Consider the following 72089-nt stretch of genomic DNA (forward strand, 5'->3'; position numbering starts at 1 on the left):
GGAAAATAATCGCCGTGAGTTGGAGAAGAATGTGCATTGTCCTGATGCCAGGTAACTGTTCCATGTTTATAGATCCAATTTGTTTCATTTCATTAGGTTTCTACATTCTTTATTGTACACCATAGTATGACAAATTGTTAGACAAGTTGTAGAAATATCCTTAGTGATCTTTTAGAGGTGCTACCTGTAACTACCAATGAGACTCATTACTGTGGATTTGTCTATTTTTCATATAACTGAGTCTTGTTTGCCATATTTTTGAGCATTGCCATTAGGTGCATAAACAAAATAGCTACACTCACTACTATCGAGTCCATTCCAATTCATAGACTGTCTGTAGGACAGAGTAGAACTATGCATAATTTTTCTGATACTGTTCATCTTTAACGATCAGACAGTTTCAGTCTTCTTCCATAGAGTTGCTGACAGATTTGAACCATGGACTTTGAAATTACCATCTCAATTTATATTTATAATTGTTATATTTCTTCCTGAATGGATTATTTTATATTATATGTAAATGAATGCCCTTCATTATTTCTTATAATCTATTTTCATTTAATGTATATTTTTTTCTGATCAGTGTCGTCACCTTTCTTAGCTTTTGTTTATTGCTTGAATGGAATATTCTTTCTCTGTGTGTTTGTTTTCAGTGTGTGTCCTAATGTTTAAGGTGTGTTTCTTGTGGATAGCCAAAGCTTTTCAACCGAAATGAATCATGGTTTTCTTTTTCCATTTTTTTACTCTTTGTCTTTTGAATGGGATATTAAGACCATTTGTAGTTAAAGTTATTATTAAAATGAAATATCTACTGCATTTATAGTTAGTTTTATTTACTTGTTTGTTTTTAAGTGTCTGAGATCTTTAATTTTTCTGCGTTTGTTTGTATTTGGCTACTTTCTTGTGGTGAGCCTTTTGGCATTCTTTTTTTTTTCTAAATATATTTCCTGGAGATTTTTTAGTGATCGCCATATATATTACATAATTTACATGTGCAGCAATGTTTACTAGATAAACAGCAGTTATCATGCAATATTATCATAATACATCTATTTCTGATATACGCCTTCATTCTCATTTCAAGTGGGTGGCTTTCTTAAGCTCAATATACAACTTAGATCAGATTTGCTTACATTGTATTTATTCTTTATCAATTTGAACTGGTATGAGTTGGAAGAATTTGTGTGTTAGAGCTCTGCCATGTTTCCACCAACTTTGGATCCACTGACTCTGCACCCACCAGCCTATGACCTCCTTGCTTCTTGGTTTAATGTTCTGTGTCACCAGCATGCAGCTAAAAATGGACTTATAGACTATCATTAAACTTATGAGTTGGACTAGGCTGGGATGCCTTCTTGATTTATAATTATTTCTTAGTATAAAGCTTTTTCTTCTACATAGATGAGTGTCATTAGATGTGTTTCTGTAGACAACCCAGCCTGACACACATTGCATCAGCAGGGCAGAGGCCAAAGACCAGAAAGAGACGGAATGGACACATCAGAGAAGAGACTTCCCTGCCCAAATAATTGTATTTGTAGTCCATTCATTTACTTAGGAGATCCCATAAATCACGAGTATTGTCTGAATGCTGTAGGGCCATGACAGTGAATGATCAAACCCAGGTGAGAAGCAAAAAGTGCCTTGGGAGGGATGGTTGGAGGGTTTAGGCCCACGTGACCTCAGCTTCAGCAGCAGCATTGAGTTTGGTCAGCAGTGCTGTTCTCCCTTCCGTCTTGTGCAGCTGCAGGAGCTCAAGTGGGCCACCCAGACCCTTTCTATGCACCATCCTCTTGGGAATGCTTTAACATTTGCAAAACCAGGGCTCCATTTAGAATCTATAATAATAATACAGAAACAAACAAACAAACAAAAACAGACCCACACCCATTTACTAGATCCTTCTCTATTTCGTTTCTGAGACTGAATCTCCTTTCATGCATGGTTTGCTTTTACTTAGTCCTTCCCTTGTGAGTTTGCGTGTTTTCATGTCAATCTGTGCTCAAGTGTACTGTGGGCATAGTTTGCTAATGCTGACCCATCTCCTGTTTTTGAAACTCTTTCATCCCTTTGTTTCTGTGATGCTGCTTCCACCCATTTCTCTGTCTAACTCCCTAAAGTCTCTTGTTACATAGGATTCTTCATCTCTTCCCTCCCCCATCCTAAAAGTATGGTTTTCTTCATAGTTCTTTCCTTAGTCTCTTTCATTTATTACCTATTTTCCTAAATGAATGACTCTTCCCATATAGTTTCTAAATTAATGCATTTTTATCTCTTGTTCAAATATCTCTTCTTTGTTATTAATCTCAAATTGTAAATGATCCCTAGCAACTTTAATTAGATCATTAGCTATCTTAATCTGAAAAATTCCCTATATAACATATTTTCCTCTGTTCTCTCCACGAAATTAACCACACTGGTTAGCTGTTAGTTGTCCTTGCATAGATTCTGACCAGTTTAATCGTCTCTTTATTTGCCATTTCTTCCCTTGTCATTGCTTCTTTCAGTCATTCACATCAATGGACTTTCTTATATGCTAATCTATACTTTTTTTCTTGTTCAAATCATATTTCCTCTGTGGAAATCTCCTCCTGTGTGCACATTTTTTTCAAGATACAATCATGCATTGCATAACATCGGTTTTCACAATGTCCAATCACATATACAGCCATGGTTCCAAGCCCAACTAAGATTATTAGTTTAAAATGCAAAGTTCAAAAAATGGTGTATAATAAAAAATAGGTGCTACTTTGTTATGCATATCAAAACATTATTATTACTATATTGTTATGTTAAATTAATTTATCTGGAAATGTTGTTTATTTTTTAATGTACAGAAAGGTATACTACATACTACATACAAAGAAATGAACTCTGGAGATACAATGAATTAAGCCCTGGGCTGTTACTCACAAGTCACTGCATGGGAGAAAGAGAAGACAGTCTGCTTCCATAATGATTACAGCTTGGAAACCCTGTAGGGCAGTTCTACTGTGTAGTTGGTATGAGTTGCTATGAGTTGAAATCATCTTCACTTTAGGTTTTACATAGTAAGACAAACATTTGAGTACTTGGTGCCAGATATGGTATGAACCTAGCTGTTCCAACTGATATAGAATTTTGACTGAAAGACAGCATTAATAATGAAACTCATTCATAATCCAGGGACTGCCTGTATCTAAGTCACTGTTGAGTCTATTCTTACTCATAGTGATTCATGGTAGCGTCGTGGGTGACATGTTGGTCAGGAGTTTGAAATCATCACTGCATTATGGAAGAAACTGCTCACAGGGGTAGTTCCATTATGTTCCCATAGGGATAATTTGTGTTAAAATCCACTAGGTGATGGTGAGTTTTGTTTGCCCTGTACATAATGTAATATTTGCACAGTGTCCAAATCACATATTCTCCTATTTTAAAAAATCAAAGACATTTTGTGATTATGGTTGTATGACTAATGCAGTATTCCCATGTGCCAAGGTTGCCTATACATGTGTACCCTTTTTCATGCCACCTTCACACAGTGCTACCTTATAATAATGTTTTGGTGTTTTTCCTCCATTAAATTATTTGTAAAAGAGCACTGAATATATGCCAATGAAAATTCAGAGTAGATATCCTGTACATGCCAGTGCAGGCTAGTGAGTATTATTAAATCACACTGCAAATGTTATTGTTCAATCTTCAAAAATCTATCATCAACTTTTTAGTGTGCTCCACACCCGTGTTTGATTGCAATGGGCCCTCTCTGTCACTTCCTTCTGTGTCAGCCACTGCTGACTAAGGCTGTGCAAATAAACCCTGCGGACTTGCCAGGACAGACAGAAAAGGGGAGCTTCATATTGAATGTCAAAATGTAAATTATAGATACATTATATTTCCTGCCAGAAAATTTTCAAAGCAAGGCAGGGTAGGCAACAGCAATCACCCAGGAGGTAGGGTTTGGCTTTGATAGTACAGAGTATAACACAAATAGAACTGTATCCCAGGAGCATAGGAAATAATTAGATGAATGTTAGCCAGAGTAGTAATAAATAGAGACATACTAAGACTTCAGAAATTTTACAGAAAAAAATTTAAAAAGGCAGCTTTTCATGCCAATAATGAATTTCTATAGGAACAAGGGAGTAGAGACCTTAGAGTCAGGTAGGAAACTATGCTTTCTTTTACATGTGTCGACATTTAGCACGGTAGCTAGCCCTGGGTTTAACAGAGCAAGTACATTAACTTGATTTGGCTAACCTTCCGTACAATGCAAAGGCCTAAGACGACCTAGGGAGTAACGGGAAGAAAAGCAAGTAAATGAGCATAGGAGCCAAAGCTATATGATTTCTGGGCTCAGTCCTGGTGCCTAGTTCACCTCTCAGCTCCACCACTTATTAGCTCGGTGACCTTTGTTCACTATGTAGTCTGAGACATCAGACAACAGTATGACAGTATGTATAGCTCCTACCTCTAAGGTGGTTGTGATGAGTAAATAACCTTAATGCATGAAAACATGTTTAAAGACTTTCTTGACTGAAAATAATAATTCACTGTTTCATTGTCTACTACTATTGAGACAAATGCCAGAGAAAATAAATATTTCAATGATAGACAAATGGAGGAAACAAATCTACAGAGAGAGAGAGAGAGAGAGAGAGAGAGAGAGAGAGAGAGAGAGAGAGAGAGAGAGGTTCGAGGGCTGGGGAAGAAAGCAAACACAAATAATTCAATAATATAAATTGCTCCCTGAGTTTAGTGAAAAGGAGACTTTTGGTGGAAGCAGCCATTTGAAATCTATGACAAAACCTTTCTCATACGTAGGATCTGTAGTCTTCTTATGGTGGAAGCATAACCCACTGCAGTGGCTTGAAAAATGCATGTAACTAGAAGAAACAGAGGTAGGAAGAAAAACAATCGTTAAAGAATGTTGAGTCCAAAAGGGGAAATAGAATGATAACTGAAGAAATATGATAGTCAGACGGAGGGTTTGGTTTGTTTTGTAAATGGGACAGAGAATGAATAAATAGAACATCTTTATGAGATTATTTGGTGAGACAGTTAAAGTTTATTGTGACAACCTGGCAGATGTGGGGTTAATTGAAGGGCAGAGAGATAAATGGCTCAGTGAGCCTCACCTCTCTAGTTCTCAGGTCTCTTGCTTTGTGATGGTCGGACCAGGGTACAGCTGCCTTAGCCAGTTCTCTGCTTCAGCTGACAAGGCTTACTTCCTGCAAGACATCCCTGAGGAGAAGCCACATGGACCTACCCTGATGCAACCCTGAGTGCTGGAGCAGCCGTGTGGAGACCCCTGCCAGTGCTGAAATGCTTACATGCTCACTGATTCAACTTTCCTTATGCAGTTGGCATCATTGCATGTGTTTTGTGAGATGGGCGTGTGTTTTGTGGATTGGTGTCAGACATATGGGCTAATGTTGGACTTGTGGGCTTGGGCAGCACGGAGTTGGGATGTTTTCTTGATGTGCACTTACTCTTTATATAAAACTCTCTTATACATATGAGTTTCTGAGGATTTGTTTCTCTAATGTACTCAGACTGACACATTTAGCTAAGCTAATAATGAAGGATAATGAAACACTTCTCATAATACATAAGTAATATATATATATATATTGATTGTACATATATATATTTCTATCATACATGGGGTGGCTATGAGTCAGAATCAACTCAATGATACTTCACAGCAACAAATGTCTATCAAGGTACCATAGTATAAGTAATTAATTGGGATGACAATGATTCATCTATCATATCATGGAATTTCAAATATAGGAGTGTAGGAAATGTAGGCATATAAAAATATATATGAACATCTTTCAGACAAGTTAGCAAGTAAGAATTGCCCATTGATAGGATTAAATTTGGAGACTGAGGAGTTTGTCATGATCAGAGAAGACTTCCTGAGAGTATTTGAACTTATTTGAATAACAATGCTGGGGCTTATCCTATCCATTTCAGGTAAGAGAAGTGCTTCAAAGGCATAGGAGCTGGAAATGGCTGTGGAAGAAAACTAAAGATGCCTTTTTAAATATTTTACAATATTCCCTCAAAATGAACATATCTAATGGGAACCATATGCATGTCCATAATCAAAAGAGCTAGGTGAACTGCATGTAAGTAGGCCGATAGGAAATGTGTTGAGAATGATAGCTTTTTCAATTTCTCTTTCAAAGATTTGGGAAACATGAATGACATCACCATAAGATGGCTACAGACCCTAGGAATGATAAAGGTTCCGTCACACACTTCAAAAACCATGACAACACAAATGTTTGACATTAACACCAGATAACAGCTTACTTCCATTGAGTTGATTTTGCCTCTGATACTGATATACTGTACTATTCTATCAATAGTAAATATTAGGAGCAATACTAAATAACATCAATAAGAGTAACATTAGTATTAATATTATTAATAAAAATAACATGAAGTATAAGTCAAGGAGCACTAGTGTCACAATGCTTAAATGTACTAAAGGTTAGTTGTTCAAACCACCAAGTGGCTCCATGGGAGAAAGACCTGCTCATCTGCTCCCACAACTATTGTAGCTTGTGGGGAAGTTTGACTCTGTCACACGGAGGAGCTACGAGTCAAATCAAATCAACAAGGAACAAGAGCAACAAGCATCAGTCTCGTGATCATTCACTGTAGTAATAACCTAAAATGAGTCTTGGTGATGTAGTGAGTTACACATTCTGCTGCTAACCACAAGGTCAGCAGTTCAAAACAACCAGCTGCTCTGTGGGGGGAAAGATGAGATTCCTGTCAAAAGTCAGAGCTTCTGCAACTCTGACAGTTTGGCTCTGCTATGGGGTCACTCTGAGTCAGAATCGACTCAGAGACAATGAGGTTTTAAATCATAATCTAAAGTTTTATCTGGAGGCAGCTATATCCTGTCCTCTAAGGACATGGAGTCTGAGCAGTTGTGAAAGACGGGGCATCTGACACTTTGTTTTACAGGAGCAGCACAAGCCAAGACTAGACAGCATCTCAAAGGCAGTTCAAGTCCTTTATTAATCCAACAACTCACTCAACAGATGTTTTCTCAATCCCACTTTCACAAACCAATTGGAGTGATGAAGGCAGAGCAGCCAGTGAGCACAAGGGGTGCATTCATAAGAGTATTTAACAGCAAAAAGTCTATCCCCTCTGCTGGCTCTTCTTTCTGCATGTGCCGAATGATGGCAAAGACCAGTGTTCTTTATAACACTGAACCCACAACTCCTGTCACACTAGCTATGAAGGGAGCCGATGAGATGCTTGAAAGGCAAAAGGGAAGATTTAAACCCGTGGTGGTGGTGGTGGTGGTGGTGGTGGTGCGTGTGCTTGAGATCAATTCGCAGGTTGGTTTGAGATCAATTCGCAGGTTGGTTTGGAAATTCACAAAAATTACAAACTCTAGACTTGCTTGACTCCTGCAGAGCTAGAGCTTTGGAGTGTTGCCCACGACTGTGTTCAAATTTCACGAGACTCCAGATTCCGGGGGAGCCCTGACTGTTGAGCCAACATAAAACTTGCTCCCGCCTCCCTCCGTGCAAGGCATCCTGGAGAACAGCTTAAATAAGAAAGTGAGAAGGTGGGGATGGAGGGTTGAGGTGGCGGGGAGGTAGTACAGCTGTGGGCCATTAAGAATAATCACAGCCAGCCAGCATGAAAGGCAGCAGAGCGTGCATATCCCCTCTTTTCCTTGCCCTTAAGAAGCCATCTGGACAAAGCAGTTTGGAATAAATGCTAGGAGAGTAATTTTGTTCTGTTTGAACTTTATTTAAAATCCCAGTTTAGACCACGCCTTTGCTTTGGCTTTGAACCCAGGACCAAGAAGGCCCAAAATAAAACTATGCCTCTGGGTTTTCACCACCGCAGCGTTGTCCTGATGAAAGTTCAACACGGGGAGGGGAGGGTATTCCTCTGTCTGGAAGACGGGCAGGCTAGCGACACACTGCAGTGGCCCAAGGCCCGGTGCCAAGCAGCATTCTGTTTGAGGTTGACTGGCCAGCACTATCTTTGCTGTCTGGTAGAAATGTTAATGTGCGTATAATGACTTCTTTACTGAAAAATTCAGCCCTGATATTTATTTAGGAATAAAAGAAACTGAAGAAAATATTTTCAAGGAAATAAAAAAAGAGGGAAGAAAGACACAAACTCCCAAATTCTTTTGGCGTATGAAAGCTATTCATGACTTCACTCTCCGCTTTTGTCTAGATGTTCACTCTTTGGTCACCCAGCTAGCTGAATGTGAATTTTTTTTAATACAAGCAATTGTAATTATGTGCTAATGGATAAAGCAGGACTCTAGTTCTTTTAATGCGTTTACCATCTTTGAAATTTTAGTACACTTTGAGGATATTATAGAAATATGTTCAGTTCAAGCTGTCAAAATTTGTATCTTTTTGGAGAGGTGTGATATGCTTCTCTTTAAAGATCACATAAATATTAAAGAATGAAACCACATAGAACTTATTAAGCCAGTTGCTGTCAGGTCGATTCCAACTCATCGTGACTCCATGTGCACCAGAGTAAAACCACAGAGATTTAAATGACTTGAGTTTTTGGAAGGAGATCTACGAGCCTTTCTTCTGAGATGCCACTGAGTGGAGTTGAACTACCAACCCTTTGGTTGACAGCTCAGCACTTACACTACCAAAGGACTCTTACAGGAGTTTCAGTAGTCTATTTTGAAGAATTGTGTTTCCTCTTATTGTTGTACCTTAAGGAACAGTATTTGGGATTATGAACGTATGCCTCCTAGACAATAATGAAAACCTAAGAATATGATGGGTTACATATTGGGTAACTAACCTCTAGGTCAATAGCTCGAAGTCACCAGGTGCTCTTTGAGATAAAGAGGAGGCTGCTCCCATAAAGATTTCAGACTCAGAAACCCACAGAGACAGTTTAACTCTTTCCTATCGGGTCACGATGAATGAGAACAAATAGCATGGCAGTGAGGTGTTTTGTTTTGTTTTCTGTGAGGAAGTGATAAAGGCTATGTAAATATAAATAAATGTATATGCCCTAAAAGGTAGGTTCTCAGCTTCTTATCGGTTACATATTGGCCCAGATTTTTTTGTGTCAATGTGATCCTCTGCTGAAATATGTAAGGTGCTCACAAAGATTCAGACATGGGAATTCCAGCTGGCAAATCTGTTGAAAATAAGTCCAAAACTTAATCATTGTCATTCAGAAAAAACAACAGCAACAAGCTTTGTCCTAAAACCAACACCCTTTGCCTTTTCTGTCGAGCATTTGGTGAGCGGTTGCTATTGGAGCTGGAGCACAGAGGACAGGTAGTGGCATGACGCTGAGTGTAAGAAGAAGCTGTGTACATTCTCGCCCTGGAAACAGTCTTGCAGAGACGTCTTCTATTGTTTCTACTGTTTCATATTTTAAGTTAGTCTAATCTCACATTGGTAGACAGCATAGTATAAATGTGGTAGGCGTGCACTAAACAAAGCAACTGTAGCCCTGTACTTGAACTTTTAGACTTTCCTTACCAGAGAATAAACATTTTCTACTGTTGTTTTTGTTTTAGCCATAGAGACACCTGGAATTTGATTTTCTCTACTCTTACTTCATGCACGTAGAGTTATATATTTAGCCCTTTTAAAATGGCTCCATCGGGACATGCGGCTCTGAAGCGGCTAACACTGTCTTGACGTGCAAACCCTTGTGTAAAGGTGGACTCGGAGAATTATGTCAGTGGGATTTTCTTTTTCTCCTCAAGATCTCACCGCAACTTGGTTTTCAAAACTCAAAATGAAGCCAACAAAAATAAGCTGAAAAAAGCCTAGCTGTCCTCATTTGTCCTGCTGTCCTCTTTTCAAGCTATTTTTTCCTTTGGGTGGTAAAGTTTTTACTTTGAGGTTTCTAAAATGCCATGACTGGCTATATTTACATTTTGAATACCTAGTCATGTGGTGGCTCTCCTCCTCTGTTGACACGGCTTTGCATGACGTGCTTCCTTGAGAAAGGTCCAAAGAGAACCCTCTGGATTTACAAACAGCTGATACAATGCTTTCTGTGTAAAACGGAGAGAAAAAGAGGGGAGCATTTGAGGTAATGGAGTTGTCCCACTGCTGCTGGCATAACCTGTGTAACTAAAGCAGCGGAGCCATTTGAAAGACATGTAACTAGAATCATTCTAGAATCCCTATTGTCCTGAGTGCCCTCCTCAATGCAGGACCTTGACAGACATAAACTTCATTATCAAGAGAAGTTACAGCTGCAGGACAGCACGACAGGAAAGGGGAAAACACTGTAGAGTCATCTAAGGAAGTTTTCCTTGGAAGGAAAGGCCACCTGGAAGCCACTGGAGGGGTTGTAATTGTAAGGGTAGATGCAGGTCTAGAAGTTCATTCGAAGAACGCAATGCTGAGGAACCTGGGACTGATTCTAACACCCATCCATCTCCACTGACACCCATCCATCTCCACTGACACCCATCCTCATGCAATCCATACTTCAAAAAGCCTCTCTCCCCTGCCCTTCTACACCCTATTCTGCACATAGCACTCAGAAACATCATTTAGAACTGAACACCCTTCTTTGCTTACTCCTTTCCCCAATGGCTTCCTTCTATTCTGAATAAATGCTAGCCCCTTCCCCAGAGTCTATAAAACTGCATCTTCACTCACCGCTTGCACGGCATTCTCCTCTCTCATGTTGCTGCAATCATGTCGGTCTTCTCGTGTTTCTACAACATGCCCGACGTGTTGCTTCCTTTGCTTCATGTACAGGCACTGAGCAAGCAGACTGCGCCTTGTTTAAACGGAACTATGTGCAGCTACTGCGCCGGTATCCTTTCTGGTCTAACTTCTGCGGTTCTATTTTCAGTCATTGCTCTCTCTCGTGACGTTTGGGGAGGCAGTATCTTTTACTTGAATATCTTCTCCCCAATTTTCATCCTCTTTGGACCTTGCAGAAGCAATGGCTACTCTTGCATAGTCCTATCTTTGGGTATTTTCAAGGGATTGGGGGAATTTGACCAAGTGAAAACTAACGCTTCTGCGCTTGTAAAATGTTATTCCTCATTTTCCTCCTTGTTAAACATATGACCTGGAGACAGGTCCTGAACTCTCAATTAAATAGCATAGAAAAGATGATAAAATGGATATAAGGTGCTCAGCACAGTCCTTGGTATAGAGTATGCATGAAACTCACATGACCCATAATTATGACATAATTCAATAGGCCACTTTAGAAGTACCATTATGTGTATAGAATCACAAATACAAATTCTGAAGTCATTATTCCTTGGAATGGGAGGTAGGAGAACTAAATCCTGCCAAGGCAGTCAAGATGCACTTATTCAGCCATGTGCTTCATTGCCTGTTTGCACTTGAACTCCTGCGTGCACACAACTCGCTCTCAAAGTAATGGCTTAAGCTAGTGGATGCCAAAAGCCAAATTTTCCGCAGCCTACAATTGTGATAAATTTAAAATGTGTTCTGAGAGAGTGAAACATTGACCCAAATTCCCTGAAGTAATTCTAATTATGCTGTTGTTTATTACTGAGACAAGTGTTTTAATCACAGAACTTAAAGTAGGAATAAACAGAGGTTTTATTAACCTACCATAAATTTTTAAAAAATTATGTGGGTTGTGTTTTGAACAAAACAGGCAGTTCTAATAACAGGATGGTGAAAATTTTTTTTAAGGATTCCAAGAAATACTTGAGTACACAATCATTTGTATTTAAAATTATAAGGTTTTATTTCATAATGAAAGAAACAAGGTTAACTCTTCAGGGGTTAAGAAAGGCAACATGACTACAAGTTTCCAGAAATCTTGAGAAAATGGCAAATGGTCTTATAGAGCAGTCACTTATTTAATATGGCCCCCCTCGCAATAAGTCTCCATTTTGTGATGCATTGAGTGATAATTCCATTTTGTAGAAATTATCTGTTATGCTCACAAGGGAAGATTGAAGTGGAATGTATGGTAGCCCCCGCGACCTGTGCTCGGAAACTTTGGAATGCTCCCTCTCTTGCTCTGGATCCTGCATCTGTCTTGTCTTGATCTAACTTCTGGGTCTCGGGACTTGAGCCAGCAGCCTATATTGGTGTGAAAGAAGAGAATATTCCAGTTGGACATCTGAACTTCAAAATGTAGGACTTGTCAGCATTCCCGACCACATGAGATCTTTCCCTAATGGTACGTGATCTCTATGAGACACTGCGGTGAATTGTGGAACCTGGAACATGGAGGATCAGGCTGAGGTTGGTGTCAGGGATAAGGAAGTAGCATAGCATCTTGGAAAAGTCTGACATTGGGGGCATTTTTACCTTTAATCTCAAAGCAGCCAACCTTGTACTCATCTTCTATTGGAAATTATTTTGTAGGCCTCTGGAAAGCAGAGAGCAGAATATTAATGCTTAGAAAATCAAGGAGAGATTTGAGGAAAGAAATAAAAAACGACAAACATTCAAAACCTATCATATCAATGGTTTTCTTAGGATAGTTATCACTTGGATGCCAGGAAGGCATATCTCAAGAGATTGACCTGAAAATAAAAATCGTGCTATTGATGTTGTGAAGTGTTACTGTGTCATTTCTGACTCAAGCAACAATAGCGCAATAGAACAAAGCCATCCTCACAACTGTTCAGGTGCTTGAGCCCATTGTTTTGACCACTGGGTCAATCCATCTTTTTTGTGTTTTCCCTCTGTTTCACTGCCCCTCTACTTTGCAAAGAACGATGTCCTTCTCCAAGGACTGCTCTCTCCTGATAACCTGTCCAAAGGAAATGAGACTAAATCTCATCATCCTTGCTTCCAAGGAGCATTCTGGTTGTACTTTTTGTATGACAGACTTGTTTGCTCTTTGGCAGTCCATGGGACTTTCAATATTCTTCATGAACACCATAATTAAAATGCATTCATTCTTCTTTGGTCATCTTTACACAGTGTCAACTTTCCCACTTATTTGAGGCAATTGAGATTACCATGGTTTAGGTCAGGCACCCGTTAGTCCTCAACATCTGTGCTTCTCAGTATTTTAAAGGGGTCTTGTGAGGCAGACTTACTCAATGCAATGCATCATTTGATCTCTGCATTGCTATTTCCATGAGCATTGATTATAGACCCAAGCAAGACGAAATATTTCAAAACTCAGACACACTATCCATTTATCATGATGTTACCTATTGGTCCAGTTGTGAGAATGTTTGTCTTCTTTAAATTGCATTTTAATGCACACTGAATGCTGCCATCCTTGACTTTCTTCAAGTTGTGCTGAATGTCTTCCATATGCTCAACAAGTAAAGCTGTACCATCTGCATGTTGCTGCTTGTTAATAAGCCTTCCCTCACTCCCCTTGCCATATTCTTCACATAACCCAGTTGCTCTGATGATCTGCTCAGCATAAAGATTAAATAATATGACAAGAGGCTACAACCCCACTGCATACTCTCCTGGTTTTAAAGCATGCAGTATTTGCTTGTTCTGTTCTCACAAACGCCTCTTAATCCATGTACAAGTGGCGGTCTTGCTAAATTTGCTCATGTGACCTCTAATTTAGTTTCTATCAGGAAGACCATATTTTCCCACTATTGTTTCTTCCATTTTGTTTCCACTGTTCGCATTCTAATCACCAGTAATTATTAATGTATCCCGATTGAATGAATGATCAATTTTAGACTGAAGAAGTTGGTAGAATTCTTCAATTTCTTCTTCATCATTAGTTTTAGTGGTTGGTGCATAAATTAAAATGATAGTTTAAATGGATTTCCTTAGACACAGGTAGATAGTATCCTAGCGCAGACACTCTTGTATTTCAAGATACATCTTGAAATGGTTGTTTTTCTTCTCCATTTTGAAATTTCTTTTTCTTTAAAAAATAATAATTTTAGTGGGGTCTCTGACAGCTCTTATAACAATCCACAGAGCTACCGTGTTGAGCACATTCGTACATATATTGTCATCGTTCCCTTCAAAGGATGAGTGCTTGGTATCAATGTGAGTGCTTGGTATCAAGTCCTGATGTTTTACCTCCCTCTCCCACTCTCATAATTATAGATTTAAATTATTGTTTTTTTCATATCTTACACTGCCCACTATCTCCCTTTGTCTTTTTTATGACCAATGAGACACCATTCATTTGAATCTCTTATTCCTGACATAATAAATAATAAATTTCTGAATCAAAATTGTTAATACCAATTCCTTTCAGGTTATTAATGCCTATATTATTGACCTCTGTTAGTTCTATTTCATTTTTGACTACTTCCAAATTTCCTAGATTCATACTTTTCATTTTTGACTACTTCCAATTGTCCTAGATTCATACTTTATACCTTCCACATGCTAAGTATTAGTGGACAGCATCAGATGCTTCATATCATTTTGAGTTGTGCCCCAGCAGCAAATGAAAGTCCCAGAGGCTTACTCTCTTATGTCTCTCCTTCAAGAAAGCAGCTCTTGCCTAATCATATTTTGAGTGCTTTCTGGCCTGAGACCATTTCTTCTGGCACTGTCTCTGACAGACTTCAGTTTATAGTCATGAGATTTGCGTATCAACAGTGTTTCGATGCTATTCATAATGCTTTCAGTGTCTGATTCCTCAGAAGTGAACAGCCTGTTCGTTTTTGTAGTCTGACCTTCGCCTGGAAGCTCGGTTGAAACCTGTTCAATTTGGGTGATCCTGCTGGTGTTTGGAACACCAGTGGCATAGCTTCCTGCATCACACAGGCCACCACAGCATGAAAAACTGACAGACAAGTGGTGCAAATAATAGGGGGTGGGAGGTGAAGAAGGACATACTTGTACCATTTAAAGAAACTTCTTTGAGAATCCGAAAATAGAGGAGATAGAATGGACTGATAAGCCATTTGCTTTGTACAAGGGCCTCGGGAAGGGCTTATGTTCAAAGGAGACCCATCCCCAAGACACTAAGAGTCTTTGAGATAGTTAGTTATTGTGCCAGCCTGGCCAATAAACACAAGTCGGATTAATTGAAGGGAGGAGAGATAAACGGCTCGGCGAGCTTCACCTTTCTTGTCTCTCGCTCTTTGATCATGGACCAGTGTGCGGCTGCCTTGTTTGTTCCGTGCTTCAATTTACAGGCTACACTACCTGTGGGATGCCTAGCCTGTGGACTGTGTCACTGTAAGTTGAGGTCCCTTTAAGACCACACAATTGGAATGCATATCTCTTGATCTGGGGATCCACCTGGCTGACAGTTGGTGACCTGCGTTGCTGTTTGGTGCCTGTGCTGCGATAGCCTAGCTCTCTCTAGAGGACTCCTTGGCAGCCCTCAAGACTTGAAGGACTGCTATGTCTCACAAATCTCTCATGGGAGTGAATTGCACTGAGCCATTTGTACTGCTTTATAATTTAACTGCTCATTTCTTGTATTACATATCTACCTATCTGTATATAATTTAACAGTTCATTTCTTGTGTTATATATCTAACTATCTTTATAAAAATATATAAAATTATCAGCAATCTGGTTTTATCTCTCTAGAGAACCGGTCTAATACCAACTTCATAAGTGGCTCAGCCATTGCTGAAAACAGGCCATGCTAATGATGCTCATTAGCTCATCTGGGATTTCTTCTCTGGACTTAGATTTGAGTGTTTCGTTCAAACTTCATTAAAGGTGCTAAAAAGCCTACAAATTTTAAAATGGTAATTTAAACACAGCTTTTTATGTCACTCTGTGAGTTTTTCCATTTTGATTTTTTCCTCCCACAAAGTCGTAACCTCAACTATAAATAATCTTTCGGGAGGGGTAAGGAAGTGCTTCTTACAGTGGGATGAATTGACCAATGACTCCAGTGTCACTGTGGAGGTGGACTAAGGTGCGAGTTCCTGGGCGGGAAAGTCTCTGTACCCTCCAATTCGAGAGGCACTGGATTTAAAAGAGTAGCCCTGTTGGTATAGTGGTGACAAGTTAGGCTGTGATCAGCAAGGTCAGTGGTTTGCTACCACCGACTCCTCCTGGGGAGAAAGGCAGAGTCTTCTATGTCTGTAAACATTTACAGTCTCAGAAACGTATACAGACAACTCTACCTTTCCTGTAAGGTCACTATGAGTCAGCATAGACATGATGGCAGTGAATGTGTTATTTTAAGTGGGTTTAAAAGAGAAGTCCCAGTGTGCTACATATTATTAAGCATTGAGCTACACACGAAGGTTGGCAGTTCAAACCTACCAGAAAGACCTGGAAGTCAGCTTAAAAAAAAAAAACAGCTATTGAACACCCTACCCAGCACAATTGCACCCTGGCATGGTAGGTTGACATGAGTCTAAGTTGATGGTAATGTTTGGGGTGATTTAAAAGGAGATTGCCGGAGACTTTGAAGTCCATGTCCTGACCATTTTCAGACCCTCACAATTCCAAGCAGAATAACTGGTATATAAGAAGCAATTAGTCAATGTTTGTTAACTAAATTGAGTAAATAGTAGATACATTCCCGACGTAAGTGCTGTCTTAGTCGGTTTTCTGTTTAGCCTCCAAATATCCTTAAGTCCAAACTTTTTATGAAGAAGCTACACGCATGTAGGAATTGGTGCAGCCGCTTTAAAGTAATGCTCCTGGGTCTCAGTTCAATAATGAGTGTGAAACCTCCTTTTCCTTTGACTCACAACATGAACTTCAGGCCACTCCCCCGAGCCTGGTCTGAAAGGAAGAAGTTTGCTTTCAAGTGAAACATATTCAATTTCAGATGTGAACAGTTGATAGGGGAGGAATTATTTCATCTCAGAGGAATTAACTAAGTTGTTGTATATTTCCATCCACTATTGTTTCATATGGGAGACTTCCTGTGTCGCCTACTTTTTATAATTTTAATCTAAGGAATTTTGTCAGTTACTTTTGGCTCTTAGACATATGTACTTTAAATAGCTGGGATAGTATTACCTAGTAGAAAAATGTTTCAACCTGCAACTGATTTAATAATCGAAATGTTAGTACAAACCCGTGGCTAATCTTATACTTGTGCAATATGTTACAGATTTTTCTAGCACACTCATATATAGATAGGGGAGTTCCGGCTTAGAGTCCCGAAGCACAGAGGAGTTACATTACTGGACCAAGGTCACACTGATCATTAGCATCAAAGCCATGGGCTCTTACTCCAATTTTCCCTCCATGTCAGAATATTGACCCATAGTCATAGATACCACCTTCTAACCCTTGGGCTAACTTTAATATTGCTACTTTGCTTTTATCTTAATTAAGTGTCCAATGTAGATGTTTCTCCTAGACCTAAACTCTAGATGACAAGAACCCACATGGGCCAACATCAACCAAAGAATTGTTTTCTTTTTTTTTCCTGCCCCCCCCCCCCATTGTGTTAGGCTAAATGTGTTAGGTTGGGCTTTCTAGAGAAAATCAGTGATACGTATATGTGTATACAAAGAAAAGTTTATATCAAGAAAAAACAGTCCACGCATATTGTAGAAGCAGTAAGTCCGGTTTGGTGGTCAGATATAACTCTGGAGGCCTTCCCTGACTCATGGGGCTGCCTGGGGCTGGGAAGCCAGGAGATCAGAGACCAATGGAGGCAGAAACTAATTGGTAGAGCAGATATTATGGTGGGCCATGGAAAGCTTCCAGGATCAGCAAGCAATATTACCAGCTCTAGGCACATGCCCTACGAGAACAGATGCAGGCTTCATTACAGCAGGAGATATTAAAATAGGCCACACCCAACCTGACAAGGATGCCCCTTGTCCCCATTCCTATTTAACATTGTACTGGAGGCCCCAGCTAACAAATAAGACAAAGAAAAGACATTAAAGGTTTTCATCTGGAGACGTAAGAGGCAAAACTATCATTATTCGCAGACAATATGATTTTATACATCAAAAATCCCCTAAACACCACAAGTGGAGTGTTGGCAGCAATAGAGGAATATGGCAGAGTGGCAAGATACAAGATCAACAAACAGAAGTCTATCAGACTGCTATGCACATCACACAAGATTACAGATGAGACAATTAAAAAGGTATTACCCTTTACAATAGCCAAGCACAAACTGAAATATCGAGGGATTTACCTGAATAAAAAAGAGAAAGGTTTGTATGAGAAAAATTATAGAACACTATTCCAAGAAAACAAGAGTGACCCCAACAAATGGAAGAATAGTCCATGCTCATGGATTGCAAGACTCAATATAGTAAAGATGTCAGTTCTGCCCAAAGCACTATATAAGTTTAATGCTATCCTGATATGAACACCATCATCCTTCTTCAAAGAATTGGAAAAACTGATTACTAACTTCATGTGGAGAAGCCAAGAATTAGCAGAGAACTCCTCAAGAAGAAGGACAAAGTGGGAGGGCTTTTTCTAGCTGACGTTGGCACGTATTATACAGCCACAGTGGCCAAAACTAGTATAACGATGGATATTCAACCAATGAAAAAGAGCTGAAGACCCAGAAATAAAAACATCAGCATACAGGCAACTGATCTTTGATAAGGGCCCCAAAAATACCAAATGGAAAGTGGATGCCCTCTTCAATAAGTGGTGCTAGAAAAACATGGATATCTACCTGCAGAAAAATGAAGCAAGACACTTACCTCACTCCATGCACAAGTATAAGCTCCAGGTGGATCACAGACCTTGAGGCAAAACCACAAACAATTAGGGCCACCAATGAGGGAACTGGAAAAAACCTGAGAACCTTGGCACACACAGGGAATGCATAGACTATCGGAAATAGGGAAGGATACAAATACAGATGAGTCACAAATTGACAAGTAGGATATACTGAGGATAGTTCACCTGTGTACATCAAAATAATTCACCAAGAGAGTAATAAGAGAGCCCACAGAATGGGAAAGCATCTTTAGCAATGACAAAGGCCTATTACTAAAATCTACAATACTTTGCAAGCTTACAATAAGAACAAAAGTAATTGCCCATTGACGAGATGGGCAAAGGACCTGAACAGAAGTTTCACAGGGACGGAAATCCTAATGGCCAATAAACATATGAGAAAATGTTCATGATCATTAGCCATAAGAGAAATGCAAATTAAAACAACTATGAGGTACCATCTAACACTCTCAAAGATAGCCCAATGCAAAAAATTAGAAAGCAACAAGTGTTGGAGGGGCTGTGGGGAGACAGTAACTCTCATCCACTGCTGGTGGACCTGCAGGTATGTACAGCCACTATGGAAATTGATTTGGCAATTTCTAAAACAGATGGAAATTGAGCTACCATATGACCCAGCAATCCCCCTACTGGGCATATACCCAGAAGAGGCAAGAAATAAACCACAGTCAGACATCTGTGCTCCAATGTTCGTTGCGGCACAGTTCACAATCGCAAGGAGTAAGAAACAATCCAAATTTCCATCAACAGATGAATGGATTAAAAAACTGTGGTACAAACATACAACGGAGTACTATGCATCACTAAAAAGCAGTGATGAATGCATGAAGCATATCACCGCATGGGAAGAACTAGAGGAAATTATGCTAAGTGAAGTAAGCCAAGCACAAAAGGACAAGTATAACACGAGTCTGTTGAGGTAAGTTTATATATATAAAGAAGAGAAAAGTAAAGGCAAAAGGGGCACAGGGAAAAAGCAACTGTATACAAACACTCCAGAGGTGAGGTCCAGGTAGCATGGAAGGGGCCAGACCAAATCCAGGGATGCATATGGTAGCCAACTAAAAAGGGGGTGGGGGGGTGGGGAAAGAAAAGGAAATAAATAGAAATGGGTAGCAGGGGCACAGGGCACTAACCCACCCAAGGGGAGGGTATTATTTATATTTCCACAGGGAAAGAGGAACCAGACTTCAAACTGGTGCTCTAAGATGTGAATGCAACATACAGGCTTGGAGTAGAGGTCTGAGGGCTCCCTAATCCCAACTATGTGGAGCACTACCCCTCTCCCCAGAAGAATTTATTCCAGAGGACAGCACTGAAGTTATAGCTCAGGGAGAGGGACATGCCTGATCAGAGCACATGGAGCAAATGAAGTGGGAGGAAGAGAGAGTGGAGCACATCCTGGCCCACCAAGCCTTGAGGATGATATCCCCGCTCAGAGCAGCCAATGCGCAGAGAGGACCATATGGATAGCACCACTATGAGACACGAAAGCCCTCGCTGATCCATAGACCTCCAGGGGACAACACTGGAGACACAGTATGGGAATTGCGACCGATCTGATCCCACCACACCAAGGCAAAACATGAAGGGCATGCAACAGAACAGCAAGCGGAGCACAGCAAGGAACTCCCAGGGAGTACCAAAAATAGACCCTGGGGCCAGGGCGTGACACCCCATCAGACTGGACTAGAAAACACTCCTAAAGGTCAACAAACAACCCTTGAACTATTTACAGGATTTTTCTCTTTTTTGTCATTGATTTTTGTGGTTGTTGTCATTGTTTTGTTTCCTTTTGTCACTTTGTTTTGCTGTATTTTTTGCACATATTATCTCTGCAGGTCTATCTAGATAAGATAGGCTGGACAAACAAATATGATAGGCTGGAGAAGAAAACAATAGGATAGATGGTTGGGGGGACATGTGAGAGGGAGAGGTGGGGGGCAAGGAAGTGGTGTTAACAAACCCAGGGACAAGGGAACAACAAGTGATCCAAACTGGTGGTGAGGAGGGTGTAGGAGGCCTGGTAGGGCATGATCAAGGGCAATGTAACCATGAGGAATTACTGAAACACAAATGAAGACAGAGCATGATAGTGTGAAAAAAGGGAAATAAAAGGAAATAGAGGAAAGAAATAGGAGGCAAAAGACATTTACAGAGGTCGAAATAAAAACATGTACATATGTAAATATATTTATATATAATGATGGGGAAATGGATCTATGTGCATATATTGATAAGTTTGTTATAAAGGCAGCTGATGGACATTGGGCCTCCACTCATGTGAGGGGAATCCAGTCCCTAGCACATCATCATGGGTCCAGTAGGCACAATTATACAGCGATAATAAGTAAAGATTATAGTAAAGTCATAAGAGCATGAGAGATAAAAGAAAGATTGAAATAATGGAATCAGATACATTTCATAGTAGCAGGCTCACCTCAGCCCTGTTTGGAGAGAGAGATATTTAATGCTAACCAAGACTTTTATATTCTCTGGGGACATGCAAACCACTAATTACAGGTGAAGACATATGTCACAGGAAGGGGTTGTGCTATAGGTAATACAGTAATGGAAGGAGGTGGTCTAGGGGTATCCACACAATAGGCAGAGGAGGGATTGGGGATATACATGTGGCAAGATGGGCAGATCCTAGATTCAGGATGGCAGCCTAACTTTGGATGTCACTGAGCTGGTTTGACCTGTACCCTGGCACCATTATCAGTAGGGTGTAGACTCCACCAACAGGAAACAAATCAATGACTGCATGTCTTTAGGGAGTAGTCTATTGTCCTTAGCAGCAGGGAGCAGGCCTACCCTCAGTGGAATGATACAGTAGTCTGGCAACTGACTGCCTTCAGGGAGGATGTCTGTAAGCATCTGACCTCCCCCCATATGCTAGCAAAAAGCCCCTTATGTTTGGCATGGCTTTGGAGGAGACAAAGCTGGGGAAAAGTCTCTTTATAATTCCACACACTCAAGTACTCCCTGAATGAAAGAACCCTTTGCTCTATTAACCTGGCCTTACATGATGCTCAGCCTCCGGACACAATTGCTGAATACAAAGCAGGTACATAAGCAAATGTGTGAAGAAAGCTGATAGTGCCTGGCTATCAAAAGATATAGCATCTGGGGTCTTAAAGGCTTGTAGATAAACAAGCGGCCATCTGGGTCAAAAGCAAAAAAGCCCACATGGAAGAAGCACAACAGCCTGTGTGATCATGAGGTGTCGAAGAGATCAGGTATCATGCATTAAAGAACAAAAATCAAATCGTTGTGAATGAGGGGGATGCAGATTGGGGTCCCAAAGTCCATCTGTAGGTAACTGGATATTCCCTTACAGAAGGGTCTCCGGGAGGAGATGAGCCAGTCAGGGGGCAGTGTAGCAATGATGAAACATACAAATATCCTCTAATTCTTAAATGCTTCCTTCCCTTCATACTCTCACTATCATGATCCCATTTCTACCTTATCCATCCTGCTAGACCAGAGGATGTACACTGGTACAGATAGGAACTGGAAACACAGGGAATCCAGGACAGATGATCCCTTCAGAACCATTGGTGAGAGTGACGATACCAGGAGGGTATAGGGAAGGTGGGGTAGAAAGGAGGAAGTGATTACAAGGATCTACATATAACTTCCTCCTTAGGGGATGGTCAACGGAAAAAGGGGTGAAGGGAGACATTGGACAATGTAAAATATGACAAAATAATGATTTATAAATTACCAAGGGTTCATGAGGGAGGGGATGGCTGGGAGGGAGGGGGGAAATGAGAAGCTGACACCAAGGGCTCATATAGAAAGCAAGTGTTTTGAGAATGATGAGGGCAACAACTCTACAAATATACTTGACACACAATGGCTGTATGAATGGATTGTGATAAGAGTTGTAAGAGCCCCCAGTAAAATGATTTGAAAAAAAAAAATAGGCCACATCCCCAAAGAGACATTATCATGGTGTGACCTGCACCTTATTGGGGAGGGCTTATTGCCAAACCACAGAAACGTTCAGCCAGATCAAATTGACACAAAACTGAATTTTCCCACACACCCTAGTCTTGACAATCAAGTACCAGAGGGGGTTCTTCAGCTCATCAAATTGTAGCATGGTAGTTTTGCTTATCCGAGACTCCCAACCATGTGATGAGTCCATGTTCTTCATCGTGTATTAATATTTCCGCAACTTCTGACCCCTTCTAGTTGAACTGAAAGAGAGGGTTAAATTTCAAGTGTTTAAAATCTGTTTGAATCAATGTATCAGCAATATTATGCCCTCATTCTTTTTTTTTGGATCATGAAGTAACTTTATTGATAATATTATTAATTTAGCCACTAGTATAAAATTTAAAATACTGTTGAGAAAAGGAAATTATGCAAGTATAGGCCCGCTACTAACTACAATCCATGAATTGTTGACTTATACAGATTACAGTTTTAAGTGACTAGACACTATGTACATAAACAATGGGTTTGTGATAGGGCAAAACTTCTTTTTTTCATTTCTTTATTATTATTATTTTTTAACAATTTATTGGGGCTCATACAAATCTTATCACAGTTCATACATATACATACATCAATTGTATAAAGCACATCTGTACAGTCTTTGCCCTAATCATTATTTTCCTCTTTTCTTCTTTTACATTTTATTAGGGACTCATACAACTCTTACCACAATCCATACATATACATACATCAATTGTATAAAGCATATCCATACATTCCCTGCCCCAATCATTCTCAAGGCATTTGCTCTCCACTTAAGCCCCTTGCATCAGGTCCTCTTTTTTTACCCCTCCCTCCCCATTCCCCCCTCCCTCATGTGCCCTTGGTAATTTATACATCGTTATTTTGTCATATCTTGCCCTATCCAGAGTCTCCCTTCCCCCCTTCTCTGCTGTCCCTCTCCCAGGGAAGAGGTCACATGTGGATCCTCATTCTTAATATAGAAAAATATGCACTCTGAAGAATTAGAAATGACTTAACTAAATGTGAAGGGTCTCAAATGGATCAGAATGAAAGAAAAAATATTTGAAAAGAGACTCAAATGTGAATACATGAGAGGACAGGAAGGACACATAAAGTATATTTAAGACATACAAAAATTGCGGGATTTCCCTGATGTGTAAAATATGAAGATGATACCATTTCTTGCCTGGGAAGTCCCCTCACAGATGTCCTTTACCTATTTTTGTCACACATATCCCACAGAATTCAATCTTCAACAGCCAGAGGTTTTTTAAAATCATTTTATTGGGGGCTCATAACAATTCTTATCACAATCCATACATATATCCATTGTGTCAAGCACATATGTACATTTGTTGCCATCATCATTCTCAAAACACACTTTACTAAATTTAGGAAATAAAAATCTATCTGCAGTTTGCTAAGAATATTTTCTATCATAAAGGAGTACTCTCTTCTATTGAGTTGGTCATATGGCTTCTCCTCTTGTTTCCACTGATGTGGTGAATTCCAATGAATGATTTTTGAAACTTGAATTAATCTTTCATTCATGGAATAAATTCTACTGAGTCATGTTGTGTTATCTATTTTATATATTACCATTTATATATTTAAACTTAGTCATTCTGAGAGGTGATGGAAAATACAGTAAGTGGCTGAAGCAAGTTGCATTAGAACGAAGACAATTGGGGAATTGCAAAATCAGAAAAGGCCTTAGTGACTTGAGAGGCAGAAGAAACAGTGGAAATAAAGGCTATCACCTTGCTATTGAAATTGTTGGGAAATGCAGAGTTTCTCAGAAGGTACAAGGCTACGTAAAGGAAAATGTTGATCAATTGAGATAATATAAGTGGGAGGAACATATTCCAAAAGAGAAGTCTGATTTTCTTGTTAATAGGATAATATGGAAATAGTCTAGTGGGTCCAAAGCAAGACCCCGGCACTTGTCTTTGAGTGATTTCTGACTCCTGCTAGTCCAGAGTAAGGTTATGACAAATGCATCGTTCTGATTATTAGTAAGCGTTCCTCCAACCCCGATGCCACGTTCTTCATGGGATTCAGCTTCTTTGAAGATTTTCTAAGTATACATATGAAACAAGCATGGTGGGAGGACAAAACCCTGACACACACCTGTCCTGATTTTAAACCATGCAGTATTCCCTTGTTCTCTTTGCACAACAGCCTCTTGTTCCTGACACAAGTTCCACACGAGCACAATGAAGTATTATGGCATTCCCATTCTTCTCCAGCTTACTTCTGACCCATAAACTTGACCCAGGTTGGATTTATCCACTTCTATAACTGTATGATCCAATTCTTGATATGAATATATTTCCATATACAGACACAGACCAACGTTAAACGTGACCCTTTACTAATTGATGCTATTATTTGCCATTGACTCGCAAGTTGCCATTGTGTCAACTCTGACACTTGGTGACCCCCACATCTCTTAGAGAATGATGACTTGTATGGTTTTCAATGACTCATTGGCAAGGGGACCTACCGGGCCTTCCTTAGAAGGCACCTCTGGGTGATCACGATCCTCCAACAAAGTGTGTTAAGAGTTTGCACCACCCAGCGACTCCACGGGACATACTGTCAGCAGGAAAAAGAACTGCAAGGAGTGGAAAGACAAGAAAGTATGGGCTGGTTCGTAAGAATCTCTTCCGACATCTACTTCCTGCTCATTGCTTTTAAACTATAATCGTGAACGATAAATATCCCTTTCCTGCGTTTTCCCTCGATTTCACTTGATGAGTAAGTATTAAGTGGTTGAATATATTGGGGGGAAATACAGACAAAAAAAAGATTGACTATGTATATATATTTTAAATGGCCTAGAATATTTCAATGACTTACTCAATTTACATTTTTATAAAATTTTAAGGATTTTTCTTTTTACTGTTCTACTAGACAATGAATGGACAATAGGCCCATTCCCACATTCTCTGGATCTGAGGCTCCCTTTATAGTAAGAGAGCAATTCTTCTTCTGTAAGGGATATTAAAATACCCTCTCTGAGGAACTGGCCAGCAGAGGAACTCACTGAGCAGAGAGAAAGGAGAAAGCAAGTGTGTAAGAAGAGGAGGGCAGCTCAAAGACACATGGAGGAGAACGTCAACAGAGACCCAAGGAGCCTCCAGTTTGAAAGGCCTGTTGAATTTCAACCCCCGCCCCCAAACTCTATTTCAGTCTCAGAGTAAATTATTTTATTTTACATCGGTGGACATGGATTTCCTTTCACTTAAAAACAGGAGTCCTAGCCATCGTGAGCATGTTCTGGAAATTACTAACCTGGTTGCTCTGTGTTCCTGCTTGGGTCCTTCAATGCTCGGCTTTGTTTGCAGCATCCTTGCCTAAGGAGCCTTCCTTCTAGGCTTCACTCCAAAGCACTATGATTTTCACCTTGGAGATGGTATCTTCAGAAAGAACCTACTGACTGCATGGATTCATTAATGTATATAGACCTCAGGCTCAGAGCCTTAGAAATCTGCCAGATCCTCTTCTCTCATCTCGGGTCTGCCCCCTGCCCTGCCACTTTACAATGGTAGAAAAACTGCTAGTTGATATATAATGTTTTGAAATGTTAACATGGTAACTTCATGTAGCTGATGGGTCTCCTGAAAAGCAGAATTATGTATGCCCATCTGTGCTAACAGTTCCAGTCTTTTAAGATGAACGATGTCCTCCAAGCCAGCAGGGTGCATCCCTCATGACAAAACCGTGTAGAAGTTGCCAGGCTTAGCTCTGGGCTGCTAACCAGAAAGTTAGTAGTTCAAACCCACACAGAGATTCTCTGGGAGAAAATATTTGACTAGCTGTTCCTGTAAATATTAGCACCTGTGCGTCTCCATTCTGTCCTTTGAGTCCTTAAGAGGACTGATTCAATAGAAGCCAACAACAGCAATGCCAATTATTCTCTTCCTTGTTATTCAATGTTTTCCTATTTCTGAAGCCCTGGTGGCTGCATAGTGGTTTTGAATTGGGGTGCTAACCTCAAGGAATGCAGTTTGAACCCACCAGCCACTCAGCAGAAGAAAGACGAAGCTTTCTACTCCTCAAAGCGTTACGGCCCCAGAATCCTCCAGGGGTGGTCCTCCCAGGCAGCGTGGCTCTGCAAAGGAATGGACTCCAGCGACGTGAGTCTAGAGTCGAAGTTTCGCTCTTGCATGAGAGTCAGGAAGCTGACCCCGAGGACTACATCAGCAGGTCCACTCATTCGCCGACTGCCACGTGAGTTCAAGCCATGGGAAGTATTGGCAGAAGAGTGGAAGACAGGAAGAGTGACATCAGGATATTCCCTCTCTACTCCAGAGAGGAGCTGCATTCCTCCGTGACGACAATTCCTCAGGGCAGCCTCCTAAATAGAACTGGCTCCTACTGGGTCTTGGGATCTAATTTCTCTTCTGGATCTTTCATCCCTAAATGGGGTAATAGCTTCTCACTCTTGCTGGTTGATAATTGGCTTAATATTACCTCTTTTCTCTCCTATCCCCGCCCCATTTATCTGTAAGTCCTATGTTAAAAGTTCTTTCATCTTAGCCATTTGATAGGCATTTTTAAATGCCAGATCCCTGACTAATACAATAGCTAATCATCTTGGGAATTAAAAAAATAGTATAATCACAAAAGGCAAGTGACCACTTAAAGTATGTAACCTAAGACTTTGTCTGCTGAACCAATGAAACACATGTAGTTGTTTGCTCCAGATCTGAGTCAGACATGTTGGTTGGGAATTAATTAAAAACTCACAGAGCCCTAAAGTCAGATGTCCCTTGTTATGTCCTGGGTACCTCAGAGAAATGAAAACAAAATTCACACAAACGTCTGCACATTCATGTTTCAGAACCTATATGCATTGCATGACATAAATCTGGTACATGAGACCGATTTAAGGTGCTGAAGAACAAGCATGCTACTCTGAGGACTGAAGTATGTCTGCCTCTCCCCACAGTATTTTCAATCACCTCCTCTGCATGTAAAGTTGGGCATTGAATAAGGAAAACAGAAGAAACATCCATAAACTTAAACTGTGGTGTTAGTGACTAATATTAAACACACCATGGACTGCCAGAAGAACAAATAATTCTGTCTTGGAAGAAGTAGAGCCAGAACATTCCTTAGAGGCAAGAGGGGCGAGACTTCATTTTGGCCAAGTCGTCAGGAGAGACCAGTCCCGGAGGAGGACATCCTGCTGGGTCAAGTAGAAGGGCAGCCGGACGAGGAAGGACCCGCCAGAGATGGACTCAAACAGTTGCTGCAACAATAGGTCAAGCAGCCGGACCACCGTGCGGGTGGCGCGGGGCTCGGTGGTGGTCCCTCTGTTGTGCATTGGGTCCCCATAGGTGGGACTGACCTGGAGGCGCCTGACAGCGGCATTCCCCTGGTTGCTCCACCTGGAAACAAACACGCTCTCCTCAGGTGAGGAGTGGATAGAGAAGCGTGGTCAGTTGGCACAGTGGGATACAATTTAGGAGGAACAAAGTCCTGATGCACTCAACACTATGGATAAGGCTCAAATGAAGTACTGCACGGGAAAGGGAGACACCAAGGGCTTCCTATTTTATGATGTCATTTGTATGACATTCTGGAAAAGTCAAAACTCTGGCAAATCCACTCCCAGAGCCTGGGCCTGGCGTGGAAAGGAATAATCAAGGGGGATAGAGTGATTTCTGATGTGAGGGAGCAGTTTCGTGTCTTGATTTTCCCAATGTTCAGACAGTTGTATGTATTCGTCTAAACGCGAAGAAACACCCTAGTATAAAAAAGAATAAAATATGTACTTCAGTAAAGATGAAAAGTAATGCCCAGCTGCATTTCTCAATTATGAATGCAAAGGTGTGGGCGTGGAAATAAAGAACTGATACACCTAAATTCTAAAGTATATCTATATATATATATACTCAGATGGCACTGTAGAAGACAATATTTTTATTCCCACATAAAAGCCCCACCCTTGATGGAGCACTGTACCTCATGACCCTGTAGCATTAACCTTGGCCATAGCTCTGTCTCTATCCTCCTTGCCCTCTCTTCCTGCCTCCCTCCCTCTCCCCACTCCTCTTTCTCTCCTTCTCCAACATTGGGAGCAAATAACCAGGCCTGCCTTCCAAGGCATTTACGAGTGGATCCGTAATTGACTCCTTAGCTGTCTGTAGCTTCCAGAGACTCCTTTACAGCCTGCAAGCATGTTATGTGCCTCCAGTCCATTTAGATGGATGTCAACGCCCCGGGACAAAGCTGTCCTTAAAGGGTTCATATCTTGTAACCTTTGGGGAGCAGATTCCCAGGTCTTTCCTCCTGCAGACTCACTGGTGGGTCGGTGGATTTAAACTGCTGACTTTTCTTTGGTTGGTGGCCCAGAGGTGAGTCATTTTACCACTAGGCTCCTACGGCACCACTCTGTGTCACCGCGCACATGTCTGCTCTATTGTAGGACGTAGCATGTGTATTAACTTAATCCCTCTGAAACCTGCAAGGGATCACCAGCTTATTTCAGAGCAACAACGATCAGCTTTTTACTAGCTAAGCGCCATTTGGATTTCTTTTCCATAATAGCCCCCTTCAATCCAAAGTATCCCCCCTTCAATAAACTTACCGTCTGCTCAAATCTTAAATAATAAACAAAAGCAACGACGATCTGTCTTATGTTTAAATTTCCTGTGCTTGTATCCGTTTCAAGCACATGGTCAAAAAAAGAAGAAAAATGCTTGTGGAAGAAAGAAGGGCAGAAACACTGAGAAGAAGAGAAACAGAGGCATCTACTGATATTCAAAGGAACAGCCCTACCTGTAGCTCGATTCTTGAATAAACATATAATACACACACTCTAGTTACTGTTGCTTTTTATTGTTTCATATGGCTCTAAAAGCATCCACTTAATCTGTTTTGAATTCGATCTCCTTTTCAGATCACTATGTACAGCTGTAGAAAGAATCCAAAGTTAATAAGTAGTTTATTAGTGCTTTAAGTGAATGTTTTCTACAGAATAAAGTCTAGCAGTCATTGAAATTATTCTCATTATTTGAGTCTCATTTGATCCTTACCTTGGGAAGCAGGCAATCTGAGAGAAGAAGCGTCGAGTGTCAGTGTTGCTGGAGGAACCTAGGAAGGTCTCAGTGCCGGGGCCGGAGGAACAAGGACTGAACTGGACTGGGCCAGCTCTAGAGATCTTCCTCTCAGCCATGGCAGTATTGCAACATGATCAAGGTTGGACGTTGCTTCGGCTGCTGACACGTGGATTTGGGAGTCGCTGGGTGGTGTAAACAGTTAGTGCCCTTGTCTGCTGGAGGGGGAGAGAAAAAAAGGAAAATGAACTGATTCCAGGAACCCAAGCAGAAGGCGAACTTTGAGAATGATGAGGGCAACGAATGTATAAGGGTGCTTTACTCAATTGATGTATGTATAGATTGTGATAAGAGTTGTATGAACCCCAATAAAATGATTTATTTTAAAAAAAACTTGGAATTTTTAATCCACCTGAGGGGTCTCAGTAGAAAGGCCTGGCAATCCACTTCAGAAAAATCAAACAGCATAAACCATATGGAATATAGTTATATCTGACACCCCTGGGGGCAAAATTGACTCAGCAGTAATTGCAGCTCCGTGTTTACGTATTAAAACAATTCAGAGTTCCAAAAGTCAGGCTTTTCATACATTAAGTTTGTACCTCCTTCCTTCTTTTAAAGCCAGCAATTTTAGATGCATATATCAGAAAGTTGTTTTTATCAGATAATTAATTCTGGTTATTACTCTATTCAGAAGCATGCAAATGTTTTGTCTTGTTTTTATGCTATACAATAGATGTCTTTTTCTTTGTGTATATAAAAAAACTTTCCATAATGCATATTTTATGATGTGTGGGTAGTGATGGTAATTGTTTTCTGCTATATAATTATCTAAATATATAAGGTTTTCATCTTACACAATAAATATATATATACTAGACTTTTAAAATTCAACTTCTTTACATATATACATACATACACACCTGTATGCATATTGCACACACATAATATGCATCGATGTATATTTTTATCTGGTTGATTGAGATGAACTAATGGACTAAGTGGTCTAGAAAATAAAACTGTGCCATAATTGTGTTCTTGATGGTATTCTGTAGTCTCTCCCATACTGTGCTGCCTGCTTATACACAGGCTAGCCTCTGTGGAACTATCAAAGCCAAACACAAAATGCCAGATATTCCTATATTCTGTTTCATTTGGGATTTACAGGGCTAATTCTTAGAAAGAGACCATTATTCAGTATGGCAAGTCAAAAGTGTGTCAGGCTGAGGTGGCTACAGAAACAAATCCAGTGACACTCATATATGTGTAAGAAAGTACTTTGCATCAAGAAGCAATTATTTATCAGCCCAGTATAATTCAATTATACAAGGCCCATGCCCGTCCATAAGTCCCTCTTCAGACTCATGCTATCATATGCAATGATGCAGAATGCAGGAATATCACAGGCTGGTGAGTACAAAGTTGTGTGGATTCAAGGTCTGTGGAAACATTGCAGGGTGTCCAGCAATCAAGAAGGTGGAGAGAGAGAGAGAGAAAAACAGAGAGAGAGAGAGAGAGAGAGAGAGAGAGGTTTCCTGGGCCCACCTTATGCAAAGGCCATGCCTACAAGGAAGTATAATCAGGCTGTGACCTGATTGACAGATTGGATACCATCTCAACACTTTTATAGATCTTCAAGTTGACATGAAATTGTGTAACTACCACAGACTACCCCTTGTCAACCTGACACCTTTACACAATCTGTTAGCCAAACATAATTTTTAATCAAAAACAGTAATAATATTATATTTGTACCTAACAGGATAAAACTATAATGCATACAACTGAAAATTTGTCAGCCCATTTAAACATAATACTCTATAAGTGAACAAAACAAAAATATACTGTGCATAACAATTGGTATTATGTGAACACATAGACCTGAATCCTATAATCCCATTAACATCTTCCCCCATCCATGAAAATTTGTAAGCCAGTGACTTCATGCCTTCATCTCCCCCAATTTTGAGTATCCAATTTCTATACTGCCAATTTCTATCAACCCAGTACTCTGAGAAGACAAGCATGTTCTTTGATGTGAAGAATCTTAAGTTAGAACATTGTGAGTCTGCATCCATAAGCAAAGTCAACTCAGGACAGGACATCCATAAAGTCAGCAGCAATATGCACAAATTCACAGGCTCAGCAATCTCATTTTCATCTGGTTGTGTTCTGGTGAACTCAATGTGATCTGCCTTACTTAGCCTCATCAGGCTGCCCACCGGCCACCTTACCTTTCACCATGCATGCCTTCACAATTTCTGAACAACCTTCGCCTCCTGGGCCTATGTCGTGCTACAGTCTCAAATTCTGCACAACTCTTTAAAATTCAGACTAGCCAATCTGCTCTCATCTCTTCTCTAGTCCCTGTGAACCAGGGCCATGGTGTCAGTGGCCAGACTCAACCTGTCTCCCTCTTGCTGTTTCTCCCCCTTCTGCTCAAAAGGTGCAACCAAGTGATCACCAGGCAATCTTTGCAGGCTGGCTCCCTTTAATGCTTAGTCCCAGACAGGAGAGTTCTTTCATCCTTCCAGAATTTCTCATCTTCCGGAGCAAACCACTAGTTCAAAATTCAAAAATCCAAGCCAAAGTGGCCTTCCCCCACACCACCCCCCACTTTAGCCTGCCAAGAGCTCTAGTGGCAAGTCTTTCCAAATGTAAATGCCCTGAGCATGCAAGGCATTGGAGGGGGCTTAGCTTTTCTAAGCATTCTTTGTAGATATTTCTTACACCCATTTAACAGAACCCATTTAATGGCTGAAGTCAATGGGCCTAGAAATTCTTTCTATTCAGACTTCGCAAGAATAATTTCTATCACACATTATATCAATAGCAATAATTAGAAGAAATCAATATAATCCTAATATAGCCATATCCTAAACACAATTCTTAAAATAGTCCAATTAAATCCTTTCTTACATAAAATATTCCTATTCATATGCAGTATGGCCTAAGGCGTCTGGCTGCATTAGCCAGGGCTGGGCCTTTGGTCAATCTTTTTGACTAAGAAGCATGCCCTCAGAAATATTCAGGTTTGTTTGCCCCCTGAGCTCATAACATTCATCACATTCGTTTGCTACCATTTCAGATAGGAATAAACAAAGATAACTTCTAAGAATTAAAACTTTCACTTCCCATGCCCTTTACAGAAAACAATCCTGTAAACCAAATGAACAAAGCTGAACTCCAGCTAGTCAAAAAAAAAAAAAAACTGAAATAAGGTAGAGGTCATACAAGCCTCCTCTCTCTATCTTCATGATTTGTTTCGCTGGTACCCCACTCCCCAGGTCCGATAATATGTTAGGTAGGATTGAGGAGAGAAACAAATCCAATGACACTCATATATATGTAAGAAAGAGCTTTCTATCAAGAAGTAATTAGATAGCAAGAAAACATCCCAGCTCAGCCCAACTTAAGACCATAAGTCTGATACTAGTCCACAAGTCCATCTTCAGACTCACACAGTCACAAGCAATGATGCAGAATGCAGGAGTCTCACAGCTCAGTGATTGCAAAGTTGTGTGAACCCAAGATCTGTGGGAATGTGGCAGGGCGCCAGCAGATCTCAGGGCCAGGAAGCAGGAAGGGGAAGGCAGAGAGAGAGGATGTTCCCTGGGCTCTCCTTATGAGAAGGACATGCCACAAGGGGGCACCACCAGGCTGTGACCTGATGGACAGGTTGGATACCACCTCAACACTTGTACATATTTTCACAATGACCTCAAATTATATAACTACCACAGTAAATAATTTGGGGATGTATGGTTCCTGTTAAAGTAACTGAAATTTCTATTCTGAGTTACCCCCTTTTTTCCAATCCTTTTATTGTGAGTTTTTTCAGATATCCTAACATTCCATAGTTCCATCACCTCAAGCAGTATTGTACAATGGCTACCACAATCAATTTCAAAACATTTTATTCCTTATTGAACTCCTTGATATCAAATTCTCTTTAACTCCTCCCACCCTCACACTATCCCTTAGGAATACTTTTTAAAAAGTTTTTTGCCATCCCTTATAAATCCAATATATCCATTCACATACAATTCTGTTGCTCAATTCCATTGAGTGGGGTTATACAGTCATCAATGTTATCAGCTCCCTATTCTCCACTTCTCCCCCTTCTCTTCCCAAACCCACAGGGAACCATTACTCCTGTTACTGTTTCTGAAGGGTTATCTATCTTAACTTTCATGTATCAAATGTTCTTAAATATACCTACACAAATGAACCTATACAAATCTCACATGATTAATGAGGTAAAATAAATAAAAACCATAATAGTAAGGGGAGGAAATATTAAAGAAGTAAAGGATAGCTATGTGGTTCATCAGTGTTACTCTGCACTCTGTATTTATCATCCCTTCCATGCTGCCCTTCTGAGAGGGACTGTCCAATTATGTTAAAGATGGGTTTTGGGTATTCACTACATCCACACACCTTCACACTGATTTGTTTGCTTGTTTTTGAACTTCTGATACTTTTTCCCATCAACACCTCATGATCACACAGGCTGGTGTGCTTCTTCAATGCAGGATTTCTTGCTTCCCAGCTAGATGGCTGCTTGTTTAGCCAGAAACCTTTAAGACACCAGATGCTATATCTTTTAATAGCTTTCTTCAACCACATGTCCTATGTACCCATTTTGTCTTTGTGTCAGGAAGGTAAGTATCATACAATGCCACATTATTCAAATAAACCATTCTTGTACTGAGAAAAGATTTAAGTAGAGGTCCAAAATCCATTTCATTTACATTTATATACATACATTAACACTTACATATTTACATATATATACACACATACTATTTTTTTCTTCTTTCTCTTTATTCCCCCCACCCCACCTGCTCCACCCTCATGTTTAACCATCATTCACCTCTCACTAATTCCTCTCAGATACAATTTGATTGATCAAGCACAACCAGAAAATCCACCCTCCTTGTCATCAATTTTAGAACCCTTACTAGTCTCCTGTTCTTGTTCTTATTGGCTCACCGTTCACTGCCCACCCCACCCCCCACCACTCCCATGAACCCCAGGAACCAAATGTCCAGTCATTGTCTCTGCAAGACTGCCTACCCTGCCTATCTTGTATAGATAAACACCAATAAAAAAGGAAAAACAAATAACATGCAGATAGGCACCAGTCTAATCCAGTCTAGCAGGGATCCTGACATAGAGCAGATGAATACCTATCTGTTAAATAGTGAGAAGATCCTGTACCCACTTCTTGCAGGGTTACAAGTCCTGCTCACCTGATACACACTCCCTTTTCGTCTTTAGCATTTTGTCCAAAAGGCAAGCATCCTAAAAATCCCCATTGATGTCCCTGTAGTCAGGAATGGAACAGTCTAGTGCCCTACTCCCCCCACCACACCCCACACACATTACACCTTTAGACTTTCAGTGTCAACTCCTTGTAAGTTACCACCAACAAGTTTAGATGGGGTGCCAAGGGCTGCCCCACAACTCAGAAGTCTACAATCGGATGCCTTGGGGACTTTGTGGCTTTGTGCCCATCACTAGTCTGTTGCAATTCCCTCTTGATTTGCCCCTGTGTGCGCAGGTCAGACTGGTAGTTCTCCCTAAACTGTCTCTTCAGTGCTGTCCTCTGCAGAGGACATCGTGTCTTGGGTGGAGGCTGGTCCTGCAGTCATCTATGGGAACAAGCTTCTCTGAGCAGGATCATTGCCCTCAGATATTGGCACACTCGAACCAGGTCTACTCTGATGCTCTCTTTCTTGTGGAGATATAAACAATATCCTCCCTTTGGGCGGGTTAGTGCCCAGGCCCCTTATTGCCATCGTTTTTCTCCCCCCACCCCTTAGTAGGCTTTAAAGCAGCAGTACTCAACCTGTGGGTTGCGACCCCTTTGGGGATCGAATGACCCTTTCACAGGGGTTATCCGATTTATAATAGTAGCAAAATCACAGTTATGAAGTAGCAACCAAAAAATCTTATGGTTGGGGGGCGGTCACCACAACATGAGGAACTGTATTAAAGAGTTTTGGCATTAGGAAGTTTGAGAACCACTGTCTTAAAGGCATATGAGAGGAGGGAAAAGACGCCTTTCAGCACAGATACTGTCTGCAGCTGTTTTTGAGTACCTATGAATCTTTGGGTTTGCTCTGGCTCCTGCCAGAATCTCTGGTCCTCAGCAGAGAATATTGTGCGTTCTGTGCGTTTTCCCTTATGCCTGTTCTTCTGTTTGAATTTACCTCAGTGGACCCATGTTCTTTTGACCTTTTGTGGCTGGCTAACTTCACTCACCAAATGTCCTCCAGCTCTTTCCACCAGCTGAGTGCTCCATTGTTTCTTCACTATTTTTTGAGTTAGCTTTTTTGGAACAATGTAACTAAAAATCCATAAATGTTATAGAAAGTTGGGAGGGAGAGAAACTTGATGTGAAAAAAAGAAGTTGCTGTATTAAATTCCACTTCTGAATTTCAGCATTCTCTTCTTTCCTCTCAAATCAATAATTGCACACAATTGTCCACTTGTTGTTGCTCTAGGTGCCATCAAGTTAGTTCTGACCCATCACAACCCAACGTACAAAAGAACCGTCCTGGGCCATCCTCACAACTGTTCTTACATCTGAGCCATTGATGCAGCCATTGTGTCAGTCTGTCTGTGGAAGATCTTCCTCTTTGGCATTGCACTACTACGTTACGAAGCAAGATGTCCTTCTCCAGGACCTGATCTCTCCTGATAAAATGCCCAAAGTATGTAACACAAAGTCTTGCTCTCCATTCCTCTCAGGCTGTGCTTCTTTCAAGACAAAGTTATTATCAGTCCATAAAGCACCATAACTCAAATGCATGTTTTTCTACAGTCTCCTTTTTTTTTCAGTATCTAACCGTCACGTGCATATGGCGGCAAATGAAAACACCATGGCTTGCTTGGGTCAGGGGCACCTCATTCCACAGAGTAGCTCCTTGCTTTTCATATTAGGAGGAGCTATTGCATACTAATTCAAAAGAAGGGCTCGTTTTCAGACTGGTAAGTAACTACTCAAAGTACCTAGGAGCCAGTGCTCTGGAGCCTCTTTCCTCTCCTCCCTGCCTGCTTTCTAAAATGACCAGACCACAGCAACTTCATGTGCGTCAGAGCGAAACTGTGCTCCGTAGCATTTTCAGTGCTGTTTGATTGCTTGTTTTTTCCCCCAGAAGTAGGTTGACCGGCATTTCTGCTGAGGCATCCTTGGTGAACTTGAAGCATCAGCCTTGCTGTTAGCAGCCAAGTCGTCTAACTCTATGCACCGCCCAGGAGCACCCTTTCAGCAACAATATCTAAAATTTCATCATCCACCAATGTTGACCACTTAGGGATTGTGCCAGATAAAGAAAATCAAGTCCTTGTATTTTATTTGTATTTATGAGCAGACTCCCAATAACCAAGAAGGGTTATTCATTCTTTTTTAACTTGCAGAAGAACTACAACAGCTGTTTTTATAATAACAGAAAAAGCTGAAGGTTAGGTGGCAGGTCTGAGAATCGCAGATGAACAATATCTTGCAGACACTGAATATTTCAGCCCATTGTCAAAGGAATGTGCTATTTATGATTTCCGTTGGGGCCATTAATCACTTTGCAAGCTATGTGACTGGATCGCATGTTGTTCTACAAAATTCACTTGTTCTGAAAGACATTTAATGGCTCTTGAAATCAACTTCAAAGAGAACACTGTGCTCAAATTATAAAATTATTTTTCCTTCAACTGTACAAAGCACACGCATACACACAATAAACCACTCCCATCCAGTTATGTGCACTCACAGGGACCCATACAGAGTCCTATATTTCTCCCTCCGAGCAGCTGATGAGCTTGAGCCACTGACTCTTCACTTGGCCACCTCGCCCTCACCCAGCATTGGCACCAGGGTTCCTTATATAAATCACCCCAAACTCACTGCCTTCCGGTCCATGCCCCCTGATAGAAACCCTACAGGGCAGAGCAGAACTGCGCCTGTGGGTTTCCAAGGCTGTGAATCTGTCTGGGAGCAAAAGCCTCCTCTTTTTCCCACAGGGGAGTTGATGGGTTTGAACTGCAGATAACAGCTCACCTCATAGTCAGTCCATTACGCCACCAGGGGTCCTTTTATAAAAATGATAGTAGTGCCCAGTAACTAAATTAAGTATGTGCTAAACCAGAGTAGTGCGATCAAATGGAATCTGTTAGAAGAGCAATCACATGTTTTGTACTCAAAGTGAATTTGATGGTATTTTGAAGAAAACATTCCATTTTTGTAAAGGGGTCAAATAGAAACGCGTGATTTGGGAGGTGTTCGTTATATAGGGTCACTAGGAGTCAGAATTACTATTTTGGTTGTATCGCTCATCTAGGTCTTAGACTTCCCCCCTTTGTTTTAGAGGGATATGGCTAAGATGTATGCAGAGGCACTGACCCAGGGAGGAAAGGACTCTCGCCATTTTCCATGCTTTTCCTTGGGCCTTGAAGAATGAGACTAAACACAGGGTGTATTTTGGCTTCTGGCAGACTAGCCACTTTGGGAGTAAGAGCAGCGAGTAAATCTGATCTGAAAACTGACCACAGCAACTTCTCAATGACATTTACAGACAGAGACAGATGTTAACTTGTAATAAATTTGAGAGCCTAAGTCCAGCCTGAGCACTGTGAACCAAATCTGAACTTTCCATTTCTGCTCTCTCCTTTCAACCTCAGCATTTAAGTGTTTAGTGTAATTCAGCCTGGTGAGCTAGTACAGTTTTGTTTTCAATTCAGATGGGTTGAAATACTGCCACATCATGTTTGTTGAGATATAATTAAAAAGCCATGCAATTTGCCTGCTGAAAGTCGACAAGTCGATGTTTTTTAGTGTAGTCACAGTGGTGCAGCCATTACCACAAATTAATTTTACAATATTTTTATCATCCCCCCAAAAAGAAACTTCATACCCATTAGGAATCACTCCATTAGCTCATACCACAGCCCTCGGCAACCACTAATCAGTTTTTTGTCTCTAGAGCTTTGTCTATGTTCACCGTTTCATATGAATATAATCATATAAATACATGGTCCTTAGTGGCAGAGTTCTTTCACCTAGCTTAGCAATTTGAGGGATATTTCAACTCTCAAAGCAGCCTCTTTATAATATGTAATTATTTTACATTTCTGGCAGAAATATGAAACAATTCCAATTTTTCCATATCCCTTCCAACACTTGTTATTGTTTATATTTTTACTATAGTCAGTCTGACTTAACCACCTGTCTCTGAGTCGGTGACAACTCATAGAAATTTTCTTAATGAGTGTAAAGTGGCATGTCTTATGGTTCTGATTTGCATTTCTCTAATGAAAAGGACTCTGAGTGGCACCGTGGGTTAGCTGCTGAGCTGCTAACCTCAACGTCAGTAGTTCAAGCCTACCATTTGCTCTACATGTGATGGGTAAGGCTTTCTGCCCTTGAAACAATTTACAGCCTTAGAAGCACTTGATAAGCTTGCTGTGACTTGTTGAAAAGATTATCTTTCTCCCTATGCATTTTTTAACATCCTTCATCATGAAGATAAGGCTTTTGGATGCTCAATTATCTACCATTGTTCTAAATGCCTATCCTTATACCAGTACCACACCAAGAGTGAGTCATAAAATGTGTTTTATTTTCTCACCATGGTTTGCATTTCTGGGTCCCTTGCATTTTCATATCAATTTAGGATCATTTTGCTATTTTATTCAAAAATGGAAATTTGGATTTTGATCAAGATTATGTTTAATTTCTATACCAACTTTTCCAATTCAACATACTAAAATTTTCATTGTAATTTAGTAATTCTTCCTGCATATAAACATAGGATCAATTCCTTTAGACCTTCCTTCAATTTTTTAAATAATGTTTTGTAATCTACTTAGTATTATTCTTACTCTTTTTGTAAATTTATCTTTTTGTATTCTTTTTGTTGCTATTGTAAATTGAATTGTTTTCTTAATTTCAATTTCAGATTGCACATCCTGATGTTGCTAGTGTGGAGAAACACAGTTGCTTTGGGTGTATTAAAGATCTGCTGGTCTTATTAGTCCCGTTGTTGTTGTTAGGGGCCGTCAAATTGATTCGACTCATAGCGACCCTGTACACAAAGAAAAACACATCGCAAGGTCCTACACGTACTCGCCTTTGTTCCTGTACCTGAGCCCATTGTTGCAGCCCCGGGGCCAACCCATCTCATTGAGGGCCTTCCTTGTGGTCACCACCCGTCCACTTTACCAAGCACGATGTCTTTCTCAGGGACTGCTCTCACCTGCCTATATGTCTGAAATATGTAAGATGAAGTCCTACTGTCCTTGCTTCTAAGGAGCACGCTGGCCGTACTTAATCCTACTGCTTTTTAAATTAATTGCTTGGGACTTAATATACAATATCATGCCACATACAGAGAAAAGCACTTTTTCTTCTCATTTCTGATGTAGATATTTTCATTTCTTTACCAGCCTAATGGACCAGCTAGGAAAAATGCAAATTGGGATACTATTTAACAAGAAATCTCTGTGGAAACCAAAAGATAACAGGCAAAACACCTAAGTATTTTTGAAATTTCTGGAGCCGGCATCACCAGAAAATAGTAAACAACTACTCACCTAGCACCAAGCTACCTCAATCTCGCGACTCACTGCATGGTGGGTCCTGTGCTGAGCTGTTAACTCAGGTGAGCAGTGTGAAGCCATCTTTCCTTGTGGAAGAAAGATGCGATTTGAAGCTTCAGAAACTCACAGGGCAGTTCTACTCTGTCGTGTAGGGTCCTTATGAGTCAGACTCAATTGGATGGCATGAATTGGGTGTTGACTTTTGGAGCTCTTGAGAGGAGGGGAGAAGCAACCAGGAAAGTCTGAAGAAATAAAGCTAGCATCAAGATCAGATGCAAATACAACAGAAGCTTTGACCCCATCAGACACAACCCCCAAAGCCAACTCCCCACACTCAAATCATATCCAATGCGTATGACCCTATAGGACAGGGGAGAGCTGCCTCCATGGGATTCTGAATCACTATATGGAATATTATCTTTCTCCCATAGAGTGGCTGGTGATTTTAAACGGATGACCTTGCAGTTGGCAGTTCAATCTGTAACCATTGTCTGATAGAGACTTGTAAATAACAATGGCGGGCTGGCCCCAACCCGAGCCAAGCCCACCCCCTCCCCAGAAGTACGTGTAACAGAGAACAACTCTAAACCTACAGACTGGGGTGAGGGGCCGGCATATCATGCCCACATGGAAGCAAACCAAGAAGGAAAAAGAGACAGGAATGGTCGGTCTAGATCCCATATCAACACACCAAGCCCGAGATCAACGTCTAAGCATGGAGTTGCTAAGGCACAGAGAAAACTGGAGAACTGACAACAGCTCATGACATGTTGTCCCCTCACTGGAGCATCCTGCGACACAGGACAATACTAGGGACACACAGCAGAGAGGAAGTGCGGTCTGAACCCCCCAAAGCAGGCAAACCAAGAAGGGAACACAACAGATCAGTGATGGGAGCAAAGCCAAGCCACAAAGCCCCTAAAGAGTTCCCCCCTCCCCCCTCAACAGATTTCAGGCTAGGAGGGGCAGTTCCTGGAATTCCCCCAGGACCAATGAGGAGATAGTCAAAAAGGTCAGAGAACAGACATGGAAGCATGTCTGGTTTTGGTTTTTTGGGTTTTTTTGCTGTGGTTGTTGTTTGGTTTGCTTTTTTTTTTTTCCTTCTGTTTTGTTTTTGTCCCTCCTTCTTACTTCTCTCTCTCTCTTTTTGTCAACCATTTGTTTTCTATTTGTTTGGACTACGCCATTGTTGGTATGCCTACTTACACAGGAAAGGCATGGGTAGCAACCTCGAGGAGAAAACAACGGGACCAAAGACCCCAGCGGGACTTCGGGAGAGAAGGGGGCGGAGGAGAGATATGGTGGGCAAACAGCGCCATAGACAGGAGAACAACTGGGGAATAAAAAACAATAACGAGGAGGATATAGAGATCCTGGGAGTGCTGACACAAGAGCAATCTAGCTGAGAGGAAGTACTATGAGGCAGAAGTAGAGCGAGCATGATGGTGGGGCAGGAGGAAGGTAAAAGGAAACAGAGGAATGATCTAGGAAGCAAAGCTGTGGATAGCAGTGTGAGCATAGGGATGTCTGTATGTAATTACATTAGTACATAAAAATAGAAGTATTGGCATATATATATATATATATATATATATATATATATATATATGTATATATATCAATGCACTGAGTTAGTGGACAGACTTTGGGCCTCTGCTCATACCCTCCCTCAATACAAGAACACATTGTTCTAACACATTCGCAATCTAAGATGCTCACCCTCCCGACACAATTACTGAAGACAAAATGGGTGCATAAGCAAATGTGGTGAAGAAGGCAGGTGGTGCCTGGCTATTAAAAAATATAGTGTCTGAGGTCTTAAAGGCTTGAAGTGAAACAAGCAGCCATCTATGAAAGAAACAACAGGCCCACATGGAAGAAGCACACCAGTCTGTGTGAGCACGAGGTGTCATCAGTACCACGTAACAGACATTAGAAGATTTTCACTATGAATTGGGAAGTTAAAGACAAGGAAGGGAGAAATTCTAGAGCAATCTATGTGTTATGCATTAGATTTAGAAACATTAGCCTTAATTCACGTCTTGCTTACATAGATAAGAATGAACACTTATAGAAATGCATGTGTGCATAAATGCTAGTCTACACACTTGTCTTCTCAGCTGAAAGAGCCTAGAAGTGAGGATTCTTCACAAGCAACAAAAAGCACAATTTGAGCCCATGTTTTGTCCTAATAAAAATATTGAATAAAAGAGACCAAGGCTTCTTGGAAAAAGAACTGATCCTAGGATTGGGGCAAAATAAAATATGAGACTAGAGCATGCTATAGTAACTGAACGTAATAGCCTTGCCATCATGTAGAATGAATGCATTGGAAAATGGTTTGTTTAAGAAGCAATTTGCTTAAAATTTAGCAGCGTATCAACTGATCTCCCTCATCATCCATTTAAATTTATTCTAGTTTTTAATATTTTCTGATTCCTCTTCCATTGAGGATTTTTATCTATTTTACTTTTTTATTGTTTAATGTTTTTCTGGATCTGAAATCTAGGATAGATAAATGTATAGAGAAAGTCACTGGATTAATGGTTTCTAGTGGGTAGGGCAAGGGGATGTTGGAGGAAATAGGAAGCTAAGAATGATGAATGCAAAAATGGAGAAAATATCCTAAAACTGTAGTTATGATTTCTCAACTCTTCTGGATGTGATTGAACTATTGAATCGTAAGATGTATGAATTCTCTGCCAATAAAACAGTTTTGAAAAACCCTACTTTGTTGTCAGTACACTATAGGAAAACCACCACAACTTAAGCCAAACCCACAACCACTGAATTGAGTCTGATGCACAGTCACCTTATCTAGAGTTGCTGAGAGTGTATGTCTTTACTGGGGCACACAGTTCCATCTTTCTCATAAGAAGCGGATGTTGAGTTTGAACTTCTGACTTTGTGATTACAACCCAACTTCTAAGCAGTAGCACCAGGGCTCTCTATAGACACAGGCACCAACTAACTGTGCTATAAAATAAGGAAAGTTGTGTTGGCTTATAACTAACTAAAATTATAAATACCCATGAGTCTATATGAATATATATCAATTATAGTGTAATAACTAAATAGGGGAGGAGAGACAAATCTCCCTTTCAGAAGGATTTTAAATAATTATGTATCTATTCTGGTTTGGGGGAGAGTGACCATAAATCTTCATTCCCAAGTGCAGTTTGTGCATAGTGAATTCCTTCCAAAAAGCCCAGTATGAGGAGAAGAAAAATACAATAGAGCAAACCTGGCAACATGCCCTAAGCCAAGAAATCGAGGATTCTATCAACAGGGATAACCAGAGCTAAAGTGTGTGCTTTTATATGATGTGATGAAAATGGCCTTTCATCGCTGTGGTCTTCCTCTTCTCAACTCATAGCTTTAATCGAATTGTGAGAAGAACATCAGGCAAAGCTCAAACGCGGGGTATTCTACACAATACCTGCCTGACCAGCACTCCTCACAACTGTGAAGGTCATTAAACAAGAAAAGTCTGCAAACGTGTGCAAGCTCTGTGGCACCTAAGGAGATATGACAAGTTAATGCAGTTCGTATCTTTTATGGGATCCAGGAAGAGAAAGAGTGATTGGCTAAAAACTATGGAAAGCTTAGTGAAATATCAGTATTGAGCCCTTATGTGTAACGCATCATACCAATGTAAGACTTTAGTAATAAAGGAAAGTGGATTGGGAACATGTGATAATTCTCTGCATTTACAACTTCTCTATAAATCTGAAACTGTCCTAAAATCTTGTCTATTTCTTAAAATTATATATTTCCCTTCAGGAACTCCACAGCTTTTCACTTAGTCTCGATCCATGCTAGGATATTCTGGCATGCAATTTCCATGAGTATGTGGTTTTTTTTTCCTACCCCTAGGAATCAAAAGAAGAAACAAAATCTCCATCTCTGAAATCATGGGCATGTTTTCCTGGACCGCTATACTATGCACTAGGAGGAAGAGCTAAGCATGCTGCAGCATGAAATTCTTGAATGCCAGTGCAGCCTTGTCAAATGTCAGAGTCCTAGGGCTGGGGGAGGTCACTTTGCGTTGCCTCTCTTTCTTTAGCAAACGGCAGCATGACACACTCACATAGAGCCCGGGACTTCTTTAACCAATGTCACAGAGCCCGTTAATGGCAAAACTGAGAGGCCCATGTATTTCCAGTAGTTTCAAAGGGATGTTAGGGAGATCTTTAATAGAGGACCAATTTTAAAATGAAACAAAAATATTTCAGGTTTGGGAAGTAATTTGGAGAGAGTGCTGTGAGTCTATCCCTTCTGAATTTCAAGATCATCTGAAGAACAGATGTGCTGCATTGATCACTAATGACAAAAGACCTGCTGATCTGTGGGACTGTGGGAGGGGATAAAGAATATCATTCACAAAGAGAGAAAAGGTTAATAAAAATACAAGAAAGAAAAGATCAAAGTGGATACTCTTGATCTTAATCATAGAGTAGCTAAGTAGCTAAGACAAATGGAAGAAATGAAGTAGTCAAAGGGCTGAAAAGAAAATTTCAAAGGGCAACTCAAGAAGACAAAGTAAAATATTAGCATGAAATGTTCATAGTCCTGGAATTAGAGAAGCCAAAGGGAAGAACACTATCTTAAAACTAAAAGAACTCAAGAAAAAAAATCCAAGACACTAGTTGCAACATCAAAAGACTCAATGGAAAAGCTATCTATTGAGGGATGCAGGAAACATCAAAAGAAGATGGAAAAATAGATAGAGTCACTGCACCCAAAATAAATGGTTGACACTCCATTTCAAGATTCTTGAGCAAGAATCAAGGGTAATGAAGGAAGACTTGCAAGCTGCTCTGAAAGAATTAGCCACAGGATACAGCAATTGATGGGATACCAATTGAAATGTTTCAACAAGATGATGAAGCACTTACTTGCCTATGCAGATTTGGAAGACAGTGAGCTACTTGGCCAATTGACTGGAGGAGACCCATATTTTTACCTATTCCAAATAACAGTGACCACCTGAATGCTCAATTATAGAACAATATCATTGATATCTCATGCAAGTAAAATTATGCTGAAAATCACCCAAGAATGGTTGTAGTAGTACATTGACAGGTAGCTGCCAGAGGTTCAGGCAAGATTTGGAGGAGGTTGTGAAACAAGGGCTATCATTGCTGATGTCAGGTGGACCTTGGCTGAAAGCAGAGAATACCAGAAAGATGTCTACTTGTGTCTCACTTGACTATACCAAGATATTCTTGCCTATGCCAAGAATAGGAATTCCAGAAAACTTTATGGTGCTCACAAGGATCTTGTACATTAAGATTCAGTGGTGTGAACAGATTAAGGAAGTACTGCGTGGTCTAGAGTCAGAAAAGGTGTGTGACAGTGTTGTCTCCTCTCACTGTACTTATTCAAACTCTATGGGGAACTAATAATCAGAGAAGCTGAGCTATATGAAGAAGAATACGGTAGCAGGATTGGAGGAAGGCTTATAAACCTGAAATATGCAGATGACACAATCTTGCTTACTGGAAGTGAGGAGCACCGGTAGCAGTTGCAGACGGAGACCCAGGACTGCCGCCTATAGCATGGGGTATAGCTCAGTATAAAGAGGATCAAAGTCCTTACAACTGGACCAACAAGTAGCATCCTAATAAACGGAGAAAAGAACGAAGTTGTCATGGATTTTATCTTGCTTGGATCCACAGTCAATACTCATGAATGCAGCAGTCCGGCAGAGCAAAAGAGGTATTGCATTGTAGAAATATGCTACACAAGACCCCTTCAGAACCTTGAAAACAATGCTGTTACTCTGAGGGCTCAGGTGCTCCTGACCCCAGCCATGGTATTTTCAATCACTTCGTATGCATGTGAAAGTTGGATATTGAATAAGAAAGACAGACTAAGAATCCATGCATTTGAATTGTGGTGCTAGAGAAGGATATTGAAAATGCTTTGGGTAATCAAAAGGATAAACAAATGAGCAGAGTCTTCCTTAGAGGAAAGGGTGAAGAGATTTCACCTTGCGTACTGTGGACATGTTGTCAGGAGAGTCCCGTCCCTGGAGAAGGACATCATGTTTGGTAACATAGAGAGGCAGCAAAAAAGAAGGCCCTCAAGGTGATGGATTGACACAATGACTGCAACACGGCTTGACGCATAGGAACAATTATGAAGATGGCACAGGATCGGGCAGTGCTTCCTTCTGTTGTGCATCCGGTCACGATGGGTGAGAGCTGACGCAATGACATCTAATAACAACAACAAAGTAAGTCCAATTTATCAGTGTGAATAATAATAGCTCCAGACACTTTGCATATATGTGACAAATACTTACAGATTGGCAGATGCCCCTGGAGATAGGCCTGCTTAGAAAGCATGGCTGATCAAACTATTTTGTTTGCATCAATGCCAAGATATAACTATGAAGTAATGTAACCAGCTTTCAAATGTATGCTAGACATTAATTTCAATGGAGCACCACTTTTGAACCAACAAATGCAATGTGGGGTTTCTAATTTGGATGGTGCCATCCCAGATTGCAACCTACTGTGGAACCAAATCAAAGCAAACCCCCTGCAATCAATACTGACTGCAGTCAGTGGTCCATATTGATTCAAACGGCCCTGCCATAGGGTTTTCAAAGTTGCAAGTAATTATGGATGCAAGCTATCACATCTTTCTTCCAAGGGGTTGCTGGTGGATGTCAACTGCAGACCTTTGATTGGCAACACTGCTAGGATCCTTAGCATCAATCTGAAGATTCTATAAAGTAATTACAAGTATACATGCAATTGCGACAGAATCAAATGGTTCCCATTGGATCCGTTCAAATGACTCAGAATTGCTCTGCCCCCTCTGCTTCTTTCATCACTGTTTTAATCCAAGAGGAGCAATCAGAAATGTTCAGAGAATGTCTCATATAAGGGCAATGACAAACCCCTGGGCGACCTGCCTTTTAAGTTGCTCCTATGCGCCCTGGTGGTAGAGTGGTCATGCACTGGGCTTCAATCAACAAGCTCCTCAGTCCCAAACCACTAGCCATTTTTCCACTCTCATGAAGATTACAGTCTCAGAAACCTACAGGGGTAGCTCTACCCTGTTCTATAGGGTCACTGTGAATTGGATCCTACTGGATGGCAGTGAGTGTGGACCCCCAGGCATGTCTCCTATGACCTGAGAGAATATACCCCTAGCCAAAGTGGTGTAATGTTTGTCCCTTGCTCAGAAGCCCTAAAAGTTATGAGGTTTACAGGTACACTCCCTCTCTTCAAGGCAGTACATCAGATTTTGAATTGAGGGGATGAAGAGAAAATAAGTTAAAAAAATAAAATAAAATCTGAGCAATTCACACTATGCTTTTAATAGCATCTTTCCATTTGCCCTTGAATAACAATGCATTTTAATCCCTAAGAAGGAATTTATTTCTTTAAATATTTTCTACAAATAGAATTAGAGCTGCTTAAAAAAAAAAAGGAGACAAAAGAAAAAAAGAGGCAAATTCTGTTTTGACTCTTGGGAATCCCATATGTCTCCGAAAAGAACTACCCCATCGAGTCTTCTTGGTAGAGGTTTCACAGCAACAGCCTGCTGGCCTTTCTCCGTCGGTGCTGTTGGGCGGGTCAGTCTCAACTGCTGATCTTTTGGATGATGTTTTAGCATAAACCATTTTCATTACCCAAGGACCTTAAAAGATCTTTCTAAATATGTTGAAACATGTTGTAGTCTCAGAACATAGGTGACTTAAACCTTATATCTGGGATCTACTAATATACTAAAGGAAAATAATCCCAAATTGAATCTTCAAGTTGATTCCAACTCATAATGAACCAATTGGATTTCCAAGGCTATAAATCTCAATGGGAGCAGAAAGTCTCATCTTTCTCTCCAGGAGCAGATATGATATGAACTACTGTTCTGCATAGCACAACAATACCAGGGCTTCTCTTGAGAATAAAATACTAAGATCAAAATTTATATATGTAATAAAATATATAATATTATGTTCTCAATATAAATGTTTCACATACAAAAATAAGAGACAATGGCATTTGCTATGGAATTTCCTGGCTGTGTTAGTCTGGGTAGACTAAAGAAACAAATTCATAGACACATATATGTTTATAAAAAAGAGGTTTGTAGAAATGATGAATTGAATATTGAGAATACATCTCAGGTCAGTCCAAATCAAGTCCATAAATCTGATATTAGCCCATACATCCAATACCAATCTATAAAGTCCTCTTCTGACTCACAAAACACATGCAATGACACCAAATGCAGGAAAATCACAGGCCAGTGGATGGAAGGTCTTGTGGAGCCATTGGAGGTATAAAATTCTCAGTGCTGACAGGGGTCTTCACATGGCTCCTCCAGAAGTGTCTTGTCAATGGAAATGTCTCACAGGGAGTAAGGCAGTGTCCCACCTCCAGCAAGCTCTTTATCTCCTTAGTGTCTCCAAATGAGGTCATCGAGCTGGGACCTGATTGGCAGGCTAAACTCTACCCCTTCACTTGTAAGTCTCGAATTCTCAACAGATTATGTAACTCCCATACTGGCTTAGTGACACATACCACAACTACTTCTAAGAAAGAACAGAGTAGAAATCACTCATTTGAGACTTGGAGAATTTTTCTGCAAAGATTCTTGGAGATAATACTGTGAGGCCCTAGGTTACAATTTCTACAATATCCATTTGCTCATTATTAGCTTCCAATTATTAATACTTAAGCACTCATATTTTCAAAAGAGATAGTTCCTTCAGCCCTAGGTCTATCTGTAATATTTAAATTTCTTCTCACTGCCATTAGGTCCATACTGACTCATACTGGCCTTGTAGGGCAGGGCAGCACTGCCCATATGAGTTTCCGAGATTGTGACTGTAACTGTTTTCTTCCAAGGAGCAACCGGTGGTTTTGAACTGCTGATCTTGCAGTTAGCAGCCCAATCAATAAGCAATACAGCACCAGAGCTCCCTTTACATTTCTTAGAGTATATTAATGTTAAAATCTCAACCTTTATCTGATTCAATTTTCACATTGTTTCATTTTTTATTTCATGCCATCTCTGCTGGTTATGATTCCAAATTTGTAGTGGGCATGGCAAAACCTCAGGTTTCTTCTGTCTTGGAAATTTTGTGTTCTAAGATTTATGTACAATGCACCATACCCATGTAAGAGACTGGCCAATGGAGGTTTGTTCTTCTAGGATCTATTTAGCTTAAAGCATTATGGACTACATACAGAGGGACAAAATTACTTTCTAGAACATGCAATCACCTGGATAGCTTATAGTCAATCTGGGAATAAAAACTCATATGGTTGTTTAATAACAATTTGAATCATACTGCATTAAATAAAAAAGACCTACTGAAAAATAGTGCTGTAGACAAATGAGTGAGCTAAGCAATACTAACTTTCCAAAATGCAGATGAGAGTAGACTGAACATTTTATTCCTCTCAAAGACAATCTCTGACACAGAAAAATTCTGGCAGTTTTATTGGTCTAGGAAGCTACAGGGTGGCAGTAGGCCAAAGCAGGCCACCAGAAGCTTTCAACAACATTTTTCCAAGATCACCTTTGTTACTCTTGAATAATGAGCAGATGCATTGTCGTGATAAAAATGAAAATTCCTCACAACTTCTTTGGCTTTGTTCTCACCAGTACTGTCCAGTTCTTTAACAACCTTCATGATCATCCTGTCTTCAAGAAAGTCCAAAAGATTTTGGATTTTGGAATCACACACACACACAAACATAGTTGCCTTGACTTTTGTCTTCGTGCTTAGAAGTTAACTGACTCGTCATAGCCCCTAGCTTTTGGTGAACTCTCTTTTGAAGAGCCCTGCAAGTGTGAGGTAAGTGCGATGCTGAAAGAACTTGTCAATAGCCGTCTGCTGAGATCCCGGACACATGTTTGAATCTAACTTCTTTGGAATAAACTCATGCATGTATAAACTGAAACCTTAGCAGCAAAGCTTGGGGACTTATTCTAATATTTAAGGGGGTTTTCCCCCAAATGGAATTATTTTTCAAATCTATGAATTTTTTTAAACAAAACAACCTTATCACCTTCAAAGTTCTCTCCATTATACTGAATACATTTCTTAAATCTGTGATTCCATTCTTGGAAACATTTTTCAAACTCATCTGTTTGGATGTCTCATTTTTTTTCTTCACCTATTCTATATTGTCATGCTGTTTTGTTGTTTTGTTTTTGTTGTGTGTGTGTGTGTGTGTGTGTGTGCGTGCCAAAACTGGCACACTGAGATGGCTGGGTGAGCAGGTGCATTGTTGTGGTGGCAAAACCAGTCCCCTGTCTGCCACAAATCAGGCCTTTTTGTCACACACTGTTATGCAATCTTTCAGAACCTCTAAATAGAAAACTTGATTAACAGTCTGACCTGGTGAAACTAGTGCACCACTAGTGGACAATTTTGTCCATTCTGGAAGTTGACAGGAGTCCAGAATGAGGTTTGTCATCAAATGACATTTCACTTTTTTGAAATGAGAAAATCATTCATACACTTGAGTTTTTCCCACAGTACTGTCTTCTTAAGCTGTATTCAACATCACAAAAATTTCTGTGGCATCGTTTTGAGTAGAAAACAAAATTTCGTAGCCCTACTCTGTTCTCTTAAACTGGCCATCACAAAAAGCGACAGATGATCCCTTCAGGACCAGTGGTGAGAGTAGAGACACCCACCGGGAGGGTGAAGGGAGGGGGTGGTGGAAAGGGGGAACTGATTACAAGGATCTACATATAAGCTCCTCCCTGGGGGATGGACAACAGAAAAGTGGGTGAAGGGAGACATCAGACATTGTAAGAGATGACAAAATAATTAATAAATTATCAAGGGTCCATGAAGGAGCGGTGAGCGGGGAGGGAGAGGAAAAAATGAGGAGCTGATATCAGGGGCTAAAGTATAAAACAAATGTTTTGAAAATGATGATGGCAACAAATGTGCTTGAGACAATGGATGTATGTATGGATTATGATAAGAGTTGTACGAACCCCCAATAAAATGTTGGTTTGTTTTTTTTAAAAAAGTGAAGTTCAAGCAAAACTGCTTTTACAAAACTTCACTGTGACCAGAGATAATCTTCCCAGGTGGTGCCACTGAGTGCACTAACTTATCACCAGTTGCTTGATGCTCTTCTAGCGGGGGGGGAAAAAACACATACTTCAAAAGCTCCGCTCTGCCCGTGCAATTCTGTTTTTGTTTTGTCTTATTTTGACACCCTCTTGTACTTATACAAGGGGTCTTGAAAAGTTAACGAACAAGTTGATTTTCTCCTGATTCCATTTCCCACAACTTTTTGAGCTCCATTGTATAAACTTCATTGGTTTTTTTTTTCTCTAGAGACCCAGCACAGTTTAAGACATTGAATTACAAACAATAAAACCTAGAAAAATGTGTCCTGCAAAAGGCTATCTTCTCTATTTACCACCGTGTTTGCTCTCAGCCTCAATCCTCCGCATCTAGATGAAGAGCTGTGGCCTGAGCTTGGTGCCCACTGAGATCCTCAGATCAACCTCAACTCAGAGGATTTCCTCATTCCCCCCAGGATAAAGGCACAGTAGACAAAAATCACTCACCAAAGTTTCCTAGGAGTTCCTGAGTCTTCCAGACAGAAAGTAGAAGAATGCTAAGAATTAAATAAAAGAAGACAAATTCTGCTAACAGAAAGACCTACAAATTCTACCACAGGGACGACCTTCCAAACAGTAATCAAACTTCAGAAAATGATAATTTGGTCAGAGGCCTTAAAGCCACGTGTTAAAAATGGTAGTTGTGTAGTGAGATTGCTTGGTCCCTGGGTCACAAGCAGTGGCAGACAGTCTTCCTCCTGCAGGGATGCCTGAATTGAAGTAACACACACCGGCTCCTTTGGAAACTGTGAACCAAAGACATTTCAGTTCTGTTTGATTTCTCCTGAGTTCTCACAATTTAAATCTAGGTCAGTGAGTTAAGATCTTTGCTGAGACCCTTCGGTTTCCTGTCCCTGCCCACCTTGTCCAACCAAACACACACAAAAAGCAAAGGGGACAGTAATTCCTCCGGCCTTTGTAGGCAGAAGGAGGATTCCAGGCTGCGGTACTAACAAACAAACAAACTCCCTGCTGTGAAGTTGCTGTGGACTCCAGGAGCTCCTGCAGAACAGGGAAGAACATTCCCTGTGGATCTAGAAGACAAACTGTGTGGGAGCAGAAAGCATCACCTACAGGAGAAACATGTAAATCAGGAGCAGGGGCGCCTTAGCCCGAGAACCAGGTGTGAGAACTGAAACAGAAGGAGCCGGGCACCACAGTGGTTTAAGTGTTGGACTGGCGATCACAGAGTCAGTGCTTTGAATACATCAGTCATTTTTCAAGAGAAAATGACTTGCAAACCGTAGGAAAAACTACTTTGTCCAAAAGGTTGACTTGGAATTGACTCAAAGATCCTGGGTTAAGCTGCTGTCCTTTGGAATATTCTGACCTGGACCCCCCGCCTGGCTGCGGAGGCACATTGCCTGGTGCGTGTACGCCATAGTCCTGCATCTTTCCTCTTGGGCTTCCCTAGCCCTTATCTTTGGGGCACCTCCTGCTCTGGGGGGTGGGGGGTGGACCACCCCTGCAAGTAAACTGGCAACATATTGGCCCTAATAATGATTTGTTGTATAACATGGTTATCTCATGTTAGTTTGTTTTCCATTAATCAGTTCTAAACTCCCTCAAAGTCACTGAAATATTCTTTTAAAGCACTGTACTCCCCCACTTTCATTGTGACCTGATACACTGTGACTAACAATGGGTATGACATCAAGTTGTTCTGAGCCCTAGATGTTCTGCAAGACAGGTGGAACCTGGAGTAGCCAGAGCTCATAGGCTGGTCTCACCTGACTACATTCAATCTTTTAAATTTCCCCTAATGCACTGTGTAAACAATATCCTTTTCTAGTTATATAATGAACATGGTTTTATTAAGTTTGGCCTCTCCCTCCTGTAGCCCCACTGAGGGCCTTCTCTGGCTGTCATGCAGTTGTTTGGTTCAGAGGTGGAACACTCCACAGGGTTCCCTGTGGTCAGTTGTGGTCCACAGGATCCTGGCAGCCAGAGGCTTGCAGTTCACATGGGAAGTCTCCAGACTGCGCGGTGTGCCCTTTGAAGCCACAGCAAATGTTTTCCCAGCCAATCCTGGATCCCCTGTGCAGTGCTACCCTGGTGTTTTATGAATGATTGAGACCAGGCTCAAGTCTCTTTGGGTTTCTCCAAGAGATTCTGGTATGTGTGATGCTTGTTTTTATAAGACAGAGGAAGCATCATTTAAAAAGGACAACAGAGCTTGTCAAAAGACTTGCTTACAGGTTGACGAACATTGTAAGGCAATGAGAAGATTAGACTGTTCTGATTTCACAAACCTATAAAGTCCTCGAATCACCACCAAAGTCCAGGTCTCTTAAATGACAAATACTGGATTTAGCTTCACTAACCCCAAGACGCCCGAGGGTGTCGTGGCTACACGTCGGACTGCTAATCACAAGGTCAGCAGTTGGAAATCACCAGCTATTCTGAGAGAAAAGAGGAGGCTTTCAGTCCTCATAAAGGATTACAGTCTCAGAAACCCACGGCATCAATTCTACCCTGTCCTATGGGGTCACTGTGAGTTGGAATCGACTCGATGGCGGTACATGTCTGCGGTGTTTTTAAGTAAATAATGGGAACAGCTCCACCACGGCACTTCAGGATCTTGTACACGTCCCCCTCTCCCAACAAACGTCGTGGTGACACGTTTAGCTCTGAGAACAGATATCAAAATCCCTCCCCTCCCACATGACGGGCACCAAAGCAGTTTTTAAACATCTCCTAAGAATGAAGAACAATCTAAGAGATAAATAATGGATCGTTTGGATGAAAATGCTTAACTTTAGGAAATCCTAAAACAGCTTTCCTAAGAAGTTAGGGGATGTGAAACAAAATGATGGCGTAGAAGAGTTACTTGAGAAACTCTTACACAAATGTTAGAGAGTCAGCGAAAACTTCAACTGACGCCAGGCTGAACATGTTAACGTCCCCGACTCCCATCAGAGCTGATTATATGGATGATCACAACTTGGAGTTCGATTTAAAGAAGAAGAAAATACGTCAACACAAAGCTGGAGACCAAGACCCTCAATTGGACTTCAATTTGAATAAATCCTTCGTTGTCCTTAATTTGAATGGTTCCTTAGATTGGCTTCAAGAAGGAAAGCAAGGATTATTTTGAAAGTTATGTAAAGAAAATCAAGTCAATGTAGCACTTACCATCCAGATGAAAAGTCCCCAAATTGAGCGAGTCTTTTTGCAGTCTGGAGATGCACAACCTGACGATGCAAACATCTCCACTGAAACCTCAAGTGCTGCCTGAACGATGTGAAGTGCATGTAATTCGACTTTGCAAAAAGTAAAATAATTGTGGGTGGAATTTGCAGTTCCAGAAATAAACCCCCGAGTGTACGAAAAATGTCAGAAGTACATTCCAGGAGCACATTCCATGAGAATAAGGCCAAAGACGCGGAAAAAGGGAAAGAAATACACTCTTCTCTTCCTACTAGATTATCTATCCTGAGAAATGAAAGGCTAAGAAGGTCGGTTGGTTGTTCTGTTTCCTGAGAGAAAGCTCATGCAACAACAACCAAAAAAAACATGGTCACAATAGACAAAAACTGGTTGAAATACAGTTCAGAGAGACAGGTGCCAGCAAGTGAACACTGACTAATGGAGACCACATGGACAACAGAATGAAATGCTGCCCATCTTAAGTCATCCTCCTGCTCACCAGCACCTTCAAGTTCATGTTGAAGTGATTGTGACAATCAACTTCACCAAGGGTTTTCATCTAGATGAGTGCTAATCCCGGCACACTGGAGAAACAGATCCATAGAAACTCATGCATAAGAGAGAGTTTAATAGAAAGGGCAAGTGCACATCAAGAAAACATCCCAACCCAGGGCTGCCCAAGCCCACGAGTCCAACACTAACCCGTATGTCCAACACCAATCCACAAAGTCCTCCTCCATCTCACAAAACACACGCAATGATGCCGACTGCAGGAGGAAAGCTGAGTCAGTGAATGTGTAAGCATCTCAGCGCTGGCAGGGGTCTCCACATGGCTGCTCCAACACCCAGGGCTGCCTCAGGGTAGGTCCATGTGGCTTCTCCTTGGGGATTTCTTGCAGGAAGTGAACCTTGCCAGCTGAAGCAGGAACTGGGTAAGGCAGCTGCACCCTGGTCCGACTATAACAAAGCAAGAGACCCGAGAACTAGAAAGGCGAGGCTCACCAAGCCATTTATCCCTCCACCCTTCAATTAACCACACATGTGTTTATCAGCCAGGTTGGTACAATTAACTAACTACCTTAATGACCAAACGTGATGTCCTCTCCCAGTGATTGATTGATTTTTCCTGATGATGTATCCATAGTAAGTCAGAGAGTGCATTGTTGTGATCCATAAAGTGCCCTTCAGCCAGTTTTTGTCAATGTGTTGCTAGGCAGCTCTCTCTAGTCTGTTTGGTCCAAAAGTCCCCGTGGAACCTGCCCTGCATGGTGATGCCGCTACTGTTTGAAATGCTGACGGCAGAGTTTCTTGCCGTCACAGTCACACACAAGCCTACCACTGAAGAAGAATGAACAGACAGGTCAGATTAAAGTCCAGCCTTTATTCAAGGGATGAAGGGAGCCACAATCTATGGGAACAGGCATGAAGTACCAGCGATTCCTTAGATCATCAGCCCTATGGGGAAGAAGGCAGATTAAGCTGTCATGGCACTGAACCAATACCAAATTACTGCCATCAAGTAAGTGCCGACTGAAAGTGACACAATAGAGCAGGATCCAACTTCTCCTGTGAGTTTCTGAGATTGTTGAAAGGTTAGGGTCTCCTCCCGTCGTTCTGCTGAGGAGTGGATGGTGGTTTCGAGCTGCTGACCTTGCAATGAGTAACTCAACCCCTAAATACTACGCTACCGGGGCTCCTTCATTAGAGACCAGGCACCAGCGTGTCATGTCAGACTGAACTCAACCTCAGAGCTGACCGCTGGGTATCCGCAGCCGCAGCTGGACATCAGTGTCTCACTTAAGGAGTAAGTTTGACTGATTTCCCTCGAGTTCATTTGTTGTGCAATTGATACTACACTTGTTCAAATGGAGGTTTGATAGAATTCTAATTTTAAAATGGTGTTTCGTAAATATTAACAATCTTAGTGTCATTATTATTAACGCATTAATTCCATGCTATGGTAAACCTGGAGAATTAGACTTGTACCTCCTCTCCCTTCAAAGGAATCTGAAGATGTAAGAAGTATAATTAGTGCCTCCATGAAGGTGGCACTGAAGTGGGGACTCCTGTCTGCAGTTCCCTGTGAGGGGTGCTGGGATCTGCAGGGGGAAGGGGGAGCCATTGGGGGATTCAGACCTGGCTCTTGTCTGACAGCATCCTGGGGACCTTTTGGTGGTTTCCACAGAGACCCCTGAGCTGTGCTCACAACACATGTCCCTCTGGGTCTGCCTGCTCAGGAGATCTGTGCACCGTGAACCCCAAAGTTTCTGAGCACCGGCGATACACAGCCAGGGCTCCCTGGCTCTCCCTGAACCTGGAAATCCCCTGTGCCAGGCTTCTCTAGCCACCCACCCATGTTTCCCACTGCCCTTCATTTCCTGGTCCACCAACTAGCGTTCCCTGATCCCTTGAGCTACTCCCTCCCCAACCCCAGGACTCACCTGAGCCTGAGCACTACCCACTTGCAGATCTCACACCTGCTGGCAGCCTCCCTGGCTTCCAACACCAACCAGCTACCCATGCCTTCTGCGCATGCCAGCAGGCTACGTGCCTGTGCTACCCCTGGGCACCCCTGTGCTAGGAGGAGACTCAGATAAACTGTCCCTTTGGAGTATCACAAGGACATCTGCGTGGACTTTCTGGGGGTCCTGGATGCTGGATGCTGGAGACCGCTGTACCCAGCAGATCTGAACCCCAATTGAGATAATCCCATTACTGAGCCTCACAAGCCCCACTAACAGCAAGATGTAGCTGGACCCTCCAGGTAGATAGCCCCAGCGGTGCAGCTCAAACTGGCAGCATAGAGGGCTCCAGGGCGTTCCTGGCCTTAGACTTCTAGCATCTGAAACAGAAAGCACAGGGGTCCTGTCCTCAACTGAGGACTTAGAACTCAGCATGGTAAGCTTGCTCATGACCTTCCCCACCCCTGGTGAGGTAGCCAGAATGCATAGAGTCCCACCAGCCTTAGCCAAAGTGCCTTCAGATCAGAAGCGCCTCCTTCCTAGGGCACCAACTACAATAGCTGTATCCACCCTGGGACCTTAGGAAAGGAGCGGAAAATTGAGAGTTGTGCAACAGTTTACTATAAAGGGGCCTTCTGTTATAAATTCTAATCGTTGAAGAACAGCACTCTCCCTACATAAGCACAGGGTCAATAAGGGACTCTGGTATATTTCATATGCCCCGCATGTTTAGAGCCTGGTTCCCACACCTCAACAGGACCCTTCTCCTCTACTTACCGAGAAAAACATAGCATCCATATAGCCCTTTCACCAACTCACTAAAAATTAAAACATTTAGCAGGAAGGTTTCCTAAGACTAATATCCCTACTAAAACATACTATATCCTATTTCTCCGATACATCCAACCAATATGTCCTCATTATGTAGACACAACACCTTTTCCAGAAACTCTCTGAGCCTCCCCTCAGCTATAGAGTCAGCCCCTCCTCTCTTTAACTCACAGAAGCCGATGCTGCACTTCGTTCATCCACGCTGTGATGTAGACAAAGGCCAGCACCAGCAGCTACCACAAGACATCTAGAGAAACAAAAAGCAATGACAAGAAGCAAAGAACACTCCTAGATAAGCTAAAGTGTTGTCTGGCTTTCAGCAGGTTTCAGGTTCCAGATCTGGTCTACCTTCCCCTTTGGACCAGGGGTCATCTACAGAACGTTTCATCAAAATACTCAGGAATGTATAGCCAAGCGCCATCCATTTCTTCTACTCTGATCAGAAAAAGAGACAGTTAGTTTCAGAGGAAATTAGCCACACACTCCATATCTTTAACAGTAGATTTGCACAGGCAATTATTATAATTGCTGTCGATACATTGTATACCTGTAAAATACTGATATGACACAGGCGATAGATGTATTCACAACAACAACAAGAAAGATTTGGTGCTGACATTGCTTATGGGCAACTGAACAAAGTGAATTAAAATCAATAACAACTGAGGTTTTATTCTGGCACAAAATAAACTCCCAAAGGTTCACTATTGGAGCACAAACTCGAAGCCTAGTATTATTAGATTGAACATTATAGTAACACTGAGAGAATGAAATTGTTTTGAAACTCATGAGGCCATATGCTGGTGCATTCTGGAAGACACTGATGAGGAGAACAAGGAGAGCAGTACGTAGGATGAGTGTACTGTAGACATGGCTTACGAACAACAAGGTTACTTTCCCAATGTAATTCCCAGATTTAGAAAAACAACACCCATAATTGACTAAGGACTCATATCTATGGGCTTTTTTTTTCCTTAAAAAAATCAAATAATTAAAAAATATTGCAACACCTCCACCCCCACTACCATGATCCCATTTCTACCCTACACATCCTGATAGACCAGGATGTACACTGGTACCGATAGGAACTGGAAACACAGGGAATCCGGGTCGGACGATCCCTTCAGGACCAGTGGTGTGAGTGGTGATACCAGGAAGGTGGATGGAAGGTGGGGTAGACAGCGGGTACAGATTACAAGGATCTACATATAACCTCCTCCCTGGGGGATGGACAACAGGAAAGTGGATGAAGGGAGACATCGGGCAGTATAAGACAGGACAAAAATAACAATAATTTATAAGTTATCAAGGGTTCATGAGGGAGAGGGGAGTGGAGAGGGAGGGGGAAAATGAGGAGCAGATACCAAGGGCTCAAGCAGAAAGAAAATGTTTTGAGAATGAGGATGGCAACAAATGTACAAATGTGCTCGAGACAATGGATGTATGTATGGATTGTGATAAGAGTTGTACGAACCCCCAATAAAATTATTTTTTTCAAAAAGAACTAGAACTAAAAACAAGAAATTCTTTTCTTGTCTTACTAAAAATTCGGACTCACAGGAAGTGTATTTTAGTTGGGGCTAAAGGCACCAAACAAGTAAATCAGTAAGTAAACTTAGTCAATGATAAATGTTTCAGAAAACAAGTAATAAGGTAAAGGCAGTGATGGTATTCAGCAGTCTAATACTGGTTGGCAGAACTGGTAACTCATTTCTGGTTGAGTTTGGCAACTGGTTGTGAGGACAGCACTCGGGATCAGGGTTCTCTCTCAGGGGAGAGCTGTGCCGTGTGGCAATCACAAATCCACAGCCCACACTCTGAACATTTATCTGCACAACGGCGTATTTAAGCACTTATAGTACTGCTCATTCCATCCACAGCTTTAAGAAAATTAGACAGGACTATGCTTGCAATATTTATTTATGCACTTAATAAAACTCACTGTATTTTTGATGGAGTACTACAATTCTATCCCTTATCATTTGTACTTCAGTAAACTAACATGACTTCAAGAGTAAAGGTGCCAAACACCAGAAAACAGCATGTCATTTGTTTCTGCTTTGTGTCATGCCCCAAATTCCCACCAGAGATTATGAGTGACATGCAATTATGAAAGTGTTCAAAGAGCTAAATGTATGGTCAGAACAACTGCCGTAAGTTCAGCAGAAGCGGAAATGGGGTTTTCAAAGATAAACATAATATGTTCAGAGAGGAGAAGTCGTCTGTCTGTTTGTAGCACATCAAACACTAGGACTGTTGTCTAATTGGCCCACCTCTGAAGGAATGCGATTCTAATCCTCTGGTGAACAGAAGGTCAAGATAAATCACACAGCCAAGGACTGCTCAGAAGCAATATGGAATTATCTTAAGGAACAGGGTTTTTTTGTCAAGTATTATTTTTTTTTCAGGAATATATAATGCAATCTAGTTTGGGTACTTCTTTTATTGTTATTTAAGGATTATCTGTAAGAAATGACAAACTACCTTTTGCTATATCCATTTTTTATACTGACAACAGCTGTTAGGGCAGTTAACTGGGTGTGAAATTCTGAATCCCACCACTGACTGGGTAAAGGTAGACTGAGGCAAACAAAGAGAAGGGGGACAAATTCACATAAGAGGTAGTTGCTGCTTGTCACTGATGGCAAAAAAAGTGAGTTTCTTTACTCTTGTACCTTTAATTTCTCAGTAAGAAACCATGATTTTCAGACTGAAGTGAAGAAATACATTTTTATAAAATAAATGCAAGTCCAAGATTGGCAAGGTGATAATTAAACTACGCTTTGATTCTCTCTCTCAGTTCTCCTGAATTGAATATATGTCAGATGAAACATGCGCTCTCCTAAGCATGCTGGTAATGGGCCAACGTTAACGTGATGTAATCTGATAGCAATACATACAAAGCCCCACTGTGGCCGAGAGAAACAGCTGCACATGTCCAAGGGACGGCAGCACGCTCTGTTTTCATCGCTCTCATCACCAGAGCAGGTCACTGTAACATGTGAGTGATGAGAGACGAAGAGTAAGGATGAACACAGTAATGCTGCATGGCACTGTGGAGGAGGTGGGGAGGCAGATTTTAGCAAGCCAGCAATACTTTGTTAATGATATAGTAGTTTGCTTAGGTACGATGCTGTGCTTGCTTGGAAAGACTTGTCAAACTGAAGGAAGGGAAGGCCATTATCAGATTCCTTAGAAAAATCAATGGTCCAACTACAAGAAAGCCACACACAGGTCCCTTACAGGATTGTGAACAGTCCAGACAAACCCCACCCAGAGAGCATTGTTGGTTTCGAAGTCCTGACACTTTCCTCCTGTTATGTAACATTTTAAACACCATCAGGTAGCTTAGCCACCTCATGTGAAGAGCTTTAGAAGTTTAAATGTATTGACAACCAGTCTGAGCTAGTAATGAGATATGAATACCAGTAATAATTATATATTTGTAAGTATGAAGAGAAATATACCATGTAGATTTATAGTGCAGTCTTGATATCTAACTAATGTGTTCATTTTCAAAGAACCACAAAGTTTAGTACTGGGAATCATAACTTAAAAATGGTATGGAAACAGAACAGCTTCCATAGGACAATAAAGCCAGAGAAGCATGGAATTAACATTTAGTCTAAAGTGGAAAGCGCAATTGTTGTATTCAGTAATCTGAAAAATCTACCATAAAAGGGAGAATTCTGTGTTCTATGCAATATCAATGAGTTGACCTAAAAGAAATACATATTTAGTAATATGTAAAAATTACCTATTTAAGATTTTTCCCCAAAGTGAATGAGTTACCTTACAGTGAGTGTATAGGTTTTAATCAAACCTGATAGGGAGAGAACTTGAATAGAGAAAAATGTAATCCAAGTACACCAGTAGGGTCTTTTATATTTTGCTCACTCAGTGTAAACGGTGACCAAATTGATTTATTTTTTTTAATGTCATGTTCTTGACTGAGCATTTGGAGCCATGGGAGATTAGAGGGGAAAATGTAATGCAGTAATGCAGGGCAAAGTAAATCCAAGAAAAATCAATTCTATGTTTGCTGTGCTTTTCCTTGTATTTTCCCCCATTTACCATCATTGTAACTACTGCAGTTGTGCAATCTCCTTTTTAAACAACCTTTGGTACTTCTGTGTTTCTTATTCAGTATAATTGGGCATCCAGTTGTTCAAATGTTTCCAAAAATGAATTCATTCTCCAATCCAAGCTTTTAATTCAAATCAAATTTATTTTTCACCTTTCAAATTATTCCTCTCCAACAGGGCATCCTCTAGTCTTATCAAATGTGCTCTCGGTGAGCTACATGCTTAAGAGTCCTGATAAAGCAGTGTTAAGTGGTTAATTGTTAACCAAAAGGTAGATGATTTGAATCCAGTAGACTCTGTATTGGAGAAAACAATTGGTAAAAGACCCCTGTTAAAGATGAAAGCCTAAAGCACCCCGTGGATTTCCCAGGTCACTAGGATTCAAAATTGATTCAATGACACACAAAAGCAGCACATAGAGGAGAATGCTGATTAGTAAATATTTAGCAAATAATTGTTGAGTTATTCAATGGTAGAGTGTTCAATATAGTCTATAAGTACATATTAGAGTGGAATTAAAATGGAAGGCATCGATACATATTCAGTTCTATAAATAGAAAGGAGTTGTTTTCAACTTTATTTTGTACACTATTAGTTGGTACTCATTAAGGAAATTCACATGAAATCACTGTAGCAAATAATGGTTAAAGCCTCTATTTCTTCTGGTCTTCCAATCAATTAAGAAACATTCCTAAATGAATTTCATCTCATAGTAGCCCAATCGGACAGAGTAGAGCTGCCCCATCGGGTTTCTAAGACTATAATTGTTTCTATGGAAGTAGTCAGCACATCTTTCTCCCATTGAGCAATTGATGTCTTCAACAAAACACCAACATTGACCTTGGCTTTTGTAGCCCAGCAATTAAATATCATGCCACTAGGCTTCCTTCCAACCCAAAGTATAATCTGATCTCCCTGATTGAGGACAGGAGTTCATTTTTCACTTGCTCTGCTATTGAGTCCATGTGACTCAGCAGGGGTTCATTAGTAAAGATCAAAGTCAAACAAGTCAATTCTACCTCACAGTGACAGATCGGTGGAGAGTGCAGTAGGATTGAGAACAAATGCTCCAAATGAGAGGCATTTGTAAGCACCCGGAAGGCCTGTCTCGTGTAACTCTCTGGAGTTTTTCTACTCTCTTACTCTTGCTCCGACTATGCACACTTTCTTCCTTATGACAACTCACATACCTGAAGTAGTCAGTCGTGTGTTTGTGTGTGATTTTTAATAGGGTATTAGTACTATAATCCTTTCTCTGGAAAAGAAAATAGGGCCAATTGAATGCTCTGAGCAAAAAAAACTCAAACTTATTCTGTGCCAAAGGTTTTCACATCAAGTAGAAAGACTTGACTGGAGACACATCTGACATGACACCAACTGCACTTCTTGGAGTGGTCCACAAAGTGTGCACCAGGGGAGGGACACTACTCTCCAAAAGGAATCTTTTCTTTTTCGCATATAGTCAAACGAAACTGGGAAACCTGTGTGAGGATGCCTATTACGAGTGTGCACTATTAGTGGGAGAATCTTCAAGGCAGATGAATCTGAGTTCATTGATCCGGGCCTACTGGCAACAGACTCTACACTCAATGTGTCGGCTTCAGTGGTTAGAAAAGATCTAATGGTTGGTTCGGTGAAGCACAAATTAAGTGGTGGCCTATACTAAACAAATTAAAATGCCAAGTTTGTCTTGATATAGAAGAAGGTAGATAGAGTCTTAGGTAAATGTTATAGTAGATTTATCAGGATGGAAGCACAGACTCATAATGGAGTACCCAGAGGATGCAACTTTTTCCATAACAGAGAGGAACAAATTTGTGAAGGCACCATAACAATCTTTAATCTTGAATATCACTGCTGTAGCAGTGAGAACTACCCTACTTGAATCAAAACACATCATTACAATGGCGATGAGGGACCTGGTGGTGCTTAAGGACAAATGACAGTATTGATCAATGAAGACAAGTGGGGTCTGGTTACTGAAATGGACAGAAAAATCGAAACAGTAATCAGAATAGTCTGATTCATATGAACTTGTGACAGTTAAGGTTTGTGCCTTGACTGGACCACGTTTCTCAGTGGTCTGGCAGTCAACACCTGACATGGTAATATTAATTTAGAAGAATTAACAGACTAATCCTATTAAAGATGCCCCAAATACCCAGTTCTTCCAAGATCCTATTCTGCTCCATTTTCTACCATTCCTCCCCTGAGTATGTTTCCTCATATACCTGGGTTTTGCAGTTCTCTGCAATGTCCCATAGAAACCCATGACACTTTCAGGAAATATCTTACATGCTTGTAGGTGCTGCTAACTCTCAAATTAGAAGTTAAGAAAGCCAAAGTCAAAGGAGGTCTCCTTGCTACTACCCAAGTTCCGTCATGAAACAGAGAAATTGCTTTGCTGGTGCTGTGATTTTTGTCGTAAAGCAGACCCTGCACCCAAGGAATCAAAGGATAGAGTCTGAAGTCAGACACAATAGTCGTCTAACGATGCCCCCAAGGAAATAAAAGGTGTGATATGGTCCATAAATCAGGTCTTAATCCAATTATAACCCTCTCCATTAGTATCATAAAGAACCTCCTAAAAACAGGAAGACAGCCACAGACACAGAGTCCAGAACTATAAAAATATCACATAAGAAAGTATAGCTATTGTTAGATGTCATCTAGTCAGTTCTGACACATCGAAACCCTATACAACAGATGGCCCTGCACTCTATGTTTGAGCAGATTGTCGCAGCAACTGAATAAATCCATCTTGGGGGGAAGCTTTCCACTCTCACTGCCCTTCCACTTTAGACCGCAAGATGTCCTTTTACAGGGACTGAGCTCTCCTGAGAGAGTGCCCAATGCTCTCAAACGGAGGCTCGCCATCCTTCTTGCTAAGGAGCTTTCTGATTGGATTTATTCCAAGACAGATTTGTTTGTGTTTTTGGCAGTTCATGGTATTTTGAATATTCTTCACCAACACCATAGTTCAATGGCATCACTTTTTCTTTGGGCTTCCTTCCTCAATGTCCATTTTCACAAACATCGGGGTGATTTAACAATCACGGGTTGGGTCAGGTGTACCTAAGTTCTCAAAGTTGCATTCTTCTTTTCCAACACTTTAAAGAGGGCTTTAAAAGGATTCAATCATTTTATTGCAGTCTCTTGCAGCTCTTATAACAATCCATACATCAATCATATCAAACATATTTGTACATATCTTATCATCATCATTTTTAAGACATTTTCTTTCTACTTGAACCCTTGGTATCAGCTCCTCTTTTTTCTCTCCCTCCCTCACCCTCCAATCCTTGTGAATCCTTGATAAATTATAAATTATTATTACTTTCATATCTTACACTGTCCACTGTCTCTCTTCAACCACAATCTGCTGCTCATACCCCCTGGGAGCGGGGGTGGGGCAGGTGGTTGGTAGGGTTATACGTCGATGTCAGTGCTATGCTGCATTCTGGCTGACTCCTTCCTTCCTTGTGAGCCTTCTGTGAGGGAATGTCCAATTGTCTACAGATGGGCTTTGGGTCTGCACCTCAACCCCCATCGTTTTCACCAATATAATTGTTTGCTTGGGTCTTCTGATGCCTGATATCTGATCCTGTTGACACCTGTGATCACACAGGCTGCTGTGCTTCTTCCATGTGGGCTTTGTTGCTTCCCTGCTAGATGGCAGCTTGTTTAACTCCAAGCCTTTAAGACTCCTGATGCTGTATCTTTTAACAGCTGGACACCATCAGCTTTCTTCACCAAATTTGCTTATGCACCCATGTTTACTTCAGCCAGGATGTCAGGAAGGTGAGTATCACAAAACGCTAGGTTATTAGAACAAAGCGTTCTTGTGTTGAGGGAGTACGTGAGTAGAGAACCAATGCCCAACTGCTACTTTAATAATTAGCATTTAAATATATGTACATAGACCTCTTTCCCTATCATTATATATATCTACATATGTATATGCTTATATTTATACCTCTATAAATGTATTTTGCCTCCTAGTTCTTTCCTCTATTTCACTTTACTTTCCTCTATCCAAGTACCATGTTTGAACTTCATTCTGCTCTCCGTACTTTCTCTCAGCTACGTTGCACTTGATCAGATCCCACCAGGTATTCTTTGCCCTCCTCACTATCAATTTTAGATTTCCCTGGTTCTTTTGGCTCTCCCCTCCCTTTTCCTCGCCCCTTCCAATTCCATGTCCCCCAGGAGCTATTTTCTCCTCCAGATTATTTATCCTGCCTATATTATATGGATAGACATGAGGGGGGAAAAGAGAGAAAGAAAAAGTCCCAAGTCTGTCTGCTGACCCTGATGAATGTTTTTCATTCAGGTCTGGTGATGTGCTAAGCACTGATTCCAAAGTCTCTTTTAGGGATTCCTCTGGGATATCGTTGCTTTGATCCCCTTGCTGTTCTTTTACACTCCCTTCGTGTTTCACCCTGATGTGTGGGCATCAGACTGGATATAATTCCCACACTGTGTCTTCAGTGCTGACCCATGTAGGGCTGCGAGTCAGTGAGGAGGAGTTGTGCCTTGTGATGTCTTGTGATGGGGCTGCCCCTATGGTCCTCTCTGTGCATTGGCTGCTCTGAGAAGGAACATCATCCTCAGGCTTGGTGGGTCAGGTTGCAGTCTCTCTCTCTCTCTCTGCATCTCTCTCTCTCTCTCTCCATCTCTCTCAGTCTCTGTTCCTGTGTGGTCTGGGCAGACCCACCATTCTCCCAGGGCTGTCTCCTCAGTGCTGTCCTCTGCAGTACGTTCTTCTGCAGATGGGTAAGGAGGTCTTGTGCAGCAGCTCTACCCAAGGCAATGCATTCTTTGATCTCTCGACCGCTGTTTCCTGAGCATTGACTGTGGATCCAAGGAAGATGAAATCCTTGACAAGCCCCATCTTCGTTCCACTTCTCCTGAGGTTACCTAATGACCCAGTTGTGAGAACATTTGGTTTCTTTACATTAAGGTATAATCCATATGGAAGGTTGCAATCAGTTCTCTTCATCAGAAAGTGCTTCAAGTTCTCTTCACTTTCAGCAAGCAAGTTTGTAACATCTGCATATCACAGGTTGGGAAGCCTTCCTCCAATCCTGATGCCATAATCTTCTTCATGTAGTTCCGTTTCTTAGGTAATTTTCTCAGTATACAGATTGAATAAATATGGTGATAACATGCAGCCCTGAGACACACCTTTCTGGATTTTTAACCATGCGATTTCCTTGTTCTGTTTATACAATTGCCCCTTGATCCACGTACATCTTCCCTGTGAGCACAATGAAGTGTTATGGAATTCCGCTGCTTCTCAAGGCTATCCACAGTGTGTTATGATCCACACAGTTGAATGCCTTTCCATAGGCAACAGAACAAAAGTAAACATCCTCCTGATATTCTCTGCTTTCAGTCAAGATCCATAGGTTATTGGTAATGATATACCTTGTTCCTCAATCTCTTCTGAATTCAGCCTGGACCTCTGGCATCTTCCCATCAATGCACTGCTGCAACTGTTGTTAAGTGATCCTCAGGAAAATTTTGCTTGCATGATACATCAATGATATTGTTTTATAAATCACACATTCTTTGGGCTTCCCTTTTTTAGAATGGGTACAAATATTGATTTATTTGGGTCAGTTGGGCAGGTACTTTTCTTTCAAATTCCTTGGCTTAGATGAATGAGTGCTTCCAGGGCTTCATCACCTTGTTGAAGCATTCTGGCTGGAGGACCACATTAATTGATTACAACTCATCTAATAATCCCCTGTGACCTGACCTACCTGACACAACGTAATCAAAGCCTATCACGTGTAAGCATCCATCATCGGATAGAATTGGAGTGCAAGACAACATCAGGCCATAGCCTAGATCTAATATAATACTCAGGTCATAGCATTGATATAATTAACTGCCTCTAGGATATAGCCTGCTTCCAATGTAAGTGGACACTGTGGGAATACAACTTTTGTTTAATTTTCCTGATTCTAGAACCTCCATCAGAATCACTGATATTCCATTATGTGGACTTGAGCCAATGGCAGGCACATTGACTGTAGCTCTTGGGAGCCATCAGTGGCTTGCTATTTGACCTATCATCTGACATGCTGACCTGGAGTTCATTGGCTCTCAAGTCATAAGTCTTGACTAGCTGACCTCGGATGCATTTGTCTCTGCAGCTACCATCCTGTGGTCTGTTTTCCTATCTTGTGTTCATAAGTCCCTGAGCACTATCTCAAGTTTAACATCGAAGCCACAGACTGGACTGTCTCTCACACACACACACACACACACACACACACACACACACACACACACACACACACGCATCATTACTTTCCCTTCTGTAGAGAACCCAACCTAAACCAGAGCATATGAAGCTGTCTACTTAGGCACATTATCTCTAGAAGTGAAATACATCAGAAACCTACTAAATAATTAATTGAGCTGTACACATGGAGGAATTCTATGTCAAGTGAATGGCAGAGAGTCATAGCCCTTCACTCAATTTCCAGACTTGAGGCAGTTTACACTCCTACAAATCCTTGAAGGAAAGAGAAGCCAGGTTGCCCTGAGAAAGAATTCCACTACAGTATCGAAAAATATACAACGAATCTTCTCCAAGCATTTCCAAAGGGAGCTAGGGCCTGTAACAAGAGTGGCTGTATTTATTGGGCAAAGGAAATTACCAGATTTTTTCCAGAGATTACTAATTCAAGAATATTTAACTGTCACTGTCCATTACAAGCCAGATTGGGATGTATCTGGGATTTAGATCGCTAATTGATATGTAGCACAGGCTTATCTAACAGTGGGTGCAGTGAGTTCCTGATCTCTTTCGGTAATGATTTCCCATTACATAATGCATGATTGGAGTAGAAACACTCAACCACAGGAACAACACTAGATCCATGATGTGGAATAAGAGCAATTACTATAGGGAAACATAAGCGGAAACCATTATAATTGAGCATAACTAGATAAATACATATATAGATACATAGATAAGCCACATTACTGAAGGTATTGCAGAAAACGGTGCCACTTCGGGGACTTCAAGGGTACAGGGGTGGTGATTCCCACTACATCCTCTTTTAGCTCATTTATTTTGTCTGGGGGGGGGGGCGGGGGAGGAAAACAACACACAGGGTCTTAAAGAATAGCAATGGATTGTTTTAATCAGGTAGTGACTTTGACTGCAGCTGTTGTCCCAATGGGGTATCATTGCTTGAGCCTATTAATGCATCTCCTGGTACCTGGTATTCCTTTTCTTAATTTCGCTGTCAAAGGTACACCAGAATCCACTTACTCTCCGTGGGAAAGGCCAGCAAAACACCTACGCCCTTCTACTTCAGACGTATAAAAACTCTGTAGCCCTATTTCATAACGTATTTTGCACGTTATGAAATGTCACGCTAACAAATTACTTTGATAACATTATACTTACTAGACAGTTTTCATAAAACACTTGGTGCTACAGAGTGAGAAGTTAATCAGACAAACTTCAGGTGCCTTTTGCCTCAGCAAAATATCTACGGGTCCAGTGGTCTGGGACATGTTGAATTATTCCTTCAAAAATGAAGACATTGTTACATCTGACTCTTCCTACAAGTAAGAAGGCATGGTTAGTGAGTCTCTTTGTCCTGTGGGTTTACTACTCTGGTCTGTTTATCCAGTGACGTGAAAAGCTGCTACAACGTCAGGTTACAGTGCCAGAGTCCTTGAGATCCTTTTTATATTCCCATGCCTTCTAAAGGCAAGGAAAACTACAGCAACTCAATTCTGATAGGACTGCGAATGACACAGACGATTCAGGAATGAAGGTTTGTGTCACACCTTCAGACACAGAACAAAACACTGAGATGCTTGCTGAGGACAAAGGGGGGGGAAATAGATTCAAGAAGAAGACATTTACAGGAATGCGCTACCACCACATGACCAAATGCAGAAAAGAGGACTATAAAAAATCTTTCTTTTTTTAAATAAATATACATCACATGTGCATATACACAAGAAGCCATCAAAAAGTTCTTGGAAAAAGTCCATTATCTTTTGTGTTAGTCTGGGTAGACTAGAGAAACAAATTCATAAACACACAAATGCATATAAGAGAGACTTTTATATAAAGGCTAATTCTACATTAAGAAAGCATCTCAACCCAATCCAGTCCAAGCCCATAAATCCGATATTAGCCTACATGTCTGACACCAATCTATAAAGTCCTCTTCAGACTCATGATACATATGCAATGATGCCAAGTGCAGGATGATCACAGGTCAGCGGGTAGAAATATTTGGATCCAGTGACATTGCTAGTATCTCAGAACTGGCAGGGGTCTCAAGTGCCCAGGGCTGCATCAGGGTAGATCCATGTGGCTTTCTCCTCAGGGATCTCTCCCAGGGAGTTAACCTAGTCAGTAGAGTCTCCAAAGGAGTGAGCAGAGAGAGAGTTTCTCCTGTCTCCATGGAGGAAATCCAGGAGTTCCCAGAATTCTTAGAAGGCCATACCCACACAGAGGCCTGACTGGCTCTGACCTGATTGACAGGCTAGACTCCACCCCTTTACTCTTAATCCTCTCAAGTCCCAAACTGACACCAGATTATGTAACTATCACATCTTTTAATCCCCTTTTTTCATAAACTTTTTTGAAACCCCTTCATATGAATAAAATATCATTTCTTCCCTATTTCATTCCATTATTTATTATATATAACCAAAGATGTAAATAAGGCTAATGCATTTTTATTGTACACATTTTAGCTGTATTATATCTGGTGTTTAAGTTCAACATTATAATTACCTTTATTTAGATATTATGTATATCTATACAGGTGCCAAGTTAACAAGGGTAGACTGTGATGTGCAAAGTTATAGGTAAGCTTGGTAAGCCATGATTCTCATTGGGTTAGCAGATATTATCTAATCATCATCTATTCTGTGTTCTGATATGAGCAGGCAATTAGTGAAAAGAGGAATTTTCTTGGAGGTGGGCCCATATCCAATAAAAATGGATTTTCTGGAAAATTTTGCCTTCTTTTAATTTTACATCTGATTCTCATCTTCTGATCTCTGATTCTTGGGGTATGAGCCTGCACCCTGACATTGACATGTGGATTTGGGGTTTCATCAGCTCCTGTAGTGCCTTGCCCAGAAGTCACCTATCTGACCTGCCAAAATTGGGTATGTCAGCACCTGTAACCATGCTGGTCAGGAGAGGCCTCCAGAGTGACACATGATACACAGATTGGGACTTGCCAGCCTCCACAACTGTGTATTTGAGTCATTTCTTAGAATATATATTTGTGTGTATGTGTATAATAAGTTTCCTTCAGTCATTATATTCCTCTACAGAACACAAACTAAGACCCTCCCTAATTAAAGCAGATGCTCTGTCATCCTTGAAACCCCAGCTGGGATTCTGTTTCCTTGACCTTAACCAATCTGTGCAATAAATGAACAATTATTCTAATTTGCATTTCCAATAGCTACAAGATTTATTATGTAAGAAATCAAGTCCCTGTTCCAAATAACAAAATTCAACTTTAATATTAAAAAATTAAGCAAAATTTGTAAAAATTATATAAACCCAGTAAAAACTAGATTTTTAAAGTAGAATTTTTTACAAACAAAATTAGTAAACATCAATTCAATCTATCTAAGGAAATATGAGTTTATATAAACATAAATTTTAATATGATAATCAAACATTCATTTTAAAGATGCATATTATTAGTCCCAATATCAGCTGTGAAAGTGGTAATAAGAGAAACTAACTGTTTGAAACAACATATTCCCACAATTTAGAATCTGGCATAGTCAAATGTCTAAGAAACAAATTTACATCTTTAAGAATATTTGATTAGAAATGAATAACATTCCAATTATTTCAACTTTGATATATTCCATGCAATGATAATATTTATAACTTTAATGTATTGTTCAATAATTCTTTTAATGTTACTACATTCCAGTCAATTTTCTAAGAATATATCTCCTTATTTTTCCAGTGGATGAGGGAAAAGGCATTAAGAAACAGAAGAACAAACATGCATTCAATCATTTGAATTATGACACCCATCAATGATTATGTAATAGTAAAAAAAACATTCAAAATCAAGACACTCTTCAAAGTAATAGTTGAAAACCATTATCCCTTATGTAAGCCCAGGTTGACTAAAAAAACAAATTCAGAGACACTCATATATGTGTAGGAAAGAGCTTTATATCAAAAAGCAA

The 72089-nt window shown here is 40.8% G+C and overlaps 1 long non-coding RNA gene across 1 annotated transcript; it reads right to left on the minus strand.

Moving 5' to 3' along the window:
• Nucleotides 1–23844: 23844 nt before the first annotated feature.
• On the minus strand, nt 23845–54581 carry LOC142437302 (uncharacterized). The gene is made up of 3 exons (XR_012782193.1): nt 54476–54581; nt 29597–29832; nt 23845–28305 (listed from the first exon to the last, which is right to left on the minus strand). It is a non-coding gene; the product is annotated as an uncharacterized LOC142437302 (long non-coding RNA).
• Between the last annotated feature and the right edge of the window lie 17508 nt (nt 54582–72089).

Source organism: Tenrec ecaudatus, chromosome 1, assembly GCF_050624435.1.
Source record: "Tenrec ecaudatus isolate mTenEca1 chromosome 1, mTenEca1.hap1, whole genome shotgun sequence".
NCBI lineage: Eukaryota > Metazoa > Chordata > Mammalia > Afrosoricida > Tenrecidae > Tenrec > Tenrec ecaudatus.